Source organism: Netta rufina (assembly GCF_964035555.1).
Source record: "Netta rufina genome assembly, chromosome: 4".
In the NCBI taxonomy this organism is placed as follows: Eukaryota; Metazoa; Chordata; class Aves; order Anseriformes; family Anatidae; genus Netta; species Netta rufina.
Window position 1 is genome coordinate 5,753,326 of NC_140127.1, and position 72,089 is coordinate 5,825,414.

The window sequence follows — 72,089 nt, forward strand, 5'->3', positions numbered from 1 at the left end:
AAAAAAAAAAGGAGGGGGATGGAGGGAGGCAGTTGGCTCTTGACTGAAGAAAACCGAACAAGATGTATCAAACAATTTTTTCCAATATTGTTTCCCTTATTAAAGAACGGCCCCGCTCGGCATCTGCCATGAAGATTGGGATGGTGGGTTGAGATCACACTGAAAGTCAGGGTGGCCTACATCAGAAAAGTTGCATTTCACAGAACATTTGCTATTGATATGTTGGGAAAGTGTCAGACTTGTGGGAGGACTGGAGAGTATTTGCATGATACATTAATAAGAAACAGTTTGGTATACCAGATTACTAAAGCATGGTTAATTTTGAAGCCAAAACCCACACATTCTTAACTTTGTTTCCCAGCTTCGGAGCCAGGATGCTCGCGTCTTGTACAGGAACTGGAGCGGTGTTCTTTGAAAGCACACCCAGCGCTCCGAAAATCCCCAGCTGAGCTAAGGGCACAGCGCAGAGGCGTCACGCGGATGTTATTTTAAGCCGTAAGGCAGCAATGTCAGTGCACTTGATAGCTTCATTTGCAGCACGTGTGGTTGCAGAAAGCAGGTTACGTGCACTCCTGCTCTACGAGCGGCGCTTCGTTTGTCTCGGGGAGCTGGTGTCTGACAGGCGGCCTCCGAAACAGGTTTCAGAAAAGGTTTCAAGAGACACGAGGACACACACTGCTCCCCTTTGGTTTGCAGAGGTTTTACATTTAGTATTGACAAAGTATTCCCCATTTCTAAGATCACCTGAGGAATTACAACTAGAGTAAATTAAATGTAGTGTAAGTTTAATCAACGTGATCAGAAAATGATTCAGGCTCCACCTCGAAACCCGGTGTGACATCAGTGTTGCTGCAGAATAAGAAGGTTATCAAATGCTGCTGCAATTGGCTAGGCATCTGTAAATTCAGTGTTTAGGAACAGAACGGTAACTTTTATAATATTATAGTCAACTCGTGCACATGTGTGTGAGAGCTTCTAATCACCTTGATTTATTTATTTTTTTTCCCAGGAAGGAATTTTCTCTCCTGGGCACTGACTGCATGACAGCAGGCAGCGGCTTTTGCTGAGTGAGTACCTACCACTGATAGTAGCCACCTGGATTGTGTAACTGGTTTGTAAGTGACTCTGCTGGGCACAGGTGGTAGCGAATGCAAAGTCTCTTAGCCTGTTCACAAAATAGTCACAAAATAGTACCATGCAAGTTGGGAAGGGGTTATTTCCACAAAGATGTTTCCTGCTCCTGTCCCTGTAGTGCTGAGTTGCTGGTCATCTGTAAACCAGTGCAGACAGAGATAACAGAAAAGACGTGAAGATCTTTTAAATACATCTGCTAAAAAATAATACAGATATAGTAACAGTAAATCCGTATTAATTTCACTTTGCTTATAGAATTCCCACGAAGAACCTTCTCTCGCTCAGAGTTTTAGGTAAAGTAGCATGGATTTTATCACAAGAGTATGCTTGTGATATGTGGATATAAATATCTATATATACTTTATTACACTTAAATTAGAAAATTAACATCAGAAATGATGCCTTGGTTTAATAAGAAACTGTATGTAGGAACTAGCACTTTATTTTTCTTTCTTCATCACCTCCTCCTTGATCAGTGTTGCAGACTATTTATTGCTATTTGGTGAAAATCCCTCACCAAGAAAAATTAAGAACATCCTAGCACGGCAGCAAATAATTTTCATTGTAAAATTAGGAAGATAGTATTGGCCAGACATATGGTGTGGGATAAAAGAAGTATAAAAGAAGTGAGGTGTTCTTTGTACAGAGGCAGTCAGAGCCAAGCCTAAGCAGATACCTAGGAATTTAAAATTCAAGTTTTTAAAATGAAAATGTTCAAAATTCATCAGTGTGATGAAAAAAAAAAAAAAAAAAAAGTCATTGTAATAAGCTGCAGGTTTGAAATCTTGGGGTAGTAAAACCTATTATAAAATATCCATAAAAATCCCTAGATTATTTTCTCATTTACTTCTTCCTCTTGACTCTACTTGCACCTTTTCCCTTTCCCTATTAATTTTTGCTCTGTTTCTCATCGTGTGAGTTCTGTTCTAATCATTACCCATTTGTTCTCTAATTGCTGGTACTTTATACGATTCTGAGGTGGATAATAACACCTTTTCTTGCAGTGAAGTGTTTCTACAGGGATTCAAAATCATTACTGAATTGGGCAATATGAGCCATTTCAGTACCTATTATGTCAGGATGCAAGTTAATATGGTGAACTATGAACTAATGGTTCAAGCCTCTAGGGAACCCAAAAAGATCTAGCCTGGGCTGAAGGAATCAGAAATATGAAATGAGAGTCATCCTAAAACCTAACATTTCAGTGTTTCCATCAATTCGTCGTGTTTTTCTTTGAAAAGAAAATAACAAAAAAAGGAAAATCAAATTCCAAGATCAAAGTCCACATAGTTTCTACACACAAGCTAGCATTTCATCTAGATTATAACATGTAAATAAAGTTGCAGCTTGCTCCTAAGACATAAAAAGCAAAGGTCAGATGATGGAAATAAAGGGAAAAACATGTAAGTCTGTTTGTTCTGCATTTCTTGGCAGCTAATCCGCTCAGTATTCTGGTCCTTGTTATGCAGAAAAATAGAGCTGCCTATTGTGGATACCAGCAAAAAAGGCAAAGGACCAGTTCTGTTCCTCTTGGAACTCCATCAGTGTCCATGGGCTTAAACCACAAGTTCCTTTGGCAGGGGTCTTCGAGTCACTGCTTGAGGTTCGGGTGCTAAATTCTTCCAGCAAGGCTCGGAGGGGTGATCTGCTGAGTAAGGCTGGCAAAAACAGTCCCGTTAACTCTTTCGGCTGGAAGAATCTGGGCCACCGCAGGCCCTGGAGCACAGCGCTAGGAAGAGCCAAGCTTTGGGATGGAAGCTTAGGCTGAGGTTTACATAGTCATTGTCTTTGAATTACCAAACACCAGAGTGGGAATAAATTTAGATGCTCCCTGGGGTATTTGTGTTTTGAGCAGTGAAGCAGGCTCCCTTCTCTCTATCGCACTTGGCCGTGCACCAAAGAGAATAGGATCTCCTTCCTTCCCCTTCAGATCGATTTTGTCTTCTCCTTGTGCTGAGAGGAAAGGGGGAAAACCACTGCAACCAGAAAATGGAGAATAAATGCGTGTGCAAGAGAAAAACCCCAACGCATTCTCCTTATCTGCAGCTACTGAGCTTCACGGTTGCTCTCCATCACTCGTGCAGCTGGCTAGGAATGCAGCCCGCATAGCTCACTGAATGGCTACCCTCATTTTGCCCTCTCAGAAGATAATATGTAGGAAAAAAATAGTGCCATAATTCTCGACTTTGCTACTATTTGGTTTGCCAGCCTTATAGGCAGCACCATTAAACCAGTATGGATCGGACCTCTTTTTTTTCTGTCTGCTTCCAACAACAGGCAGAGCAAAGAGATGGGTTGTCTGTGGCACTGTCTTGAAGTTTATTTTGTCTGATGAGTGGGATACTTTTTTGCTCTTTTCCCACTTTGGGGAAAATTGCATATAGGATGTTATTTCTCTTCACAACAACCATCACATCCCCTGGAAAGCACACCTCTACAGGTGATCAGAGACCAGCTTTTATGTCAGCATTTCAATGGAAAAACTGTTCCAAATGAAACAGATCAGAGGAAAAAAAAAATAACCCAAGAGATGAAACCCACTTGCAAATATCAAATACTTCAAATATTTTTTCAAAGTTACTTATTGTTTAGACATTTATTTTTTATATATATATATGGTAGATTATTGTATACATGTGAGGATAAAAGGGTTACATTGATCCGAAATGACCTTTAGAACATTAAGTCATTAAGAACAGAAATGGGATGTCCCTTATTTAGGACAACTGTTTTTAAAGTCTACATTTTTTTTTCAGAGAACGCAACCCAGTTGGAGGGGAACTTTGAAAGTGATACTCTTATTTTATGAGACCCTTATTTTATCAAGTAGAGTTGTATTAGGCTGCTAGTAGGATTGATTTTGACTCTATTCAATGAACTGAACATTCAGCTTAAATTTTTGTATTGTGGCTAAGTATCATGTTATCAGGTATCATGTTATGTCCTCATTCTGTGGCTGTGTACTAGAAAAAGCTTGCAGGAGTTTACGTTCTAGAAGACTTGTCTCTTTGTCTTTGAGTAGTTGTCTTAAATAAAGACAAGGAGTAAAACTGAGCAATCGTACGGAGAAGTAAGCAACCTTCCCCATCTCACTTTTAGGCAAAGCAGAGTCTACTCTTTTTCTGAAAGTGAGATTTTTTTACACCCTTGTGGATACAATGTCCTAGCTCCAGAAGCATTTGCTTAAGTCAGGTTTGCAAGCCAAAGCAATATGTTTACAGCTGCTGTTTTATATGCTTGACACAGAGTCCTCAGATGCGACTGCGTTTATCAGAAAGCACGAGATAAACATAATAAATAGCAATCGGCTTTCTCAGTACTTATTATAGCTAAGGTTGCACAATGATTTCCATTCTAATTCCCTTTTTGACCTCAGAATTTTCTGCTGCCTTCATTCCTGAGAAGGGAATTTTCCTTACAGTTATTTTTCTTTGGAAAGTTTGAGTAATTCGGCTCCAATATTGCCAAGAATATCGCAAAGAAAATGGGTGTACGTAGAATGGCTAATTATAAGTATTTTTATGGTTTTAACAACCCTCCAACATACGCAGCTGCGGGGAGGGACGCTGAAATTTCAGCTATTTCCATATCAAGACAAGCATCTTTCTGGGCTACCACAAGTTCGTGTCTGTGTGTGCGCATCGGGCTCCTCTGGAAAACCACGTGCTGGGCACTGAGCTGTGTCGTGCTGGGGCCGGAGCCTGACCATTGCTGCTCCAGGTGCGTGAGACCCACATCTTTTGCAGCTTTGCTGACACCTTTCCGTGTGGACAGCACCTCCTCCCCTCCGCTTGGTGCCAAAACACCTGCTGCCTCGGCTGTATGCGGTGCCGTGATGTATCAGAGTTTTTGGAGAAAATAATCAAATAGCTTAAAATAATTGTAATTGACTGGTTGTTGTATTTGGCAACGCTGGTCAGTAATTACTATTTTTGGTGGTCTGGGATTTGTTTCCCTCTGCTTTTGTCATCCCCTCAAGAAATCAGTGATTCCCCCTCCGAAGGGTTAATGGTCATCGGCGGGGCTGATTGAAATCCCGAACCGGGAGTGACCGAGCCAGTCACACCCCGTGTCATTAATTAACTGTGACACTGTCCTGGACTGTTTTAATCAAGAAAAGGAGTTATTTATGAGGAATAACAATAACATTCAGTACTCATCTTTTTGGAAAAAAAGAATCAGCAGGAGCAAAAATCATAAATACGGACTTCAAAACAGCTTTATGGCATCCTTCGCCTTCCTGCGCATGACGAGCATGGCGTTAGGGATCGGACCCAAAAAAGCAAGGCTCCAAGGCTGGGATATTTGTCCCTGTTTCCGTGGCTGGGGCCACACGCTGCGAGCCTGCCTCTCTCCGGGCTGCGGCCGTGCCTCCTGCTGAGGCTCTTGCACAAGCGGCCGCGCTCGCCGGCGGTTTTGGGGAGCGGGGAACCTTTAGGGAGAGAGGTGAGCTGGGGCCTCTCGATGTGGCTGGGCTGCTCGGAAATTGGTGGTGAGCCCCTGCTGGGGCTTGTTTGTGGTGGCAGCTCAGCGAGGAGCGATGCTGCGGCCGTGCTGCTGCCGCCAGCACCTCGCTACGTGGCCCACAAACCCTGCTGGTAGCGTGTGCTGCGGTGCGGTGCTCAGGGATGCGCTGAGCAGGCCAGCTCTCAGGGCAGCAGATCTCACCCTGGCCTTAAAATGCTGGTGGAAACACGGCTTGAGCTCTAAAGAGTGCTTCCCCTGCTGCTAGTATGGAATTATCACCTGGGAAGGGTTTCGTGGTGTCCATAGACTGCATTAACGTGCACTTCTGGAGCTGACACCCATTTGTCGTGCTTTTTTTTGGGTATTGCACACCCCAACAAGTCCTCTGGGCACTTTTCTGGGGCTGCAGACCCAGCACATGAGGTGTTTGGGGCAAATGCCACAGCAGGGGCTCCCTTCACCCTTTGTCCCCACCCGATGCCCAGTTCCTGCACCCTCTTCACAAAGGCAGTGGAAAAAGAAAGAGGCAAACCCAAAATGCACCCCCACATAGAGATGAGGACAGAGGGCAGGAAGGAACTACTAAAATATACTTAAAATAAAATGATGTACTGTTGAGCTACAGTCTTAGAAAAACTCGCTATTGCTCGATAGCCCTGATAACATTTTTTTTATTATTTTTTTTTTAAGTAAGAAATTAAATAAAGCACAGAGTAGGCCCCAGGGGCAGTGCTAAAGGAGAGTTGGCCATATCCAAGCTGTGAGAGTTGCTGTAAGGGGCAATGGAAATTCAGTGCAGCTGGTGAACCTAAAAAATAATAACAAAAAACAATACACCTCTATGTCAGGGAAAGTTTTTCATACAACAAGGATCCCAAAATGCTTTATACAGAATTAAAACCAGATTTAATTTGAAGAACAGGTAATTTTGTTTATTTAAGGGAAAGAAAAACATAGGACGTTAGGCTGAACCAAGGCTGGTATAAATCAAAACCAGTTCAACTGAAGTCAAGTGGCTTAAAATATAGTTTCTATAGAGTAGGCAGGATTATAATCTGGCCTGCAATATTCTGCAATTACAGTGTACAATTCTGGCCCTTTGGAGGAGGTCTGGTAAAGGATCTCCTCATTTTATTGTATTTTGGTTTTGTCCTTGAATTGAATATATTAATTTCTTATCTTCATTTATTTATTGCCTTTATCTTCATTTCTGCTAGATTTTTCCCCCAAACGATTCATTTCAAGTAAAAGTTTCAGAGGAAAATGGAAAAAAAACGAAGAGAAAAAAAAAAAAAGGTTACTCATCTTTTCCATGTCTTTCCCACCCACATGAAATCCCCTCTTCTGCCTCCTAAAAAACATAGGGGAAAAAAAAAAAAGAAAAAAAGGCTGCAATGGATCTAGTTGGATCAATGGATCTAGTCCTGGACAAAAATATAAACGGGGGGGGGGGGGCACAACTTCATACAGAAAAATGTATAGCAGAAAATCAATTAAAATTTTGATGATTCTCAATGAAAATATGAACACATGGAAATACTTTTTTTGGCCGTTTTTGATTTTGGCAAGAGAAAGTGGTGAAACTGGAAAAACTATACGAAAATCTTTGTTTGTTTAAGGCCACTCAACTCTTTCCGTTAAATTTTTAAGTGTAATTAAACACCAAAGCATTTGTAAATCAGAAATGTGTTTGGAGCACTGAAACCTCCAAAATTTTTGCAGGGTATGAGCGTCTACTTTGGCTATAAGTACAAGCTTCGTTGTGTCTCTTCTGTTTATGGAAGCAAATAAGACAAAAGGCAAGCCTCCTTTTCTTATACAAGGCACGTTAATTTATCTGAGGAGAGATACGAAGGCGTAGTTGCATGCTTATGTGTTTTAGAAGTTGTTCATGTCGCTGAAATTCTAGGTCGTAGCACATAGTAGTCATACATCTGGAAAACAGGGATGCTCCTTGAGATTTTTGCCTCCGTGCCATTTTATTTGAGTAGATGTTGTCAAGTAATTCTGTCGTTAAAGGACGTGACTGAGGCAATGAGGAGCGTAGGAAATCCACAGCCAAGTTTGGAAGGATGCATTTGACCAGGCTGAAGCATGGGCTAAATGCTGATTAAAAGGAAAAAAAAAAAAAAAATAGCAATTATCTTGTTTCTCTGAGTACTACCTATCCTTACCACACAAGAACTGTGGTAGCAAACCCGAATTGTAGTTACCATCAGGGAAGGGAAGGGCCCCCCCAGCTGATTAACTTCATCCTTAGCTGAATCCAGCCTGATTAAAGGAATGAGTTTGGGCATCTGCTTTTAAATATCTGAAAAGATGTGATCGTTCCTACCACATTTTCTTCACATTTCTGTAGGGTATGTTTTTTTGGGGGACTTTCTGATTTACGTCAAGGGATTTGGGATGCAGTTTGCTATTTATGTTTATTAAGTAATGTTAATGTTTATGTTTGTTAAGTAATGTTAATGTTAAGTAATTAATGGATATTATCTTTGATTTAGACACAGTACGCTTACAGTCTGGTCCTTTTAGGTGCTGTGTGGCTCTCTTTAATACCACACATGTCCATTTATTTCAAGAAGAGCTGAATGGTACTCGCATGAGGTCATCATTTGTGTTTTTTTATTGTCATGGATTCTCTTTGTGTGCCTCATCAGCCTATTTTGTTCTCTTTGTAATCCTCCCTTAGTCGAGGCGACTTTGGTGGTCAGTGCTCCATTGCTGACTTACACATTTCTCTTGCTTCCTCTGCAAAAGAAACACGGGTGGATTTTTTAATTTTATTTTGTTATTTTTTTTTTAGAGAGCGTCCATCACAGCCAAAATGCCAGTGTGTGGTCCTGCAGCCCAGAACGCAGCAAAACCTGCAGAAGCTGTATTTTTGTGAATTTGTTACCAGCCACGAAGCAGGACAGGTCAGCGCTGAGGCTCCGCCGTGACACCTATGGGGAATGCCAGGAAGAGGTGAGAGCTACAGCTCGTGCTGGCCCCAGCAAGAACACGAAATGTGGCTACGTCAGGCGGTGACAGCAGTAAGAGGAAATTCGGGATTGATGACAAATCTGGGAGCTGTCACCGCTTCGTGTCTCCCCATCTCAGCATGAGCCTGCCTGGGTGGGTGGGTGGGTGCTCGTGTGTGTAGGCAGCTCACGTGCATCCGTGTGGGCTGGGTGCTGCTCTGTGGATGCTCTTCTGCAGATTGTGGTGGTGGTGTGGATCACGGCCAGCTCTTGATGAAATTATCTCTTGGAGCTTTTCCTGCGGCCCTGCGAGCTGCTCGCGCTGCCTTTGGGGCTTGGCAGGGCTGAAGCACAGGGAGGGCTAGGTGTCAAAGGCCAAGTCAGAAACAATCGGAAAGGACTGGCTTTTATTGCTGCCTTGTGCGATTGCAAATTGCTTTCTGAACTTCTAGACACATTCCCTTACAAATGTTGTCAGGAATTATTAGAGATGAAGACAGAGTTGTAATTTACTGAAGGCTGAGCAAAGATGGAAAAAGGAAACGGCTGTGAGGAAGACAAATGCTCTAATTTGACTTAGTTAGTTGCCACTTCTTCCTCCTTGCAGATATGAGTGCAGGAAAAAGGAAAATTTAAACTCAGAAATTTACTTTTTTTTTCAGAAATTAAGGCTCTAATGAGATTGTTTCTAACTTCATAACCAGTAAAGGTGAGCTCATCTGATACTTGGGTGACAGCAAGCACCATACTCTGTAGAACAATTTAAAATCCAGGTGGGAGCTGGCTTTACCCCAGCCCTGCTGGCTTTGCCCCCTGTGTCTGTCACCTTTCTCTTCCCCAAATCAGGTGGTGCTGGTGCTGTGGCACCGGGGGTGACAGCCACCCAGGTGATGGGGCTTGGGGGTCGGCCACCAGCTGGCAAAATTTGGGGAGCCTGGGCAGCAGCCAGCTGGGTACCCGAGCATCTGTGGCCCCACCAGGCTGAGGTGGGAGCTGGGGGAGATGAGCAGGGTGTCCCCCCTGGGCTGGGGGTGCCTATAAAATCTGGGGGGCAGCGAGCAGCTGCCAGAGCCCCCCATGGGTACGAGGGGAGCAGTGGGCAGCGTGGATGCCTGCCGGACTCTGTCCCCAGCCCCGTGGCCCTGCCGTGGGTGGGGGACAGCCCCTGGGGTATGCTGCCTGCCCTGGGGTCCCCTGCACACCCCAAGCCCCTCGTCCCACAGCGGTGACGGGCTGGAGGAGGAGGAGGAGGAGAAGGAGGAGACCCAGCGATTTCGCTCCCACTGTTTGCAGAGGCTGAGGCAGAAGACAGAAAAAAAAAAAAAAAAAAAAAAGGAGGAGGGGAATAAAAAGTAAAGAGAGGGGGAGAGAGAGAGTGAAAGAAAACGAAGCCCAGCTTCTGCCGGTGCTGCTCGGATTGGATCTGGTTTGAGTTTCCTCTCTGCTGGCTTGTGCGGCGAGAGAGGAGGAGAGGGGGAAGGCGCTCGCTCGCTCGCTCTGCCTCTGAAGCTGGAGCAAACGTGCTGGGGGCTGCGCTGGCGGGAGCTGCCCGGGCGCAGTTGCCTCACAGCTTGTTGCTCGCTGGCACTACAGAATTGCCTGGACTTCTCAAGGACCCGGAGGAAAAAGCCACCACTGCACAGACCCGATAGTTGCTCAGTGCCTATAGACTTGACACCTATTTTTATTTTTAATTTTTTATTATTTTTTCTTCCAGGGGAGTTCTTTTTTTATTGCTTTTCTCCCGTCTCTCTCAGAACAGCACTTCCCTGAGTGCGGGGCTGTGAAACCCGTTGCCTTATTAGCAGCTGTGAGAGAGATTTTTTCGAACCCTTTTACACCTCTCTTTTCTTTTACTTTGCCTTAAAAAAAAAAAAAAAAAAAAGAAAAAGAAAGAAAGAAAAAGAAAGATAATCCTTTTGGGGGGAGGGGAGATGATCATGCTGATGTGGAATAAGTGCTCCTGCTGTCTCCTCTTACTAGCCGCGGTCCTGATCGTGGAGAGCTCCCAGCTAGACAGCTCCAGCGCCAAGGTGAACTCCATCAAGTCCACCCTGATGGGGGAGGCTCCAACTCAGGCAACCAACAGATCCGCAGGCATCCACCAGGGACTGACGCTTGCTAGCAGTAAGAAGGGCAAAATGCTAGAGCAGATGAGAAAACCTCCCAAGCACTACCACCGGCAAGGAGAGGTAGGACATCGCTTCGTTGCTCGAATGTCTGTCCGTCTGCGTGCTATATGCAAAGAATTGCTCGTCCCCCTCTCATGTTGCTTGCAAAGTTTTACTGTATTACACTGATTAATTTATTCATCCGGGTTGTCTGGGACAAGGTTGTCTCAAAAGAGACTTTGGGAGCTTTGCAAGTGGTAGCTGGAAGGTTTTAAAACCTTTAGTTTTTCTCTGTCAGATCAGTAACTGATGAAAGAAAGAATAATCTAAAGAAAATCATCTTCAGTATTTCTTTGTTTGGATCCTTCAAAGGGTTGCTGGAAGTAAAGGAAGAAATTTCTTGTTAACTCTAAGACGCTGAATAAATTGAATTTGAATAGGTGAGGAAAATTTGACCGTAAAGTGGACGTGGCGTTTCCAGTGGCAAAAGAAATTTGCTTTTAAAAATCCCTCCTAGGAAGTTAATCTCTGAGGTGTTTCTCCATGTGAGAACGAGAAGTCATGCTGTCCCAGTGGTATCGGTCTGGGCACATTCATTTGCTTAATATGACAGAAAATAAATTCCAGGTTTCTCGTCTCGAGTACGCTCCAGTGGTTTTAGAAGTTCCGTGCGCTTATATCCAGATGAGATAAGCAGGGAGTAACAGCCCTGAACATGAAGTCTGAGTGTAAGGAGAAAATGAAAGGTTGTGGGAACCTTATGAAAAAGGAGACCCTAACATGCTCGTGAACTACAGAGTCTTCTTGTCTCTCTAGCCTGCTTTGAAATTTGGAAGCCTGCTAGGAAATGTTCTCTCAACTCTGTTTGTGGTAACCCATAAAGCAGTATTTTAAGCCATCAGTCCTCCGATTCTCCATCAAGCTTCAGCTTGGATGGTATGAATGTTGCTCTTGAAGGAGGTAGGCTACTTCAGAAAATATAGATTACTTACGATCGGGTATTATTAGTACCTCAAAAGACAGCTGCTTTTCATAAGCAACAAACAGTGTTAGCAGCAAGGGAGCTGCCAGCATTCAGCACTAAAGAGGCAAAATACTCGGTGCCTTAAGGGTCTCTGTCTTGCCCACATTTTCCTTAAAGCAGCAGAGAAGCTGCAACTTCAGGCAACCCCCTAAATTCATTGCAGTGCTTCACATCAGCTTCCTAATAATTGGATGTTATCATTTGGGTTTGTGTGCAGGCATAATAACAGGGGTGGTAGCTTTGGGGTTTGCGTGGGAGAAATTTGTTTTTAAACTTCTCCAAGCTTTCTTTTCCCTAGCCACCCAATTGTTTTATAATTCACCCAGAATCTGGTCGCCTCTCCTTACCTCTGAGCAAAGTTCAGTAACAGATGCGGCGCTGAAGTTTCATGTTACTGAAGTACTGCCTTCTTTCTTCGTGCACGTTGTAATAATTATTATGCTAAATCACCTAGAGGAAATACAGGAGCGTGGCACGCTTTATTGTATGTTCTCCTTGGGTTTTCTTTTGTTTTCTGTGTACAGCCCCAGGCACGACAGGGACTTTTTGCCTTTGGGAGAGGTCCTGCCACCCTTCCCCATCCTTCTTCCCTCAGTGGGTATTTGGCACAATGATGAGGATGATTGAGTACGACTTGCCTAGTTCCTGGAGAACAGGTTGTACTGCCCATCAGTGGCATCTCCAAGATTTGACCCTAGCTTGCCAATCTGGGCTGTTGGCAGTGGATTTTTAGTTAGCGGCATGAACGCACAAGTCAGAGACAAAACTGCAAGTTTCTGTAATGGTAGAAGAGTTGGCACGCATGGTAGGACATCCCCTTTGTAGCCCTTACCATGTTTTCACCTGTGGGAGCCTCTTTCTGCCATCCTCCCCTGAGCAAACCCCCCGAAGGATCAGACGCCTCACCTCCTGTCCAGGGCTGTCAGTGCTGCTTCCCCTCTCTCTGTGCTGCGTGGGCTCACACCAGCGTGCACCAGGAAAATGACTCAGACTCGCTAGCAGTAATTGTAGATATTATTTTTGACCCTAAACCTGAAGCAAAATAGTTAACACAGAATTGCAGTAAAAAGAAGGAAAAAAGAAAGTAGTTGCTTTTGTGACAGGACTTTATCTCTGGCGATGCTTCCAGTTGCAGGGTTGGTAAGCCGCTGTGTTTTTACAGTGGTCTCACAAGTGGTTTCAACCACTTAAGACATGACATTGTGATAATTTTTAGAAGTTGCTCTCTTAGTAGGTTAGTTCTCGATTTGTTAAGGTGATGGGACTTTGTGCTGAAGTTTCATATTGCCATTTGTCAAGAGTAGAGCTGCCTACACTTTTCTTTCCCAAACAGTCTTTTGCATTAATGGAATTTATAAAATATTAGAAATGGAAGTACTTTTCCTATCTCCGTGCCATGAAATAGTGAGTTGAGTGCCTCGTACAACTAGGAAATAATTTCACTAAGGACCAGGGCCATGCAGCTTCAAGCCAAATTAACAGAATTTTGCACGGGCTGTTGTGACAGCGCCGAGGTGTGCCTTGAGTTCTCTGCTGATACGTGCGGTGGGAATCGGAGGACTCTCACCAAAACTACTGCGAGGACCAGAGGGTCATCAGCCTGCAACCTGTTTATTCATTTAGTTTGGTAGCCTAACACGCTTTCAGAGTGCTTCTTTAATACGTTAATGCCACATTTTCAATTCCGTTAATTTGTGGGACTAGGAGCAACTTGGGAGTCTTTAATCAGCTATAAATCAACGGATACAATAGTTCATGGCTTATCTGGAGTGTTGATGTATTTCAGCTGGTGGTTACAGCGCTGCTGCCCAGAAAAGGAAGATCCTGTGCTCCTTTGTCAGGCAAAGTTCCAGTTCAAATTAATGAAAATACTTGTGCGAGCGAAGCAAGCTGAGTTGGCTTGCTGGAGAGACCAGCAGGGCAAGCGTGGGTTTTAGTAAGACTTGCGTTTTTATGTCTTTCTGAGGAATATTATTTATTTTCTGTTCTTATTCCCTTTACTGCCTTGGATCAGCAGGGAATGAGAAGCACTGACGTGCTAAATCGGTGAGATTTCACTGTCTTCGCTGTTCTTCACCATCACTCCTGTTTTCCCCTTTCTGCAAACTGCTAATGTTTTCCCATTTTCACAGGGAATCAAAAAGTGTCTACAGCCTTTGCACAGGGGAAAAACATGCTCGGAAATAGGATCGTACAGTGCCTGTTGGACTGTTACTTTTCAGGGGGGTCAGCACCGCGTACTGCCTGCCACCAATTCCCCTTCAAAGCTTGATTTAGAGGGGCAGCTTCCAGGAATAGCTAATGTTGCAGTAGCTAGCCCCTCTAGAAAATCATTATGGATATATCGTCTCTCTAATTAAATAAAAGGCTGCGAATAGAGCCATAAATAACAAGGCCGGATCAGCAACAGCGGTGTGTTAATTTACTGCGTGTTAGGCACAGCTTCTGCTGCGCTGGGGCAAGCTCTCCTGCGTCCTCAGGACGCAAAGTGGAAGAGAAATCCCCGCGTGTCGCAGCTGGGGCCGACAGTCCCTGCCGTCCGTAGGTTTCTGCGTGATGCTCCTTTGATTCCCTTCACCACCTTCTTGATTTCTTGCCTCTGGGTTGTAGTCCACCCTTTTCTCCGTGACCTGCATCATTGCTGGGGTTCGCACTCCCTCGTGCTCAGCAGCCTTTGGAGATTTGGTGGGCAGAGGCTTTCCTTCCAGCCACTTTCTCTCTCCCATCTGCAGCTCTCTGCCCTTCTGGCCTTCCCAAAAGCCGTTCTTGCGGCTCTTTATCCCCAGCAAGTCCTCTCTCTCGTTCCCCTTGCCGCCGAGCAGCTGGCTGGGTTTGTGCTTCCCGCTGGGACCATCCCTCCCACTTCCCCCACGCGCACAGCGGGAGCAGCAGCAGTGAAGGGGAGAAGCAGGACGGCCGTGGGGTGCCCGAGAGAGAGAGACCAAGCTGGGGCAGGTTACAACACTGCGGAGGCGTGATAGATACCAGCTAAGCCTTTGTTTTTCAAATGCACTTGGTTTAATTTTTAAAATGTAGATTTTTATATTTTTTTCTACTCTATCCCAGCTTGAGCCAGGAGCCTCGAGCCCACAGAAACCAAACCGAGAAGGCATTAATCAAAACGTCTGCAGTGACGCTGATCTCGTACCTATCAGCGCGTGGACACGCATGTGTTTCTCAAACAGGACATAGCAACCCACAAGAACTTGCTAGAAAATGCTTGGATGATGCTTTGGAGCAAGTAAAACAGCATGAGATTTAGTAATTGACTACAGCGCCCTGAGAATGTTGCAGTAAAATGTACCAAAGACACCAAAAAATGTAACCGCAATATCTTGAATAGCTAGAAACCAAGCCAGTATGAATTATTTCTCCACTGGATTAAAAGTAAATTAATTACAATACCTAGAAGTTACATCCAGCAGCAGTTTAAAACATAAATAAATGAAAAAATTAAAACAGAACCCAAAAAAGCACAGGATTGCTAAATCTGCAGAGGTCACCAGAAAATGTATTCTTTGCTCTTTTTTTTTTTTTTCTTCTTTTTCTTTTCTGTTAGGAATCTGGGAGACACTGGTTTACTGGCAGCAGTCTTGCTAAATAGTTGAGTGGCTTGTCTCTGGATTGCAAAAATATGGGATGCAGGGTATTATCTCCTTCTCGGGTCATGCTTGGAGTCCCCGTTAATTTGTTATTACTGTTTGACTTCTTAATATAGAGTAAAAGCTCCTATAAAGTGGCTTTATTAGGACTCTTTCCTATTAAAGCCGCGGCAGTGCCTAGAAAACGTCCAGGACCCTGACGTGCTGTCGGGTGTGCAAATACTTAGAAGAGTTAGTGTCTGTCGGAGTCCAAGGACAAGACAAAAGATGATGCATGATTGCGTTCTGCCCTCCGAAAAATGAGTCTGATTAACTCATTATGTTTGATTAACTGATGCTTCACAGATGCAAGTAGAGCTCGAGTTTAATTTTGATTTTAATTATCTCAACACCGGATGCGTCTTGCAAGCACTTCATATCTCATGGCTTGTCAGTTGAGCCTTGGTCCTTTTACAGTTGTACTTACAAATGCCTCACCCTGGAAATGTCACTCAGGAGGAATTTAACTCCGCAAAGGAGGAGTCCCATCAAGCTCCTGCTTCTGTTTGTTTTGCCTGCATGGCTCTCCTCTTTGGTTTTGTCTTTCTGGGATTTTTTTTTTTTAAAGTATATCCGAACAATCCTTTTTTACATATGTAAAAGCAATGATTTGGAGAAGTCTGCTTCAAGGCAGAGACCTTCCCTTCCCACCTGGGCTTGCAGAAGCCCCGGCCGGGGAGCTCTGTGGCGCGGTGCCTGCGCTGCAGTCCCTGGACATTTGTGACAGATCTAAGGAGGAGAGGTTGCCGTGATCCTTCGGAACAGGGAAGAAAAACAGAAACTGCCTCTCTGCTTTTGCTCCACCGGTAACGCTCCTTGTGGATTTAGATAATAGGTTAGGAAACCGAGGATAACTTTTTATGAAAATACTTGCATTTTGGCTGTCTTAGGTTGCATTTCACAGAATTCACAGAATTCACAGAATTTTCTAGGTTGGAAGAGACCTCAAGATCATCTTCTGACATCTTTAGATTGAAATCAAATTCTATGAGCTTTACACCAATGGATGTGCAAGGGCTCTACAAAAGCCAAGAAAATCAGGTTGATTTTATATATATATATTAATTTTGCATAAGATCAGGTTGGCTTTGTATGTTTAAAATGAGTTTTCCCTGCAAAAGTCTTTATTTTCATCAGAGAACATGTACGTTCATCTCTTCTTTTTTTTGGTCAAGTACAGGATGTATGCTGACAGTGTGTCCCCAAACCATCACTTTTCTTCGGTACAATTTTTCTGTTTTGATGAAGGGCAGATTTATCTTCATGTCAAACTTGATGAAAACCAAGCAAATTTCAAATTGCAATGAAAACAGGTGAATTTGCAGGCCTTCCAAACTGTGGAATCCTCTGCTCTAGAAAGAGCTACAAAAAGTAAGGTGAGAAAGAGTATAAAATGATACGTATGGCTGTGCTAAAGGACCAAAACACAGCAGTTTTCAAACAAAATGATGAGTTTTGTTCATTTAAGTTACAGTTTTCTTGGGATTGACTCTAGCTCCATCTATGATTTATACATTAGTGTTTGTACAGAAACAGAATCACACAGAATTTCTAGGTTGGAAGAGACCTCAAGGTCATCGAGTCCAACCTCCAACCTAACGCTAACAGCCCTCCACTAAACCATATCCCTAAGCTCTACATCTAAACGTCTTTTGAAGACTTCTAGGGATGGTGACTCCACCACTTCCCTGGGCAGCCTGTTCCAGTGCCTCACAACCCTTTCAGTGAAGAAGTTCTTCCTAACATCTAACCTAAAACTCCCCTGGCTCAACTTAAGCCCATTCCCCCTCGTCCTGTCACCAGGCACATGGGAGAACAGGCCAACCCCCACCTCGCTACAGCCTCCCTTGAGGTACCTAAAAAGAGCGATAAGGTCACCCCTGAGCCTCCTCTTCTCCAGGCTGAACAAGCCCAGCTCCCTCAGCCGCTCCTCGTAGGACTTGTTCTCCAGGCCCCTCACCAGCTTCGTCGCCCTTCTCTGCACCCGCTCAAGCACCTCGATGTCCTTCTTGTAGCGAGGGGCCCAAAACTGAACACAGTACTCGAGGTGCGGCCTCACCAGAGCTGAGTACAGGGGGATGATCACCTCCCTCGCCCTGCTGGTCACGCTGTTCCTGATACAAGCCAGGATGCCGTTGGCCTTCTTGGCCACCTGAGCACACTGCTGGCTCATATTCAGCTGACTATCCACCATCACTCCCAGGTCCTTCTCTGCCTGGCAGCTCTCCAACCATTCCTCTCCCAGTCTGTAGCTCTGCTTGGGGTTATTGCGCCCCAGGTGCAGGACCCGGCACTTGGCTTTGTTGAACTTCATGCAGTTGACCTCAGCCCATCGGTGCAGCCTATCCAGATCCTCCTGCAGAGCTTTCCTACCCTCGAGCAGATCGACACACGCACCTAACTTGGTGTCATCTGCGAACTTACTGAGGGTGCACTCGATGCCCTCGTCCAGATCATCGATGAAGATATTAAAGAGGACCGGCCCCAGCACCGAGCCCTGGGGGACGCCACTAGTGACTGGCCTCCAACTGGACTTGGCTCCATTCACCACGACTCTTTGGGCCCGGCTATCCAGCCAGTTTCTAACCCAGCGAAGCGTGCGCCAGTCCAAGCCAAGAGCAGCCAGTTTCTTGAGGAGAATGCTGTGGGAGACGGTGTCAAAAGCCTTGCTGAAGTCAAGGTAGACCACATCCACAGCCTTTCCCTCATCCACCCAGCGCGTCACTCTGTCATAGAAGGAGATCAGGTTCGTCAGGCATGACCTGCCTTTCATAAAGCCATGCTGACTGGGCCTGATCGCCTGCTTCCCCTGCAATTGCTGCATGATGACTCTCAGGAGGATCTGCTCCATGAGCTTTCCTGGCACTGAGGTCAAACTGACAGGCCTGTAGTTTCCCGGGTCTGCCCTCCGGCCCTTCTTGTAGATGGGCGTCACGTTTGCTAGCCGCCAGTCGATTGGAACCTCCCCTGATAGCCAGGACTGTTGATAAATGATGGAAAGTGGCTTGGCCAGCTCCTCTGCCAGTTCCCTCAGTACCCTTGGGTGGATCCCATCCGGCCCCATCGACTTGTGCACATCTAAGTGCCGTAGCAGGTCACCAACCAGTTCTTCATGGATAATGAGGGCCACATCCTGCTCCCCATCGCCTTCCACCAGCTCAGGGTACTGAGTATCCAGAGAACATCCGGTATTGCCGCTAAAGACTGAGGCAAAGAAGGCATTGAGCACCTCCGCCTTTTCCTCATCTCTTGTAACTAAGTTTCCCCCCGCATCCAATAAAGGATGGAGATTCTCCTTAGTCCTCCTTTTTGTGTTGATGTATTTATAGAAACGTTTTTTGTTATCTTTAACGGCAGTAGCCAGATTGAGCTCCAGATGAGCTTTGGCCTTCCTAATTTTGTCCCTGCACAGCCTCGCTACTTCTTTAAAGTCCTCCTTAGTGGCCTGCCCACTTTTCCAAAGCTTATAAACCCTCTTTTTCCTCCTAAGATCAAGCCACAATTCTCTGTTGAGCCAGGCCGGTCTTCTTCCCCGCCAGCTCGTCTTTGGGCACGTGGGGACAGACCGTTCCTGCGCCATTAAGACTTCCCTCTTGAAGAGCGCCCAGCCTTCCTGGACCCCTCTGCCCTTCAGAACCACCTCCCACGGGACTCTACCAACCAGTGTCCTGAGCAGCTCAAAGTCAGCCCTTCGAAAGTCCAATACAGCGGTTTTACTGGTCCCCTTCCTGGCCTCGCCAAGAATAGTGAACTCCACCATTGCGTGGTCACTCTGCCCAAGACAGCTCCCGACGATCACGTCCTCCACCAGTCCTTCTCTGTTTGTGAAGAGAAGGTCTAGCGGGGCACCACCCCTGGTAGGTTCACTAACCAGCTGCGTCAGGAAGCTATCTTCCACGCTCTCCAGAAAAACGAAAGAGTTACGAAAATAGATGGATAGAAGCAGAGGGAATGTGGAGTTCAATCATTTCGCAGCTATTTTGTTCTTACTAAAGGAAAATACTGGAATAATTCTACCACAAAAAAAAAGGAAAGAAAAAAGAAAAAAAAAGTTTAAGGGTTGTTGTTTTTTTCCCCCCTCAAAGTGCATAAGCACACAGCTCAGCCCCTTGGGTCTTTCCTCAAGCTAAGCTTTGATATGATTGAATTTTCATCTGCACAGTAATGAATCTCGGAGACATGCACGTTGCACATGTGTACGGCAAATGGCATTGTTTGAGCGTTTGTAGCAGCGAGCGAAGGTGGGCTGTTCTGCACATGCTCGGGAATGAGGTGTTGCTTTGCTCTGCAAGCCCTCTGCCTCATTCTCCGTGCATCATGTAAGTGTGAACCAGGCTGTGCATGCTTTTAGAAGCGCACTCGTCGGGCCGGTGAATGGGAGAGCGGTCTGCGCCTTTCGGCAGCTTGCGCCGAGCGAAGCAGTGGCTTGCTGGCACTCTGATCTCTTCCCTCCAAGGCTTAGATGCCGAAAATGGAGATCTCTGGAAAGGAATTGCAAACGGGATGTGTTCGTGGTGCAGCAGGAAACTTTTGTTCTTGGGATCTCATTCGTAACTAGACATTGCGTCACTGAAAGTAATGCCTCTTGTGAGGGAAAAGCTCCTTCGCTTTGCCTTCATCCACAGGGCATGGTAGCTGTCAGAAATGATTTACTGTACGTAAACATATCGTAATTTTTTGCATACACAAAATGGTGCATCTCTTCAGCAAAGATCCCGAAGTGAGGCATTTTGGCATAAAACAAGGTCTCTGGAAAGGGGATCGAGAATCATATGTAAAACCGCCAACAGAAGTGCAAGATGTTAAGCCTGACTAATCTCGTTGGAGTTAACCTAGTTCAGCTCATTCCCACAAGCATCAGAAAGGTTCATATGGTGTCAAAAAAAAAAAAAAAAAAAGCAAAGTCAGATGTGCTACCATCTTGCATTTAACCTTTTTGCTTTCATATGACTTTCTCCCTTCCTATTAATTTTTTAAACAGCGAAACCGTAGCGTTTCACAGAGGACAGCCCCAGTGCTCTGGTGGCCAGTCTCAAGCACTCATGTCAACTCAGAGGGAGCCATCAAAATCTGGGTCTTGGCTCCCATCACAAATATCTTGGGCTGTTTTCTGAAGTCACTACTGAAAGGAGCTCTGGGACTTCCCGATGCTACAAGGAAGCCTCCACCTGCTCTTCCAGTGGCTAGATTTACTGGTGCTTTCCATAATTTTTTTTACTATGACTGTGTTCATGCAGAGTTTAACACAAAAGTGCTTTTGCTTATATGGTTCCTCTTCAGGGTGAACTCTCATAGAGCGTAGATGTTAGAGGAGGAAAACCTCTGTCCAACATGCCATAGAGCTGCAGGCAAGAGCTTTGGGCTCGGCAGACGGTTTGTGTCCTGAGCAAAAGCTGGGTAAAAAAAAATGGCTAAATGGGGTTTCTGTTGGCCTTAGCTGGCAGGGTTAGCACAGGTCCGGGCTGCAGAACTTGCTGTGTTTCTGTCTCTTCTCTGGTGGCTTGAGAGCAAAAGAGCAGAGCCTGCCTCCCTTCCAGTTTGTGGTGACCTTGCTTGGGAGGTGCTCCTCTTTTCCATGATAAAAAAGAAAATTTTGTGAATCTCTCTATAGGGGGGCGTTAGGTTGTCCAGCACACAGAGACTGAGCTGTAAACCTCCCACTTCTCCTGGGTAGGAGGAGAGCTGGGGGGGGGTTCCTGTTCACGCCAGGTCTCCCTTGATGTTTTTTAGAAGGGATGGAAGGGGACAGGAGCTGATAAATGAGCATCTCCTCATTTAGAGATGAAGAGGACGGTGGCATTCCTCACCAAAGAAAGAGTTACAGGTTGTGATTAGATTATTAACATACAGCTTTCGTGTGTAGATGGAGGGTACGGTGAAAGACATGAAGGGATAATAATAACTGAAGAAGCAGGAAGGTGGTGAAAAAAGCTGCTACCATCGTGGGTTTGCATCAGCGAACAGGGTGTCCTTCTGACAGGCTAGAGAAGGCTGGTGTGCTACCTGAGGGTAAATTTGTGAGTGTTTATAAATAGCCTGGCATCGTTCTTCTTCTCTTCAGGGGGAGATCATCTCATTAATGGCCTGGGATGATGGGAACCATCGAGTAAATGTGAAGACAGCAGTTGTTTCATGCATTTAGCACATCATGAAGGATTTACCAGCTTTGTCATCCCGAGGTTTCAGTCCGGTTTCATTCTGCAAGTTCAGTTTCATCCACTCAGGTAGCAATAACGACACCACCTAAGCCTCAGAGCTGACCGTGCGCCATAAAGTGTGAGCTGAACACTGCGGGGTTGTTCCTCCAGACCCTTTCAGTCCCTGTTTCTGCCAACAAAGCTAAATTCACCGCGTGTATTATTCAGGGCAAAGCGGTTCAGTCAGGTCCTGTGGCAGGAAGGGTGAGGAAGCGTGGGTCGGTGCTGCAGAAGGGAAATCTTGGAAGCCATGGGAGGACCGGGACACCAGGAGATCACATCCACACCTTCTCCATGGTGGGGCCAAGTGTTGAGGCTGCCGCCCGTGTCTTCTCAGGGGGCACTGGGGAAAAACGTCTGTCAAAAGTCAGGCTTAGAAGTCTGTCTCTGGTGGAGAGGCTAAGCTGCTCAGCTGCATGAAATGTTCGTGTAATTGTTTGAATAAATACAGGGTTTTTAAAAAGCTCTTCAGGAATGCTTGTAAACTTCTGTGCTTGGTTTTGTCCCCACTGCTATCTTCCAGACACCCCACTCCTCGCGAAGGAAATGGGTTTTTAACAAGAAGAATCCTCTGGAAATTGCTTTCCAAGGGGGTCCTTGCCACAGCAGCTGCAACAAATTGCAACCGAACTTCACTCTCGGTTGTTTTTTATTGCTAAAAGGATAAGTGACCAAGTGAATACTTGTATTATAGCTTTGAGAGAATTTATTAAGTATCAAATTGTAGTGTGTGGTGGTGTCTAACCAGAAGATTAAGCTTTCCTCTGCGGAGGGAAATTTCTCTCAGACTTCGTACCAGTGCTTAAGCTAAAAGGGACCGGGAAAGCCTCGCAGATCCCCAACCATCCTGTGGTTAGGCCGATTTGGGGTTTTCCTTCCTCTGAGACCTCGGCTCTGAAGCCGGGGCAGCGGGAGCAGAGCGTAACCTCCAGGAGGCAGCCGAAAGAAGAAGGCACGGCGTGGCCGTCCGATGCGTGCTGATCTGCTCCACGCTGTGTAAACAAGTCTCCAGGGGGCATTGTCTGAGCAAGCTGTTTCTGAGTAGCAGCATAGCTGCAGCATAGCTCAGATTACGCTAATTGGGAAGCATTTTTGGCACGGTTTTCCAAATAAGCGACACGGAGTGCAGGGAGCTCAAGGAAGGATGGAGCAAGACCTTGGGGTGATGCAGGCTGCTCCCGTGCGTCTTTGAGCCTCGCCGGGGCTCACAGGTCTGCTCGCCTTCCCCACGGCTCCTCAGCTGCCACTTCAGAGCCAGGAGGAGGGATAAGGGTGACTGTGTCCCTTCGTTGCCCTAGGGAATTGACTTGAATGGGGAAAAAAGGACCTTCTTCTGATATGTGGGGAAAAAAAGAGGTTCTACTTCTTGGTATGGCACACACATATAAAATGTGCAAGGCTGTGCAAAATTTTGTAAGGATTTCAGACGTGGGAACTCAGGCTTTCTTAGCCTGTATGTTTGTCTGTATGCATATGAAAATCTTGGTGTAAGTACTGGCTAAACAGCAGTGGTAGACGGAGAGGAACCAAAAGCTGAAAGGCAATATTATTACTGTTAGTGAATGCACAAGAGTGGATTTTGTCTTTGGATCTCACTTGAAGCGTAGGGTGATCAACTGGCAGGAGTGCTGAAACTTTGGGCATGTGGAACAATGAATTTGGAAGTCAAATGTTTCAGGATTAGCTTTTCCCCGCTTTCCTTCCTGATTTTTCCAAACGGGGAAGCGTGATTTTGAATGAATCAAAGTCTGGACAGCTTCATTCAAAAACATTTGTAGGAAGTTTAAAGACCTGAACGCGTGGAGATGCTTGACAGGCAGATGTTCATTTGAAATGCAAGTGGGGATTTCTGTTATTTCTGCACTGCAGTGAACTCAGGTTACGGAGAGTTTAAACACCAGAGTGCCAAACCAAAGGCACCCCGGGCACCTTGAAAAACAGATTTCCGAGGAGCTTCATGTGTCAGGCTCCTTCCTTCCCAGGCATGCTGGCCTTACTGTCGCTGCTGTAGGTTTGGGTTTGGTTCTGCTTATCGCAGTCGCAATTACGGTGCCTTTTCTTCAACACTGTCCTCTTAAGTTATCAGCGCAGGATAGATAAGAGAGCCTTTATTACAGGCACACATGTGCATCGCAGGTGTGAAGGGAACTCTTAAACTGTTTATGAGCACACAAAGCCCCACGAACAAAGAGGGCAGAAAAGAATGTTGTCATTTTAAGGAAAAATATGTTTTAAGGCCCTGTTAAAAATAAAGCCAAAAAGGAATAGCAAATGGGCTGCAGATTGCCTGTGTAACGGGGATTAGCACTGTGAAAATCTTTCATTTTTCAGAAGAGGCATGGACCACAGACAGGCCGGGCTAGCCGAGATACCACTCAGCACTGGAGGGGGCATCCACTTCCAGGCTCTTGTCTCGGTGAGCTACCCGCAGAATCCTCCTCCGATAGGACCAAACAGATGAAGAGCAGGATAACACTTCCAATCTTGGCTTTGTTTTAAAGGTTTTGGATAAATCGAAGCCGGTGTATTCATTGTACAAGCAAGCATGATGGCGATGCGTGAGCTCCAGGTCTGGGACGTGCTGTCACTCTCGACTTCAGTGGGACTGAAGGGGTTTCTCACCCGCAATGCTCTGTGGCCTGAAGGGTCAGAACAGATGGGTCGAGGCTGGGGAAAAGGAGCCCAGCCTGGTTATCCTCTATAACAGCCATGTGATGGTACCTTCAGTCATGCAGGGATAGCTTCCAGGTCCGCTGAGGGGTGCATCCGCAGCGGTGACAGTTCAGCACCCAAAGAAGTGGTGTAACTCACTTCCCTCCAGAACCATTTCCCAGCAGATGCACCAGAAAAATGGGGCCACAGAAAGAAGCTCGCGCTGCCCAGAAATGCCATGTGAATGCTCCTAACTCTGCAAAATTTGACCCGAGAGGTGAAACACACTGCAGTGTGGAAAGCCACCTCAGAGGTTAGTCCCCAGCTTACAGATGGGATGAGTCTCAAGGGTGTTTGTGTACCTTTGTGTCACTTCTCCGAGTGTTTCCAGTGGGAATTAGGTTGTGGGGGCCTTCAGGGAGAGGGGTTGTGGCCACTTCCAGACAGGGGAGAAATTCAGCTCAGAAGAAATCATTAGGTTGAGACTCCCTCACTGCAAAGTATGCTCAAGGAGAAGCGCTCTTGTCTTTCACCACCTACATAAGATGGTCAGAATTTACTCATTAGGGTACTTTGTTATAATCATTACTACACAAAAAGTTAAGTAAGAATAATTTACGTTGTTCCCTCAATGAAATAATGATATGAAATGTCAGTGAAGGATCTGTAGCTGATGTACCAGACGTGGTTCATCTGGCCATTCTGTATGGACTTCAGTCTCCATCCAGAGTAACCCTTTTCTGAAAGCAGTGTATTTTTTATTTTTTTTTTGGTGTCAAACCGGACAAGGATGCAGAGATGTTGCAAGCAGAGCTGTAGCTTTTCTCTTTAATGAGCCTCTTCCTGACCCACCCTATGTAAAGCAGTTGACACATCATGTGTTGTGCAGCTGGGACGGCTACCCTGGCACATGTATCTGACACATGAACGTCTTGACTTCGGCCTTTTGGAAGCACCGGACCCATGCTGTTCTCCAGAGATGTGTCTAAGCCATTTCCCAGATCCCATGGATGTAGCGGTGGCAGGAGCAAAAGCCGATGTGCAATTCGCTAATTCAGATTTAGCTGATTCTGTGAAAACAGATTGCACAACAGAATCTGACACTTGGTTTCTGGATTTGATTTCCTCTCTTTCCCTGGTTTGACCTCCAGTGCTCCTTCTGGCTGTATTGTATTCTGTACTGGTCAGTATTTGGGTCTCAATTTCCGCGTGTGTGTTTTTGTTGTTTTCTTCTTCTTTTTTTTTTCCCTTCCCCTGACATGCAAGCCTTTTGAGATGTAGCACTTTGAATTTGAGCTTTACCCTTAGACCGGTTTCTAGAGGAGCTGAAGGCCGTTTAGGTGGTGCAGGGCTGAAATTCAGCTGGGATGAGCCGTGCACGAGCAGACAAGACCAGCCGGGAACGCGGTTCATGCACTGCCGGTAGCCCAACACGTGTCTGTGTTACCGCAGGATCAGGAGCTCGGCTGCTCCTGGGGCTGCTGACTTCCCTGGAAGTCTTCGTGCTTGTATGCTGGGAAAACTTAGCAAAGTTTCACACTGCTTTTACTTTTGATCCCCTCCTGTCCAGAATGACCCCATTGGCAGGAAATTAATTTAAACGGTAGCTGCGAGAAGACATTTTGTGAACATTTGCTTCTTCTAAAGTTTATTTTCACAGTATGTTTCACCTGAATATTTTCCAGAACAAAAAACCTCAAATGCTCTGCTGTCCTGATAACATGTGTGAGGCTGAGGCTTCCCCCTTCCTTCCAGCCTGCCTCACAAAATGCTCTCTTAATACTCAGCCTTAATCATATTTGTAAAGATAACATCAAGGTTAATGTTTCAAAATAGCACTCTTTTACAAGGCTTAATGGCAGATCAAAATCAAGCAATGCTGTTTCTGGCAAGCAGTTTGCCACTGCTTGTCAAGTTGTTGTGTGAATGGAGCTACAGCTCAAGTACCGAAGCTTTAAAGAAACTGAGTTGCCAGGAGGTAACCCATTTCAGACCTGATTAAAATAACTAATATCCGATCAGGAGACAGGAAAAAATAAGGGGGACTAAATGGCCAGCTTTCACAATGCGGGGAGGATGTAAGTGAAGTTTTACACAAATCTTTTAGAGATTGGTGCTGCTCAGTTGGAAAATTATCTAGAAAACAGTGGGTTAGTGAGGCGCATACGTTTTTAATGAAACATATTCAAAACAATAAGAACTTATATAGTCCACAAAGATCTGCAGTAAAATCCGGTATACTGAGCATCTGGGAAATAAAACCCTGGGTGAAATTGCACTTCTGTAGGTATACCACTGTACAGGACCTAATGTGACCACAGTTGGACACGTACAGTGATAACTTCTAAATTGGAGTCAGTCAGTTCATGTTGAAGTAGCAGCAAAGAGAGATGGGGGGAAGCCACGCAGAATAACAGGAAGTGAGAACAAAACAAGCGCATTTTTATACCCCTTTTAAGTTTGCTGTGCTGCTCTTATGGAGAAACTGCACACATTTTTGTAAAATAAATTAAAACATATTTATAAATATAAAGCAGTTTGGGATGGATGGGGAAGGAGGACAGCAGGGGTAATCAGAGCAGAAGTGCTTCAACACAGGAGATCTTAAATGGGACACATCACCCAGTTTGGTCTTGTGGGAGCACAGGACCGAAAGACAGAAAATAATGAATGGCATGGAAAAGGGTGAGTGGGGAGCTATCATTTGGTATTTTTCCTAGAAGAACCAAGAGCTGACAGCGTGCAGTTATCAGAGAGCCAGGAACTACTATTTCATATGGTATAGCTTGTCGCCCCGTGGTGCTGTGGGAGCCATATGGAACTGCTCAGAGATGAGACAAACACAGAGAAGAGAGATTGCACTGGTAGGTACTAAACACAATAGCAAATTACCAATATAAATTTATTATTTATATTAATGTCATAAACTAGTATCAATTTGTTATCGATATCATTAATAACCCAGCCTGTTACCTCAATTTATCGAGAAACTTAAGCATATCTGGTTCAATGTAAGCATTCATGATGTTGGCTTGCTCATCAAGCTTAGGATGCATGTATATAAATATTAGTTAGGCAAATATTTAAGTACTCTGCTGGACTGGAGCTTTAGGTCCGGAAGTGTCCACTGAAATCAGTGTGAATACTCCCACAAACTTTGGTGTGGGGTTGTTATCCAGAGAGACTTCTAGACTACGCATTAATATTCCAGAGAGATCACTGCAGTGAATGGAAAACATGACTGTAATGAAAAGGAAATGGAAAAACGAAGCAATAGACAAAGAGGCTTAGGACAGATTTACAAAGTATGTAGCACACACAAGTGGGGGTAGACATTTCAAACAACTTTGCTACCATTTGGTCAGCTAAAGGAAGTAAATACTTTCAGAAAGGGTTCAGATTTTCAAACCATTCATCACTCAGAATGAGCATTTTTGTTTGGGGAGGGGAGAGTCTTCTGGTTGCAGGGGCTTTCCTTTGTTACTTCCTCAAGCTCTTTTGTGGTTGTGAGTAAATTCTGTCCTCCCGGGTTATCATTATACATAGGGCTGAGTATCTTCATATTTTATAGAAACTTCATAAGCACATCCTGTAACTTTGTGGGGTGCCTCTATGGCAAATTCTTTGTAGCTCAATGAATTTACTTACAGTTGCCTTCAGCATCCACCTTCATTTTTCTGCTCAGATCTCTGAAGGCAGAGCTTCCCATAGATAAGGTCAGCAAACTTGGTCTCAACAGCAAATTATCCCTTCCTCTTGAGTTGGTGCCAGAAGCTCCATCTACAGATGGATACAGACAGCTGAGAACAAAGAGCAGCTCAGGATGGCAGTCAACCCAAGAATCTCTCACTTCATTTTCAGGTCCATGACACCAGAAATTGTAGGGAGCCTAACTAAAAGCCACTGTGTTGTAAGTGCTGGGGTGGTGGGGTTGTCTTTCCTCACTGTGATGCTGATGTCACCAGATGTCCATCTGCATCACGCAAAGGTGGGAATTCACACAGCCTGAAAATACAGTGTTATACATGTAGGACATGATTTTTTATTATTATTATTTTTTAAAAAAATAAAATCCCAACTAATGGTGTATACATTTATTCTGCCAGTTTTGTGCATACATACTATATTGGTTATCTGAGCACACTGTTTATAATGAGCATGTGATATAGTATTTACAAGGGCCACAAGTGCTTGGCTGGTTGCTTGCTTGTTGTTGTTTTGGTTGGGTTGTTTTTGTTTTTTCTTCTGGCTAATGTGGGGCTGTCAGGTCCCTTTTACAGGATCTTTTTTAGGTACGCTGGCTGATTTTTCAAATTGAGATTCCAGCAATGATTACAGGTTGTAGATGAAAGGCACTAGGTGCTTAATCACTTTTGAAAATCATCCCACCTATTTAGATGTCATAGACATCTAGAGAATGAGATATAAAAGGAGTGGCTGAAGGAACTTGGGCTAAGGGGAGACCTCACCACTCTCTACAACTCCCTGAGAGGAGCAAGGAGGGTGTCAGCCTCTTCTTGGGTGACAAGTGAGAGGACATGAGGCAACAGCCTCAGGTTGCACTGGGGATGTTTTGACTGGATATTGGGCAGAGTTTCTTCATGGCAAGTGTGGTTGGGCGCTGGAACAGGCTGCCAGGGAAGTGGTGGAGCCTCTGTCCCTGGAGGTATTTAAGAGATGCGTGGACGCGGCACTTAGGGCCATGGTTTAGTGGTGGACTTGTTGTGTTAGGGTTGAACCTGATGATCTTACAAGTCTTTTCCAACCTAAATGTTTCTATGGTGCTATGTCTACAGGCAACCCAACATGTCTGTGTCACTTCTCATGTCAGCGTTTTCAAAAACTCATTGAAAACTCGAAATTCTTCCCATAGGACAGTGGTATTATGCCTTTGCAAGAGGGTATATTTAAAAGCAAAGAACTGTTGCTAAATAATTATTTATTTAACATCTTATTTAAGTCTCTTCTTGGGATTCAGTACGGCTTCATACAATAGTCAAAATAATTTCTTATAGCTTCCAAAGTGTTGCAATGTCTGCAAAGCATTGCATTACCAGTATTAGAAGGTACACATGCAGAAGTTAAATTGCAATAAAAGAACCGACTCGTTCAAACAATTCTAGGTGCACGAAGTATTGGAGAAACAGCAGGGATTACCTTCCCAGAAGGTCTGCTGGTTTGGGGGTGCAAATGAAACCGAATGCTGTGAAACTTGCTCCAGGAGCTGCATTCGATGGATGACCACCTCATTCAAAAGCACAAAGGACCACTTGATTCGCCTATGAGGGAAAGCCTGTCTTTTAAAGTCTACTGCTTGGTCTACTGAGTCATTGGTTATACTAAACTTTTATGGGGTTGATTCCAAAATCTCGTCACTGTATGCCGCCTGAAATTCCCCGGTATGTGGAAATGCTCTTTTCTGAAATAAATTCATATTTTTAGTAACGCAAAACATTCGGGAGATGATAACTCAGATGACCAATCCAAACATTTACACAGTGGTAATCGGGGTATTTTCGGAGAAGAAAGACACAGATGAAATTAATACAGAATGGTGTTACATGTCATAAAGTATAATAGGAAGCACAGTGGTTGAAAATGATACTGTTTAAATAAACAGCTTTTCTAAATTTGCCTTGGAAATACTTGTTTTTAAAAGATACATATCTAATATATTCTACTTTTAGAATTCTACTTTTTGACAGAATATTCTGGTTCCAGTATTCCTGGAAATATCAGAACCTAGTGCATTTATTTCTTAAGAGGAAACAAAAAGACATGTAATGGAAAGAGCAAGATTCCTTTGAGACTGGTCCATTTTCCCATAAAAAATATTGGGATGAAAAGCTTCTTTTTTCTTTTTAAGCCTACAATGAAAAAAATGTGGAGTACTCAAAAATCCTTTCATGGTTTCTAAGCAGAAGCCTTCTCCTACACCACGATTTGTCACAGATAGGAAAAGTATTTGCTTTGGGAACCTGTATTTGCTCTTTTATCAGTGGGTTACTGCCACATTCATCCTTCGCAGCTTTCACGCTGGTGTGTTTAGTTCTCGCTCATCCATCTCTTTGCGATGTTATAGTTTTCAGTTTTGTAAACTCCTCAGCGTATAGAAACCTAAGCTCCCAGGACTCTGAATTAGACTGGAACTCAATTCATCTGACAGACATTGGAAGCCCGGGCTGCAATTCCCAGTTCGTTTCAGTATGTAACAACCATTTAACCTCCTGCCTGTACTTCTGCTTGCTGACAAGGTGCTTTTTCGGCAGTACAAGTCAGTCAACCTTCAGATCAGAAGCATGTGGTGCCCCTCCAGCAGGCAAACATTTTCCACCAACGTTTTGAAGAGAAAAAAAAAAATATCTAAATAAATAATCTCCGAGGTTGAAAAGAGCCTATTCACCAAACATTGGTAAAGCAATTCCACAGTAAAAATAAATGTTCAGCAAAGTGATCTTTCATTTGAAAATTGGATCCAGATTTTACAAACTGAGAGGGGTGAACAACTGCGTCAAATGCAGGGCAACGCAGTTTGTCTACAAAGTGTGCTGCCACAAAGTGCTCATGTTCTGCTCGTGGAGAAATGCAACCTGGCAAAAAGTAATCACTTTGTTTATCAGCAAACTGTTGAAATCACAGTGCCATGAACTCCATCCCTTATGTAATATGTATATGCCTGTATATGTACCATCTCCCAGCTGGTTCAGAATAATACAACTCACTAGAGATTCATTTGGCAACACATGGTTTTGAAAATGAAGAGTTCTGTTCTTTGAAAAAAAAGATGGTAAAATCATCTGGTGCTTGGAAGGCTACAGAAATTGATCACAAAGGGAGATCCGTGGAAATCGAGCATTCAATTCCCTGTTTATCTTTTGCTCTCACATAGTTGTTGCATGGTAGGATTCATCACAATTGCTTCACACAGTAAAAAAATTAAGTTTCAGCAGTACAATATTTATAAGTTTGTGATATTTATGACAGCTAAATCCAAAATCATTGTGCTCCAGGCTAGGGGAATTTATGCTGCAATTGACTTAGAGTGTGATCAGTCAGGCTGTGGAAAAAAAAAATTCAGAAAGTGACTAAAACATTTCTAGCTTTAAAATCTCCTAAGAATTTAGCCAAGGACTTAATTTTAGAAATAGTATAGAAAGGAGAACGTCTGTGTTTTCCACTGGAATAGCTTTTTTTGTTTGTTTGTTTGTTTTGTACATTACAGCTGACTTAAAACTTTATGGTCATATACATATATGTGCAATATATACTATTTACAGTCTATGGATTAAGCAGGAAGGTTATAAGTTATTTTCTACTTCTTACCTCTCACAAACTCACAAAAGGACATATTCTTGGGAAGTTTGATAAAGACATGAAACCTTTGGATTTTGTTACGAGGAAAAAAAGAAAAAAAAAAAGCCTTCCAGAAATTAGATCTTTTCAAAACTTAAATTATTCATGATGCTAAACATCAGTATTCAGTCTTATTCACTGATCAAAGAATAGCCATTTTTTTAAACACTGTTAGATAAGAAGATAAGTTTGAAGTTTGGAATTCAAGTAAAATTATTCTGAATCATGTTTCTTGAAAAATGGCATAACCTGCTTTCATGTGAATTGTTTGCCAGTGTCTAAATTTAGTCAGCTCACAAAATAGGCTGAGGATGATCTCATCCTCTGGAGATTAAACCTTTCCTGGGATCAAGCTGTGCACTTTTGCTGGTTCAGTCACCACCAGTAACAATAATTCTGCGATTGTCCATTTGGTCAGGAATGTTGCTGGTGCTGCACATGCCAGAAGTGTTTTCAGGCACTGTAGCTGGATGCAGGTTAGCAGGAGTGCTAAGTGTGGGAAACGTTTACTCTATTAAGAAAATTCAGAACCCTGCTTATTCGGGATAGATCTGATGGGACAGTTTAACGCAGCCCTTTACATCGGCTGCCCGATTTCAGGTAGAAAGGCAAATTAAGACTTAGCGGTTTCGTACCTCCAGACTAGTGTTTCTTAGGTTAAAAACAAAACAAACAAAATCTGTGATAACAGTTCTGTTTAAACAGAGTTTAAAGAGAAAAGCTTTGTTGTTAGCATGATGTGCATAGAGGGCAAATAATATTTGCCCTTCTCTTTCCCCTAACACCTTTGTCTTTGGCCATCGCTCCCTGGTTTGTGGACTGGGCTTGTCTTGCTTCTATAAGGTGGTCTTCTTGCTATCATGTCTTCAAAGCAATGGGCACCGTGTCATTTTCTTTTGTTACAGCCGTAGGCTTCATGAGGAGAACCACATACGTGAGTCTCTTTGGAGAAAGGTGATTCTCTGCGTTAGGACTCGGAGGAGCAGTAAAAGCATTTCCTGAGCACTGTTGATTTGGAATGTGGTTCCTGTAGAATTGCAGCTTACCATGCTGCCTTCTTAGAGGAAAGCTAACTCAGGTGAGAACAAAAATAGCAAAAATACACATGCTTCAGCCCCAAACCTGCTGACGCTAAGCCTAGCTTCAAATGATTGCAACTTGCAGGGACTGCTTTGACTTTGACCAAGGTGTCCCAAAAGAAATAAGTACAGTAACAATAAATGCAACATTGCCATCATGTCCCTATGCAAGAGGTACAATCTGACTGCTTGGTGTAATTTGACACATGCCTGTAGAAATCAGTGGGTGATTGCCAATTGCCACCACCACAAAATCTGGCCCTGCAAATATCTTCCTTTGAATTCTGTCATTCCCAGACTGTAATGCCGGAGAACAAACCTGCATTAAGTGCTTCCTCGTGCAAGTGTGTATCTTGGCAGATCTAGTGCAAAACAGTAGTTGGGGATATCAGCCAGCCTCCAACATCTCCTTCTGGAAAGCTGTATGTCCACTGAACTTGCCATGCCAAACGCACGTTGCCTTTGTCCTACTCCTTGGCTTTGGTGCCAAATTTTAAACCGCGGCTATAATGCTTGTTTGCTTGTTTAGCTCCTTTCTAGCTGGTGTTGCTTCTGACTCATGCTCATCATGAGAAGGCATTGGAAAACACAGTCGTCAGTTGTATGGAATTATTTCCCAACATCTTCCCATTTGGTAAGACAAGGATGGGATTGATAAAACAAAGAAATGTCCATTCGTCACGCGGTGTCGTGACCCACGGGGTGAATTTGCACGGTGTGACATCAGTAGGTTTTCAAACTAAATCAGGGAGATATTTATCAACACAGCTGTTTTTGTCATACTGAGAAAAGGATAAATAAGTGTAAAGGAACAGCTTTTTAATATTCTTCTAGGAGAATCTAAATCCCATATTTTCCAACAACGTGAATGCGGCTCCGTTTGAATGCTAAACCAGAAAGGTTTATAGTGCATATGGTACCTATTTGAATTTTTTAAATGTCTAATTTCTGCTGTGGAAATGGAGGCCAGGTTGAGTTATTTATTGTGGGATGCAGAAGGAAATCACGACCCTTTGCAGGGACACGTTAGGATCCCTGCGCCATTCAGCCAGTTTTCTCCTGTCACACCTACTTAAATTTTCAAAAAGACGCTTTAATGTATTGAGTGTGCTCTGGATCATACTAGTTCCTGAGCACTTATGACAGCTTTCAGAGATTGCTGGTGGCTCCCAGTAGATTGTAATTCTAGAAACAGGAGCCTGATGCTAAGCATCACCACCTGTTCCCCATTATTCTCCTTCAGAAGAAAACAATGCAAGGATAAGATTACATACTAATGGAACCCATTTTCACTAAATAGGTACATTTGGTCACATGTAATTTGGTGGCCCATAAAAGAAAAAAAGAAACTAGTAAGCTGTTTTCAAAAGAGAGAAGCAAATAAAATTTAAATGAAGAGTTTCCTAACTACGTTAACCAAACCCAGTTCTCCCATGGCAGGTATGCCAATATGCGGTATGTAAGTACATACAGATCCCTTGTTGGAATAGCTGTGTTTTCAATTTGATTTGTTGACATATCCTTAAAGACTTTGGACCTCATTCAGCTCTTTGTAAATCCACCACAGAGCTAGATTTGAACCCTTCTGGCATTTACACTGGAATTCCTATTCCCACTTGCTTAGGACAATGTAGGTCTTGTCTGAAACTGAGGTTCCTCAGCTGCCTCTCAATAGACAGAAATTGTAAGTATAAATAATATTATCAGAAAGATACTTGAAAATGATGGGGGTTTGTCATATTCTGTTGTTATTTGCCACATACCAGGATGGTCCCATGTTATCTCTCTGCTATATGCTCGTGTCATGTGTTTATCACTGAAGGAATTTTAAATACGAAATCATCAGCCTCGCTGTGTACAGGCTTTAGCCTCCCTCCCTTGAAATCCTGAATGTGGTAGCTTTAATACGGAGTCTGTGACACACTGCCTCGTGCTAAATAGGAATTTCTAGGAGAAACTCTCCCTTGAAGTCATCAGCCCTGGTTGTGGATGCAAACCAGTCTCTAAACAGTACCTGAAGCTCATTCTTAGCACTTTTTGTTGTTGTTTTTCCTTTTGGTGATATGATACTCCTAAGGCTGTTATAGAAAAGCAGATTGGAAAAAAAAAAAAAAAAAAAAGTTTTTTCTTGCTTGTGTTGCTTGGTGATTCTCTTCTGAGAGTCCACATCGGACAGCTGGTAAGTAGCCTTTCAGTGGTACTGCTTCTTGCAAACTCTTGGGTAGGGTTAAATGTTCAAAAGTGGTTAAAATGTTTTCTGAGTGTGTTAATTCCTGAATTTTGAAAACATCCCCTCCCTTATGCTGAATTTGGTAGTTACTTGGAAATTGAAGGGTGGCAGCACCTTGCCAAGAGCTGAGGTGTTGTTAGCAGCAAACACTGGGTGCAGACATGCTCGGGAGGTGCTGTGCCCCACTGGGGGGTGGCTCCACAGCTCCCTTGGCAGAAAGCACCTTGCCAGGGGGAGACCGGGACAGCAAACCTTTTACCAGTCACTTTAGGCCCTTTTTTGGGGCAAAACTTAGGCAGAATCTGAAGCACTAAAAGACTCGTTGCCTGGTGGGCCATGGAGAAGCAACGCAGGGCGCCGAAGTCAGAGCTGTCACAGCGGGCAGAGATCCAGCACCTCTTTTGGCTGGGACTTGACTACAGCTCTGCAGGTATTTTCTATTTTGCCCCAAGGAGCCTGATATTCAGAGCCCAGAGCTCCTGTATTCCCTCACATAGGGCAAACCCTTCGGCCGGTGATCCCATCAGAACTAACGGGGCCATGCGTGCACCAGACGCCTTGTAGGTCTTTGGTTGATTTCTAGGGTAGGTTTGGTGGCCGCATGGAGCAGCCGAAACATAAGCGCTGCCTTAGCTGTAATTGCAGATGGAGAGAGGCTCAGGATCAAAAAGTAACTGGCCTGTTCTCTCAGATGTGTTTGTTCTGCAGTGCTGAACTGAAATTGAAACAGGTTCTGCTCAGAACACGCAGAAAAAGTAGATTTATGGAGTGCTGTACAGCTGCTTTTTCTGAACGCAGCGATGTTTTTAAAAATATTTTTAGAGTTGCAAATGTGTCTAATGACTTAAATATTTATGAGCTTGGTTAGGCTACAAAAGCAGATTATTTAAGCTTTGAAAGGGTTTCATTTCGGAAGTACAAAATGGACTTTTTGAAGGCATTGTCAGACCATGACATTGCTCCGTGCACAGATGAGTGGATGTGGGGTTTCAGAAAAATTGACGCACAGAGCCTGAGCTTTTCTGTGAACAAAACAGACTGTTTGTTTGCATTTTTTTGAGAGTTTTTCCAAGTTGCTCCGACTTCGAAGCGAATGCTTCCAACTAACACATCTACATTGCATAATATTTTTGTGCTGCCATGTATTTATGATCTGCTCTGCACATCTTAACTCATGTGTGAAGTCTTTAATGGGTAAACCCATTGTGAAGCCCGGCAAAACCATGAGATCCCATATGACAGCAAGGACTGCTCACATTAGGGAGAGATTGCAAGATTATGCCTTCTAGCTTTTGATTTACTTAGTAAATTAAAACCTTTGTTCTGATTTTGGCTGGGAAAGCCCCTTTGTTGGCCAGCCACAAAATTCCCATTAATTTGCATTAGTTTTTTTTTTCTTTTTTTTTCTCCCAGAGCAGATAACAGCAGGGCTGGATTGTACATCTAAAAGAAAGCCAGGGCTTCTCTTAGAAAGAGTGGGAGCCTGCGCCCGAGCAGCGAGCGCCGTACAAATAGCTTTGCTGTTATTCATGTAGCGTGCTAATGAAAACAGGGATCCGGGAGAGGCATGAACAGAGTCCTGCCTAATGGAGCCTCATTAAAACAATAATTTGCTGCTTTTCTTTTGAACTTTTCAAAAGCCTTTCTTGAGTTATACCCGATAAGGATGATAAGGGTACTACTGCACGTTCCTCGGCAAATCTGTACCATGCAGGCATTTTCCATCCCGCCGTGTGCGTGTGCGCGTATTTACATGAAAGGCAGGCCTAAGACAGACCCTCGTTTCCAAACCATATGTACTTTGACTTGAAGACTTTAAGATAATTAACTCGAGTATTTTGGTATACGGTAAACAACTGCGGTTCAACCGTAAGTAAAAAGAAGCTGGCACTGAAAAGGAACAAGGAAAGAAGGTCGGCGAAGGTCTGTGTAAGTAGCTGGGAGAGGCACTGCATTGTCAATATAAGATGGGGGAAAATGCAAAAATATTTGGAAAGGAGTGTTTTAGAAGGAGTGTTTTAGTGTTTATTTTCTCTCAAAATGTGCTAGAAAAATGCCGTAGCAGTAACGTGGCAGCATTTTCATGTTCAATCAATATTCTGCAGCGCGCCAAAGCCTAACTGAGGAGCAGTTCTTGTATGATGGGGCTTGCTGAGGGGCTGCTCTCAGTATCTGCACTGCTACCAGTGATCCCAATGCTCCTGTATGCGTTCAGGCTGTAGATTTCAGCGTGCTTGCATTGGTTTAATAGAGAAAAAGATCTCTTCCATTGAATAAACCTGGTTAAAGATACTTAAATTATATCAAGTCTCGATATGCACACTATATGCTATCTACAACTTATACTAAATTTAAAGTAATTCATACGTATTGATTCATATACTCTGTGGCAGCTCAGCAAGGTGGCCCGACACCCTCAAGCCAAGAATTCTGACTGATCATTTTAATTATGATGATGAAAATGATTCTCGTTTAGTGGCAAAGCATCTCTCTCCACTGTATGGATTTTAATTGTTAACCTTTTAAGGTTAATAAGGTAGAGCACTGTCTTGTCTCTGGGCCAGGTCTAGAGAATGTTGATTAAATGAGAACAGTGCACCGAAGGGACAAGGACAGGTTTTCGGGAATAAAACCGGTGCTTTTAATGCAGCCTGCCCGTATAGGTCTAAAAAAATGTCGTAAGAACATAACTCCAGCAAGGCCTCTGAGAGTCCAGGCGCTGGACAGGGATTTACAGGAGTGTTCAGAGCAGCAGCTTCCCATTGTGGGAACTGGGGTTGCTTCCCCTGGGCCAGAGGGAGTCATTCCTGCTTCCTTTAGCTTTTGCATCCACACTGAACATGGAGAGTTGGCACTTGCAAAGCAGGATGCAGTAGAAGCTGATACCTTTGGTGCCACTGACAGTACCAACAGCAATGAAAATGGCAATTTCAGTGCTTCCAGGGATGGGCTTTTCTACTCGTGCTCCTCTGGACAGGATTCCAAATGCTAAGCTGCAGAGTTAAAGCGCCTGATTTAGAAGATGCTGTAGCATTTTAACAGCGATGTTCTGCTACATTAGCAGGATGGGCTGATTTTCCTACCTGGAAAATCCTGTAAAGCCAGTGGGAACTGTGTCTGTTTCAGGACTGAGTGGTCTACGTGCAAGGTCACGTTTTCTGTTTGACTGACTGATTGTTTTTCACAAAGCACGTAAACAGGTGAATTTAGACTCCTGCAAATGTGAAGAGCTGCCTGGTGGGTTCTGCAGCTCTTCCAGCAGGGTGGGTGCACCATCACCACCACCACCACCAGCACTGCCGGTACGGTGCAAGGGGACAGAAATCCTCAAGCCTGAGAGCTCGTCAGAGCACGGTGCTGAGGGTGCTCTGCCATGGCATTGCGTTGTCTTGCTTGTTTCAGATGTGAACTGTTCTGTGCAGCCCCGTCTCCTGGAGAATTTGAGGAGCAGGAAAATGGAATAGAGTTGCTTGACGTGGGAAAAATACCCTTTCCATGACCAGGGAAAGCCGTCCAGCATCACTTCATTACTCTTCAGTGATGAAGTACTTTTCATTCTTGTCAGTCTCGTCTGCTTTTTTTTGCCTCCTTGCAATGTAACAAGGGAAATAATCCATTGCCTAAGAGGTGAATCATGCTCTGTGTATAGTTAGCCATTACAAATATGCATATGTTCTCACAAGCACAAACAGATAAATAGCATTCGGCATTTGAATGCTGAAGTTGCATTGCTGCTAGTTGAACTACCCAGGACTCAGTTATAAATACTTCTAGCTAAAAAAAATACAACATTATTATTATTTTTTTATTTTTGCTGTAGCACAAGGGAAATAGTAAATCACATCTCCTTTATGTCTTCCAGCAAACACTCTAGCAAGAAGTGAGTAAGGAAATCTTCCTTTGCCACAATCAGATAGCCATGGTCAACAGTTCATTTCAGCACAGAGCTTACAGCAAGTTGTGCACATGTCCATGCTCTAAGAAACATACGGCAATTTTTGAACAGGTTGAATATGTTCAACTATAAAATATGCTTTAGGTAATCAGATTATTTATGTACAATACACATCATGGTTAAGACTTGAAAGTAGGAATTTATATTTTCATACTTGGTTGGTAAACGTGGCTGCCTTGATTTGTATTTGTATCCCCTTATAAAAGGGGTAATTGCCAAAGGTACAGAATCACTTCTAATGTGCACATCTGAAAGGAAGGGTACAAGTTCAGAAAAAGGAAAGAATCTTGCAGTTAATTGGGTGGGGGCTGGAAAAAAAATTATTTGTGTATAGTTGACTTCTTATGTGGCCTTGGCATAGCCGAGCCATTTAATCACCTCTACTGTTTCCATCTGTGTAAAAGAAAAAAAAAAAAAAAAAAGAAGAAGAAGAAAAGCCAACAAAACCAACCAACCAACCAACAACCTTTATGTTTTTTCTGCCCTTGTTTGGTCTTGCTTATGAAGACTACCCAGCAGTTGAAAAGCTGACCATACAGAATTGTGGGGGAGCACAGCACCTAGACACTGCCTCTGGGCATGGCTGTGATGCAAATAATCCCAACAAGGGTAGTTCGGGAATGGCTTGACCCTTTTGTTTGCACTCTGGGGCATCCAAATGCAAAAATGCTTGCCAGCGAGGCATGCACTACCTTGGAGAATCCAACTCATGCAGAATAAAAGCTGTCAAGAAGGTGGTGCAGTTTTGCCATGGTTCCTGTTTCTTTGGCTTTCCTAACAAGTTTCAGATAGACGTGGAACTTTTCATTACAATAAACTTGCGTGAACTGAAAAATGGGATCAGGTTGCTGCATCTGGCTTAGCTTCACAAATGGAAATACAGTAAGGGGATAAACGAAAGGGCCACCCACTATAAAATGTGGGTGACCAGTATAAGGAAAAAACAAATCTTTAATGGATATTTATTCCAAAGACTGTTACAAAGAAACTGCTCGCAGTCTGATGTTGTGCCAAGCATAGGGGATTAAACTTTTTAACGACTTTATGTTGATTAACATCCAAGACATCTAGGAACAAAGAGGAGATTCCATAACTCCACATAAAGAATATTATTTTCAGACTAGACGAGAGTGCTTGAAAACATAAGTCCAGAAAATATGGCAAAATGTAGCGGGGAAGAGGACAAATTGCAGTCTTAGCTGCAGAGTCAGCGTATTTTGAGGATGGGGGCTGGACCTATCGTTGATCCAATGCTATGTGCCAGAACCCTAGGTAACTGTGTGCTGATCACCACTAGAAGAGCACAGTGTCCTTTCTGACTTGATCTATGAACTGCATAGGATTAAATCTTTTTCTCTGGACTTTTTTTGGTACCTTTATCAAGAAACGACTGCCACTATTCTGCACCCCCATCCCCTGCAGATACAAAACCTGAGTCTACTTTTTTTCTCTTTCTTTTTTTTTATCACATGACTGTGACCCTAAGGGATTTCCACATTTTTGTCCCATCCCCTCTGTGCTATGGTCCCTAGCGCTGAGAGAAGTCTTGCCTGGAGATGGAAAGGGGCCCGTAAGAGCGAGAGGAGGGCGTAGTCAGAGTGCGATGTCTGGAATGAAAGATGGTCCCTCGGTGGCTATTGCAGGCTGAAACCAAGAGCAGCCCCTGCTCACTCCGGGGCTGCAGACAGAAATGTAGTCTGAAGCCACCCTGTTCTTGCCTCCTGGACTGCATGTGCTGAGCTCTCTCTTCGGAGAATTGGGGCCTGGGTTTGTTTGAATTAATAGTGAAGTCATTACACTATGTAAATATGTTAGTGTTCATCTGGTTTTACTCACAAGTTATTCTTGCCTTGCTGTGTTGTTCATGCTTGCTTGTTTGTGCAAAATTAACTAGGAGCGTTTTAAAAGAAAAGGAGAAAAAAAAAAAAAGGGTAAATAGTGTTGAAACCTTGATTGCTACGATTTTTACCACAGGCTGAAGTCGAGTAGGCAGCCCTAACTTAATCATCTAATAAGAGCATGATGACTTTTTAATGACGCTGTAAGGGTCCTTTCCTTTTCTGCCATCTTTGGCCTCCTTTCTGTCAAGTGTGATAATTTGCCTTAATAGCCTCGCATTACGCTTTTTCCTTTTCCCTGTTGCTGAGGAGCCAGCCGAACAGGGAGCAACCCAAGGCTCACCACTCGACAGGGGGTGGCCGTGCCCCAGCCCTGCCCCAGGGTGGCAGCTCTTCAGGTTGTCCCAGTGGATGAGCACTGCTGGCCCTGCTGCAAGCACGGCCGATGCTGGAAGGAGTCAGGATGAGGAGCTGCAGCTCCTGTATTGTAATTTTTCCTGCTATTGTGATGGGGAAAGCCAGGTTGCATTACAGGTTCCTCCTGTTTCTCAGTCTTATGCAGACAAGATGTAAGATCTGAAGAAACATCCTTTGTCTTCTTCGTCTTCTTCTGGCCGTCTCTCCAGCTGACAGGAGCTCATGTTTCCTTCAGGGCTGTCCTTTTAAGCAGGAGGGCCAGAGAAACTGCATTTTGAAAACTAGTGTCTTAAACGCTGTGTATTCTGCAGTGCAAAGTGAACTCTGCAAGGAATACCTAGGAGTCCTTTCCAGGATGAGGACTGCAGACACTGCACAAATGGTTATAACTTGGAAGGGTTTTTCTCTCCAGGCTCTGGAGCAGACAAATGGAATTTTTGCACCGACTTCAATATGACAGGGTTTCCCCCTTGCTTTTCCTAGACTTTGTGGATGTGTAAGAGCAAAGGAAGTGTATTTCCTCAGTAGCTGTACTTCGGAAAGTAAAGCTGTCGTCTCATCTTTCTTGCTGAATGCATGTTTGCAGGGATGGTTCCCAATAAAAGCTCCACCCCGAGAGTGTATTGCAATTTGGGGACATGCAGATCCAGGTGTTTGAACAGTGACTTGCTGCCAGTTCCCAGCAATGTTATTCTACTCCCAGTCATAATATCTGAGTACCTACCTGCAGTTTAGTGCCTGCTACTTTCTGTGCCACAGGATCCGCTAGCTGCTTCCATCTGGGCAATGTTCTGAGATGAATAAAATAACCCCTACTTCTAGAGTTAATAGATCCCGAGGGAAAACTGTTTTTGGCAACCTACTGCTCATCCATAGCAGTAAACACGCTGATCAAAAAGCCAGAAGAATCCTACTCTGGAACAGCCAATTAGAGACAAAACTAAAAGCAAAACCATTAGAGAAGGGGTGGGGAAAAGGCAGAGATAAAAGGACAAGAAGAGTCTGCTGCGAAGGCTGGACATAGAACAAAGTGCGTGTCAACAAACCTTTATTCTCTGAGCGGTCTTTGGTGATGCAGTCGAAAATGACATAAAATCAAGACCTAGAGGCTTCCTGTCACATTGATTTATCACTACATTGTTGGCTTCAAGGATTACCTAACGTTGTTTTGATGCTGTCTGTTGTTGTGCTGTTGGTGGTAGTTTACCAGGCAATACGAACCACATACACTGGGACAAAACCCCTAAAATGTGGGGACAAAATGACTCTTCCCCAAGCTTTTGAACCTTTTTAGTCATCTCTTTTATAAGGTACCAGTTTTATGGAAGAGGAGGTGTCCTTCAAACTCAAGATTTGTGTTTGCAGTGTAGGAGACTCCTGGTCTCTCCAAAGGCTGAGTATTGCTGTGTAGTCCCATGGTTGTGATGCAAGGGAGGGAGGAGAAACTTGAGCTCCTGCGTGCATAATGCAGGAAACGTGGTATGCTTCCTTTGACGTGGGAGGATTCAGCAGTGACACCAGTATGAGCCTGAGGCTGGTAACTTACCTTAAAGGTGTGATAGCACAGAAAGACTCAGAGCTGAGCTGCCTTGGGAACTATGATATCCTGGCGGATATGCATCCTGGCAGTCGTTTTATGCTGTTTTGTGGTATAACTAACATATATCTGAATATGTTTGGGCATAGTGTGCTGGTCTTTAAGTCATTTGGAAATAGAGCTCATTCCAGGTTTTATCTAGATGAGGAATCGAAGGAGCATTGAGGTGAATAAACTTTAAGGTGTATTAGTGTAAGTGTCTTAAACCTATGAGTTTATACTTTCACAGCTTATGTGGAACACACTAAATTAAGGCCAACACAGTGCAAATAGCGGTATTTACCCAGGCATTCAATTGAGCCACTTTAACTTTGCACCTCTGTGACTCTGGAGTAACTCAGTTCAGCACTACAGCCTTCTAGTTTAGCTTCTCTGTATGTCCTCCTGAAGGCAAGGCCAGCTTTAAAGAGACACCCATTTACCTCTTCCCAGCAGGACACAAACCAGAGAACTGGTAAGAACAGGTGTTGAATTGTGAGCTGTTGAACAAGAGGTTGTGCTGTCGACCAGAAATGCTAGTTGACCACTGTATGGCTGGGAGATCGCATCAGATCACAGTACGATTGAGACTTCATTAGATGAAAGGTCTTTGGAGGTCTTCTGGCCACACTGGAAGAGGTCCCATTTGTGCTGGAGAGCCGTGTGTGCAATAGGGCAACAGCTTTTATTTTAAGGTGTTTGACTTCTTTCCCCAGGTACTGCAGCCACATGCTTCCTCCCTAAGCACATCTCCCCGTGCAAGTCCCCATAGCTGGCTGAGCAGGAGGTTGTTTTCCACAACATTTTGTTGGGATGAGGAAAGCCTGAGTCAGGACCCGCGTGAGTCCTGCAGCCGTGCCGGTTCAGAGAGCCCTCAGTGAAGTTTGTTTTTTGGTTGTTAAGATCTCAGTTTTCTTTGGCTCTCGCAAATTGTGAGAGCTTGGACTACTGCATGTTTTAGAAATGTTCTTCCCCTGGTGGTCTAGCAGCGGATTGAGTATTACTTTCAAACACGAATATTTATTGTCTTAATAAGGCAGGCTTCTGGGGCCATTAGCCACACAGTTTGAAGGAATGATCTTTGGAGGCTGCAATGTACACATCCGTGATGTAGCACCATGTCAGACTGAATCAGACCTCATAAACAGCAGTGTTGTTTTAAGCTGAAGAGTTAAAAATAAGTTATTGTTCGAAGAAAGTGTCTGTGCTTAACCTAGAGGCAGAAGATGGTGCTGTTCTCGCTGGGTCTGGCAGAGAAGTGGGTCAGAGATGTTTGAACAAGAAAGAGGCTTGGGGAAAAAAATAAAAGATTGGATCGTTAAGCTTGTCATGGCAACCGAATGGAGTAAATCTGTTTCACTGCAACTACTGTGAGTTTTGCTTTCAGGAAGGGTCTGTGCCACAGCAGTCACCGAGAGTTGAGAGTTTCTGATGAGATCAGTCTGAGACAGGATCCATGTCTGGAGCTGTCTGAGAGCACAGCGTGATTTCCTCCATGGGATAAATTAACCGTGGCTTTCTGCTTGTGCACAGTGAGGTCCCTCGCTATCATCTATGCTTGTGTCGAGCTAAGAATAGAAAACAGCAACATCAGCAGTGCTGTGGGAAAACTGCACTGCTCCAGATGGCTGCTGATAAGCTCTTTTCTCATTTGGGATTAAAAACAAAATAGTAGTAAATGGCGGTCATTTCCCATCCGCATCTTAATTTACATGCTTGCCTCACAGCTAGGAGAAAGCGAGGCAAAGTGTGTCTGTTAGACGTGGATTTGTCTGAACACATGTGAGAAGCTATCAGAAAGCAGTTCAGTCGCCTTGCAGGAAAAAAAGCTATAGGAGGAGGGTTTTTGTTGTTTGTTTGTTTGTTTTGTGCTTTTTTTTTTTTTCTTTTCCATTTTGTTTTATCCAATTTATGTGGTTCTGAGCAAAGAGCTCTTATTTCCATTGTTACAAAGGTTTGTGTCCTGTGAGATCCCATTAGGTCTTTTGATTGCCTTGCACAGAGAGGATCTTCGTTCCCTCTCCAGAGTTGACTGGGACAAATCCATTGTGCAATGTATTCATCTAGCTCTACAGGCCACGTGTTGCATGCAACTGCCCCATCAATCCTGATCTGCTAAAAAACAAAACAATTTTGAGATCTCTGCTCAGGATCAAGCCTAACCCAAGGAGTCAAACAGTGACTTGTATTCCCTGTAATTATTCTTGACATCAGGCTATTTGGTGAAAGCATATGTTTGCATTTCCTAATTTGTTGGCATGCTTTTACTTTGAATTAATTCTCAGAGAGAGAGAGAGAGAGAGAAAAGCAAAAGCAGACCTGGCACCCCTGTGGCTATTTCATGCGTTTGCTCTACGAGAACAAAGTCCTTGCTCAGAAAGAGAGCTCTGCCCTGTCCAGAGCAGGACGAGAGGACCATGACTGAGCCAGTTGGTTGCTTCATCGTGCCTGATGGCTGTGGGATATTGAGCAACGTGCACAGTCCTGAGAGCAAAGAGCAGCGAGCTCTATTGTTCGGCTCTAATGGGGAGGGTGGAAACCCTGTTCTCTCACCTACAGTTCAGTTCATGATCAATAAATTATGTGATCAATAAATTATGCGATCACCCAGTTAGCACACTGGCTGTAGAGAGGTCAGCTTCCACCTCTCCAACAGCCATTGTTTTAGATTTTATAAATGTACAATTAATTGGAATAAGGAAAATAAGCTTTCCTTCTTAAGGAACAAGTGAGGAACAGCCAACTCATTTGTGGTCAGCTGTCTCACAGACACGGTGTGAAAATAGGTGATATGAAAAAAGAGGTCTTTTGACAGCAGAAAAATATTTCTGCTGGATGTGATAGCATAACCTAACAGTACGGGTATTCCTGTAGGGTTTTAACAACTAGGGATCACCGGGGATGTGCAAGTAGTTGCCTAAATGTGATTGCTACTACGCTGGTACCTAGGAGGCAGGGTTATTCCTAGGATAACGTGCGTATCCATTTCCTGCTGCCCTTTGTCTCACCTTTACAGCAGCTCCTGCCTCTTTGCTGGGGGAGTGCAGTGAAGGATTGTCCCGGTAGCTCCTCAGCACTCTTAGTTGCCAGCTCTACTGCTGACAGAGGCTTTTCTCCCGTTCTGCAGGTCAGTTCCCAGTAACCAATGTGGGATGTTTGTTAGAAAGAACCTGGCCAAGTGTCTGGTGTGGTAACCAGAGTGAGCTTGTCATTTATGCGGTACGTGAGGCTGAGGCTCTCTTCTTGAGCACTGCTCAGGATCCACGGTAAGAGGGTAACAAATAACCTTCTTGCTGTTTCTTCTGCTGGGAGTGGTAGTAGCCGTGATCATCTGCCAGCACTGACTCTGCACCAGGACTTTATGATGTGTTTAAAAAAAAAAAGAAAAAGCTTTAACTGCTTTTGGGGGACTCCGTACTGGTATCTGTTACACCAAACCACTTATTTAGGTACAGCTCCTCTCGGTGTTGGAGGTGGGTCTGCAGCCAGCGGTGTCTGGGACTGCTTGTGCTGGGTAAGTGATGACACAGCCTAGGTGAGGATGCCAGTTGCTCTTCTCACTTTTCTCTGACATAGTTTGCTAGCACAGCGTGGAGTAGCTTCAGCATAAAAAGAAATGAGACATCATAATATGAGCAAATGGGAGCCTGGTGACTAAGACACTGGCCGGGAATACTGTCTTCAAATATTTGCTGGAGGCCACGCTGAAATTCAAGCCCTTATCTCCCACAGCTCTATAACGTGTGCCTGCCATCAGACTGTTCACTCACCCTTCAGCACATTACAGCATCTGTCTTACTCTTCCGCTGGAGTGCTTCTGCGTTACGTTTTATAGTGCCAGACAGGGAGACTCGGGCTGCCTGCCTGCACAGCACCACGGCCCCACCACTCGGTGTTATTCCAGCTTGTGGTGAAACTCCGTGGTTCGGGGCGACCACATAAAATGTGCGGGATAGCAAATGACTCCAGCAAACATATCAAGAAAGCCTCATTGCAAGTCAGCTGAGGAAAGGTGCTAAGCTAGATTTCCTCTGGCAAAAGGGGAAGATGAAATTAGAAACAAACCTCACTCCTGTAGGCTCCTCAAATCAAAGGCACGGCATTAGCCACTTAGTCATGGAAGCGAGATAATCACTTGCTTCCTCAGCCTCTCTGCGAACTTAACACAAAGGAGAGAGCCTCAGTAGTGGTTCTGGATGGACTTTTTCAACACTGGAGGAAAAAACAAAAAACACTTCCCCCTTTATAAACTGCATCATTTTCCTTGGATATTTCTATCGTGTACTCTTGGCATTTGGTATACAAACTCAGGAAGGACCGGAATGGAGATTCCCTCTGCCTCAAAATAGAAAAGGATGATGTTTGTATGTTGCTATAACTTAGCTGGTAAAGGTTAGTCGTGGTGGACTGATGTAAGGGACATCCTGGCTCAGAAAGAGCAGCACCCATTTAAATATCTAGCCTGAAACCCCCAACATAAAATCCAGTACATCTTTTCTGTGCATTTTGGTTTGGGACAGATATTCAGCAGTATATTTTATAGGAGGATACAAAACCAATTGGCATGTCTGAGGAGAAAACATCTCAGCAAACAATGCCCTTCATCAGAAAACAATCTGGAAATGTGACGCTATCACAGGCAAATCTAGGTTGTACCATGCTAGGAGTGACCTGATTGCATGTAATCTGGGCTAAAAAAAAAAAAAAATAAAAAAAAATTAAGCAAGATTGTTTAAATGCAGCTTCAGGGAGTGCTACATATTTTATCTCAGTTTCATCTGGTTTCCCATAATATCAAAGCCATGTTTAGTGGATAGAGATTTACGACCAGAAAATGATATGTAGAGCTGAAGAATGTGAAGGGATGAAGTGCCTTGTAGAATTAGTTATCATTGCTGGGGAAGTAGAGCTGGTTTACAGCTTGCTTTTTCCCTCTCCATCTGGGACTGATTTGTGTCTTTGCATTGTATATAGGAAATGTTCTCTGCTATTCTCCAAACGTAAAGACTGTGTTTTAGGCACTGTGGTGTAAGAGTTTCTGAAAACCTTGACTTATGCATGGACTCTTGTTAGTTTGTATGTTTTTACAAATATTTTTTCTTTATCCTGTATCTTAAACTATATATACATATTTATACTTAGATGCTCAGCTACTGCTGGCAATGGGACAATTATGAACACATTTTCCTTCCCTCGTGTTAGCCAAGGCTATGTACACACTATATTATTTTGTTTTATTTTTGTGTTTTAATACTGAGCACGGTGAAGAGGGAGAAATAACTTTGTGGGAGGTAGGAGTTATTCCAGTGAATGTCTAGTGACTAGGAGACACGGCTATGTAGACATCTTTGTTTCAAGCTCCCAGTGATTGATAGCTAAGATACCAAATGGATGGCGGTTTTGGAAGAAAGATCAAGGCAACTGATGGCATCAGGCATTTGCAAGGAGGTTTTTCACAGAGCTGGCTGGCAGCTGGTCTTTTGGGGCTTTGAGTGGACTTGCCAGTTGTTGTCCGAGCTTCATGTAACACAAAATGATTTGTGGATGTGCTGCAGTCGTTGGCCTGTGGTAGGGGAATGCTTTGGCTTATTTTTAACTTCAAAAATGTCATCTCAGTTTAGGACAGGGCTCTAGAGTGGGACTAAAGGCTGAGTTACATGTATGTTGCTTCTCTTGGCAATTTTGGAAGTCAAAATTGCCTTTTGTTACTTTCACCATTCTTAAAGATCAAGTTGAGAGGCGCATATCTTAGATGTCTTTTAAATGTCACTCGGCCTAAAAGCCAAAAGTAAAACAGACACTAGATATGGTACGCAAGAGCATTCGTTAGCACCATTCAGAATCAGGGAACTCTTTTTTTTTAAAGCTATTTGAGGAACCAAAAGAAAACTGCAAGTAGGCTTCTTGCTGACAAGTTGCAGGTGTATACCACATGCCCATATTGGAAAAAAGATGCGGTTATGAAGGTCTTGATGACAGACAAGGGTCTAAAATGCCTTCATCTCCAGGTTTTAGCTAGTTCATCTGTTTTTTATTTGCATTTCCCCCTGCTAGCAGTGTTAGTATTTTCCAAACTCAGTAAAACCATGCACAGATCTATACAAAATTACTTTTCTGCATTTTCAGTTATTTAGTTTAGTAAGGTCTTACTTTAGCTATATCATAATTTTTTGGTGATTATTCCTTGCTGAATAATCCAAGAGGAAGGACTGATAAGATTGAGCAGAGAGCATTTTATCTAGGTCTGCTTTGCTAAAATAGGTAGGATCCACTTATGCCTTGAGCGTACCATGCAGGTGAGCATTTGCATTTGTCTCTTATCACTACTCCTAGCTAAAAGATCTGACCTCCTCTGATGAATGAGGGTGAATTTGAGAGGAAATGCTTATTCTTAAGGGAGAAAGCCTTATGCGCACGCCTAGTTACTCCAAACAGCTGCACTCTAGCTTCACTCTTCAAAGATGCATATATTCAGAGGGCAGGAGTAACAGAGCAGCAGCACTCTGGAAATATTCAGGCAGCTCTTTTGTTACTGTAAAATACATTTTGAAAAAGAAAACAACTAATGAAATCACATGGAAAATGGCATGGGTCCACCCAGCTAGAAAATCTTGCATGTTTTTATTATCAGACCTCTTTCTTCTCCAGTTCTCAAGAGAACGGCACAGAGACAGAAAAAGGTAGTTCTCCATGTAAAAGAATAGTTTTCACAGCAAATTCTCAACAGCACCCATGTTTGTCTTTCCTGAGAACAATAAAATCAAGTCTTGATTAAAAATATTTAAAAAGTAATAATTCTACATTGAAAATTAGTCAATTGAGCTTTTTGTTTGTGTTAAATAATTGCAGGAGTCGTTTTTAAAACAATAAAAGCAACAATTTGATTCATTTAAAACACTGGAGAAAATTAGTTGAGGAAGTGTAAACATCATTTTCCAGAAAGTGCCCAAAATTTATTCTCATCTTTTTATCTAAACAAATTCCTTAAGTATAATTTTGAGGAATGGAAAAAATCTATGATTAATTTAATAGGCAGTAAAATTAGATGCAGACAGTGAGCATAGTTTGTAGCTGTGTGGGAGTCAGCAGAAGGGATCCTGGAATGTGATGGTGTCATTATGTGTCCTTAAAGCATCGTGGCTTTTCCTTTTGTAGCAATAAACTTGCCCTTCTCTCTTTTTAGAGGAGAATATAGAACCTTCTCACCCTCTGCTTAGAAGACAGTCTTCCTGTAAGATAATGTTGTTTTTGATGAAACTGGGAAAAATTTGTATGTCTCTCTCTGCTTTCATGAAATTATATGTGCAAGAGATTTTGTGCTGTATGCCATTGGGACGTTGTCTAACAGTTGGCAGGTTTAAGGAGTATACTAAGCACATACGTAAAGTAAAGGTTATCAAAGTGAAATGCTGAATGGAGATGTTTGTTTTCTTCCAAATGGTGTGGGTCAGTGGGGAGTGGTGCAAATGCAAGGGAGTTTGTACCAGTGTGGTGTGGACACTGACTGTAAGAACAGTGACCTTACTATCCTACCTGACACCTGTCAAAGCAAAATTCCTTCATGGAATTAAGACAAATTCAAACATTACCTGTTGCAGACTATGTATCAGGACTTCCAGCTACTGAGACAAGTTTTCTGGCTCTGTTTTTTTCTTCACTGTAGAGTTTTAAGTTCTCGTCTATGAATCAGAGGGCTGAGAACTTGGAACCCACAGAACTACAAGTTCTCTTGTGCCAACGTATGTTTGAGGCAAGAAAAGATGATCACCAAGGGACCTGGTTGTATTTTTGTAATTCCTGAGGTTGTCATACGGTTCCACCAGCAGCTTAAGCATAAGGATTGCTGTAAAGTGTCCCTACCTCTATCTACTAGTCGAAGCGAATGGTATCTCACTTGCAGGTTTCTTCATTTTTATTTATTTATTTTATTTGGAAACGGACTATATACATCCCTTGCACACTGATTCACTTTTCTTTTTACCCACCAGGCCTACCCTTGCACCAACGATAAGGAATGTGAAGTCGGGCGGTACTGTCACAGTCCTCATCAAGCAACATCTGCATGCATGATATGCCGGAGGAAGAAGAAGCGTTGCCACAGAGATGGAATGTGCTGCCCTGGGAATCGCTGCAACAATGGTACTTCTTTGGTCATTTCTTCTTTTCCCTCTGTAAAATCAGCATTTTGATAGTATCTACTGAAAAGAGATTTCCAAATGTTCTCAGCAGAAGTATTTGTTTCTGGGTAACTCCAGTTTCTTTCCTAAATCAAAATAGAATCCCTTTTACTGAAGGGATTTTATCCAGTATTTTTACTGAAGCTGAAAATATCATCAGCTATAAGCTTTACTTGTCTTTTTCTTTTGGCTTAGAAAAGATGCTGAGTGATCTTCTTTCTCTTCTAATTCTAGAGAAGTGCAAGATCTAACAATCATAGGAAACCAGTCTGATCTGTGACTCCATTTTATAACTGCATATCCATTGTGTGGTTGGACAGGGGAAGTTTTATGATGAACGAGCCAAGAGAAATAGAGGCCGTTAAAGAGTAAAATTAGACCAAGTGGATTCATGGTTGTCATATCAATGCAGGACCAGATGGTGCCTAGCTTGGAAGGGGAAGGGAAGAGAGGCAAGAAGGGAAAAGAGGGACAGCTGTGACAGTGCAGCATGAGTTGAAATTCAAAAGCTGTGCCAGGCTAGAGGCTGTTCAATCTCCCCTGCCTCCTTCCCCTTCCTCCCCCTCCCTGAAGCACGCCTGTGCAGGAAGCCACAGTTGCCATTTCTGATATCCTGCACTGCAAGGAATATATGTATGTATTTTTAATGTATCTTTAAACCTTTTCTCCACTTCATTATCTATAATAGTAGTTTTTACGTTTAAGGCTTGTGTACAACCAGACTTTTTCCTCCTCTGGACTGGGGAAACCGCCAGATGATGAAGCCACTGACAAAAATCACAGCATCTTTTCAAGTGCTACATTCAATGTGGCTTGATTTGCAGGAAAACTGCAAAGAATCCATATTTGTAAGGAAGCAGAAGAGACCCAATCAATCCTAGGGATACTTTCCCTGGGGGGGGGGTTCTAACTGTACTGTTTACATTCCCACACTCTCCTCTTGAGATCAGAGAGAGATGTCTCCAAGGCAGTCTCCAGATGCTCAGACCATAAAGCCAGTGTGACAGCAAGACGGTGACAGTGAGTGAAGCGCTGCTGTGATGAAATTAGGGGCCAGGGATCAGTGACAGAGCCGTGATGAGAGCTGAGAGTTGCTGGAGCTGAGCCCAGCACCCCCTCGCTTTCATGGTTCCAGTCCCAATCCTGGCCCAAGTATGTTCCTCAGCTGCTTTTCCTCTTGTTGAAATCTACGACTGACCGACTTTTCCCCACAGGTATTTGCGTACCTGTAACTGAAAGCATCCTTACGCCTCACATCCCTGCTCTAGACGGGCCCCGCAACAAGAAGAACGGTCATTATGCTAGCAAGGATTTGGGATGGCAAAACTTAGGGAGGCCACAGTCCAAGCTGTCACACATAAAAGGTAAGAGCACATTTGCACTACACCGTCTCGTTAGTTAGTAACTCTCCTGTTATTGCTGTTTAAGTACAGCAATGCAAAGCAGCAACAGTCATTTCCCAGGTCATGAATCTCTATCGTGAGAATTCAGAGCACAACTCCAGAAGTGATGTAACATCAACCAACAATTCCTGTGATTGAAATAGCATCTGCCGTCTTCTCTGTATCAGAGGGGACCGAAAATTCATTTTTCAGTTGTGCAAGACGGTACACATCCTCCTCTTATAACAGTCATGTAATTAAGCACTTGGCATTGTGCTTACAAACCTGTAGTCTCCTTCCTAAGTCTTGGGAGAGTTTGCACCAATTACCCTCCCAAACCTTCCTAATTCATCTCTTCCCTTGTGTTTATGTCCTTCAGATAGCCACAGATGGAAATATCATCTCTCCTTTTTCTGAGCTTCATTGGCATCAGTCTGCACTGAACCTGTATTTTCACATTTTCCCTTGAGGTAAAATAGTTTGCTTACTCCTTTTAGGACACGAAGGCGATCCCTGCCTGCGGTCATCAGACTGTATTGAAGGACACTGCTGTGCTCGCCATTTCTGGACCAAAATTTGCAAGCCTGTGTTGCATCAGGGGGAGGTGTGCACCAAACAGCGCAAGAAAGGCTCCCATGGACTGGAGATTTTCCAACGATGTGACTGTGCCAAGGGGCTGTCTTGCAAAGTATGGAAAGACGCGACCTCCTCTTCTAAATCACGACTTCACGTATGTCAGAAAATCTGAGTGAGGACTGGGAAGGTAGCATCAAGTGACTGTGGTTGTATGTATTTAATGCGTTACAGCATGGTGGGAAACAAGGACTGCACGTGAAAGAGGAGTGGCTTAAGCAACAGTTAGGGTAGGAGTAGAAAGAAGTCACAAACGCATTTCTTTTTGAGCTGGTGGCAAACACAAGAGCAGCTGGAGATTTCCCACTGTGCAGTTCTTCTGTAAATAACTCCTACAGGTTGTGGGAAAATGCTAGTATGCAAACAAGCGCGGTGGAAATTAATGCCACTTACCTTGCTGTGCTGTCCCATGATGTTCCGGGGTTCAGTGTATGGGCTACAGGGGTTTTCCAGCATCACAGTGCCTGCTAAATAAATTGTATACGTTGTACATATAGGAAGCAGTGCATTCCAGGAAGGCTTGTCTGTCAACATATTATTGGTCACTAAAATACACATGGCAGGTGTGAGAGAGGGAAATGCAGTTACTGTGAATGTCCATACACTCTCGTCATTCAGGGCTGACACTTCAGCAAAGCGCTCCTGCAGGACAAGAGTGCTACACGAGTGCTACATTTTGCAGGCCCTCGCAAAAGAGGTGAAAACTTGCCATCTTGCGATTCCAAGACAGCAGCAATTTCTCTAGTCAGAGGCCTTTAAACAGGGTTTTATTTCGTATATTTAGGTAAACTGAAATGCTTTATGTAGTTCAATGTCATAGTATGGTACTTAATCGCTTGTATTTGTCTCGGTTTACTGCTAGTATACATTGGACTGAACAGATGAAGCAAATACACGCATGCTGAATCCAGAATTATATACAGGCAGTTGCTCGTTAGTCCTAAATATACTTTCTTTGCCTAAACATACATGCATTATAGACATTTCCAAAAGAGACAGCGGAGTGTTGAAGTACATAACATGAAGAGCTATGAAATTGTGCCACTGTTGCTGTTGTAACAGACAGTGTAGGCACTCGTTGGGGGATTTAGCCCATAGCACTATAAACTCAGAGTTTTACATTTTAGTTGTAGCAATGGGCCACAGTTTGCTGGCAGTGTTCAATCTGGTTGCACTCTGCAGAAGCGTAAATGGATTTGTTTCTTAGAGGTAGCAAAGAAAAAAGAGTTGGCTCTTATGAGCACCTCCTCTCCAGCAGAAAAGGCTGCAAGAAGATGGTGTGACCACACTGACCTGTTAAGCATCATGGGATGTTGCAGCACACCAGGCTCGTGTGTATCCAACCTGAACTTGATCTTTTCTCAGTCTGGACTGTTCTGCCAGGAGTGATGGAAGTACGTGGACTGTGAAAACAGCTAACAACTCTACATTGTTTGTGTACTGGTTAAAAAAGGACAGCCTACATCGTTTGATTTCTATCACAGGTCTTTTCAAACTTTTTTTTTTTTTTTTTTTAATTTTACTTATTTGCAAGTATTCCTTTGTATAGACATTGGTAAAGAGACTGATAATTTTTTTTAAAAAGTCCAATTCTATAACTGACCTAATGCTAAACCATAATTAGCTGTTTAAAATTACCCACTGTCATGTTTTATAACACAAGAGATCTTTCTGTTTAATCAGTTCTGAAAGCAAGGACACCAGTATATAGTTTTAAGACCATGTCACCCATACTTTAGACACCTTTTTCCACTGACATGTCTCTATCAGTGGTTGTTTTAAAGCTATAGCTTTTATACACCCCTACTCAGATTTCCTAATTAGAACACAGACCTCAGCTACGTTACCTTTATCTTTCATAAGAGTATAAATAAGAGTAGTTCACAAGCCTCTTTCCCTACTGGAGTTGTTTTTTATTGGTCTAGAGGGACTGCTCTGAGATAGTTTCTTCTGTTTTTAATAGTCTCGGTCAGACTTTAATCTCACAGTCCTACCAGTTTAACTCTGGTTATTTCAGAGGAGTTTTTCTCGCATAATTGAAGCAGGAATAAGGCTTACAAATAGCATTATTTCAAATATTCAAAAAATACAGGAACCAATTCTGCAAGTGTTGTTTACACTGACAGAGGAGCTCTACTGCCTTCATTGTGATGACATGTAAAAGAAAATGTAACCCAGCTTGAGCGGGGGGGGGGATGGGAGGGGGGATTGCAGAAATGGGCTCTCAGCAATTTTTATCTTTTCCTATCATTGGCCTAGCCCCCTCCCTTTTCCTCTTACAAACCGTAGTTATTTGGGATAATTTATTTACAGGAAATGTTTAATGAGATGTATTTTCTTATAGAGATATTTCTTACAAAAAGCTTTGTAGCAGAATATATTTGCAGCCTGTTGACTTTAATGTAGAAAAATGTATAATAAGATTAAATATATTAAATGTCCTTTCCTGTTCCTCCCCAAATCTTTTACCCAAGTTCTTTTCCTTACCTGCTGCTTAAGAAGAGTAGTTCTTTCTGGAAGGCTATGCAAACCTGTTGGAAAAAAGAATATATGCTTTAGCTGTACAAGAAAAAGAATCTGATCGTACTCGTGTCTCAAAACCCTATGTAGGCTAAGTTTTGGTAAAACATGTGAAGGTCATCTTAAAATCTCCATGTGTCATTTCCGCAAAACTGGCTTAAGTGGCAATTATCTATATGAAAAAAAAAAAAAAAAAGAAGTATCTCTTGAGAGAGAATTTCCACCTGAACATTCAAGAATAAGTTTTGAAAGTAGTGCATCTAAGTGCATAATGTTCAACCAGGCTAAATAAGATGCTCAGATACATCCCCTGGATAGTGATACAAACCCGAGAGACTCACAGAGATTACAGCCAACATTCAAGTTACACAGCATTTTGCTATAGATTTTTGCTATTTGTACAGCGTACAACTACATTGCTCCAAGATACATAGCTAGCAATTCCGAAATGGCAGATAACAGCATTCAGCTCTAACAAAATGAAACAATTCATATGACACAACTGAAAATATTGCTACTAAAAACAGCCAAGTTTTGAACCCAGGAAAACCCCTGCAGATCTCAATAACTATTGCAAAATAAAAACCGTGGTTATTGAGCAATGGTCTCAATATTCTTGTTGCTTGTTTCTGGGAACCCTTTGCTCAAACATATGTACATTTGGAGAATGGAATGGTCTCCCAGAAGCACTGGTGTTTGTACAAAATGAAAAGGTTTTGCTACTGTTACTTACAGTATTTGGTGGGTAGTCCTTTGAAAATTATTATTATTATTATGGTGTTGTTTGTTAAAAGGGTTACAAAGTTGTGAGCATCTTCAGATCCCAGTGACTTCAACAGAGTTTGAAACTGCCAAAGCCTTCAGAGATTTAATCTGGGAACAAAAACAATAGGCACAGGCAGTTCTTCGCACACCACAAATACTGAGCAACATAGCTGAACTGAATAGCATGCAAGCAGTTTCGCAAGGCTGAAGTTTGAAGTGTTTAGAAGCTATTCAGTTAATATTTTGGGGAACTATACATCAGTTTAAGAATAAAAGAACAGCTAAATTTGGGGATAATTGCTCTCACTCACTGGTTCACTCATCAAAGGAATTAAGAGTGACTTTGGCTCAGTAACATTTCAGAAATCTGCTGTCATGACACAAGTACTGAAGAGATTATTGCTGAACAATTAAAATACTCTTCCTATTAGCCTAGAATAGCCTCAGCAACGCAACATCTCTTTGGAAAAACTTACTAACTTTCAAAAAAAATAATGGATTTCTACTGTCTAGCAGCATATATTTGATTTACAGTATATATGTGGGCGTGTATCTATTACTGTACTATTTGCTTTGTCTTGTGTTGTTTGCAACCTATAGTATTTATGATTTTAAACTTTATTTTTTATTTTTTAATGCAAGCAATTAAAATAGATTTATGCACTTACTTTCAACAGCATACACCAATCTGACACCAAAATACAATTCACTGGAATTCCGTGTATCTTCTATACATCTTTGTTTTCTGGCTTTTTTTCTGCTATTTGTGCCAACTTTAAAAAAAAAAAAAAAAAAAAGACAAGAACAAGACACACGACACATGACCCTTCTTGGACACAGACCTGGAGAGTAAGAAGAGACATTCCTAAACTTTTCCTTGTCAACAACCTGCCAGCCCTTTCTGTTTTCACTTCAGAGATCTGCAACCTCACCCCCCAGTCAAAGAGTTAAATTCTATCAAATAATTTTCTTTTCATCCCTTCCAGTTGTCTTTCCTTCTAGGAACAACACTTTAAAAAAGTATCTTGAAGGTCAAGGCCAACAGAAACTCATCATATAGCAGGTACACCAAGCCAAGGCTTTTAGGAGCCTTGAGATCCATCCTCTAACTCTCAAAAATTTATTTTCTAAAAGAGCTATGTAGACACTATCACCTATTTAGATTATAACATTTCACTCTCTGTTGAACAGAAACTTTATGCACAGGTGCCCCTTTATCCAATACATTTTTAACATGTCCATGGTTACCAAAGAGTGCCTATGGTTCAACGCAGACCCTACACACATTCTTACATGACATTTAACTTTTAACTTTAGCATAATTATTGTCATTTGCTGAAAAACTGCAAAGGTCTGTTGTGGCCCCTCTCATGGTTCTGCCAGCTTTTCAGAGACCTGTTGAAGGCAGAAGTGCAGGAGGTAAGGAGAGAGCACAGAAAATGGTGGTGGGGAGGGTGGATGGGAGAGAGCCAACCAAAAGCCTGAAATGTGGGCAGAAGGGGACTCTGCCTCAAAAATTAATTAAATGCTATTGTAAAAGCCATGTTTTCACCATATCCCTGTGCAATCACCAAGAATAGAGGAAGGACAAACACATCCTGCACTGCTCCTGAGCCTTGTCCCCACAGCGCTGCCCCGGTGGTGAGCGATTCCGTTCCCTCAAAATCCCAAGCCTTGAGCCACTGTGCCCCAGGCACGCATCTCACCTTGGTTCTCTGCGTATCCAAACCCCAGTGATTCCAGAGGTTTCAAATTTGTCGCCAACCCTCTGAACCACTGTTCAGACAGCACTGCTATAGCTAGGAGCCTGCCCATGCCTAGGAATCCTACTAGAAAACTGCAGAGAGGGAAGAAAGACAAAAACAGGAGAGGGCTGCTGCGCTGCAGAACTCCAGCTGCTTCCAGAGCTATTATTTTGACCACCACTGATGGGACTGACCCTGATGGATATACAGCATTGGATGGAGCTCATTGCAAACTTGTTTATTCTGGCAGCTCCCTGTTTTTTTTGGAATTGCTTATTGTTATAGCATGAGTGTCAATTACTTATTTACAAATGTCTGGTACCAATAAACTCTTTGTTTTTTTACAGTACCGGCTTGCAGCTTGATTTAGAAGTGGTTTGCTGCATGCCAACTTCCTGAAGCAGAGGAAATAATCTTTTAGAGGAAATTAACATTTTAAGAAGCATGCTTTTTTTTTTTTTTTTTATTTTTTCAGGAAAATTCTATATAGAAAAGGAGTAGGAAGGAACACATAACTAACACAACAAGACTCCCTGGCACAAATCTTAGTCTTAGAGTCCTTGGCAAACCTTATGATGTAATTCTCCAATGGTGTTATAAAATTTGGCTGAGCAGTGGTCAACAAATCAGAAATGCATACCTATGCGACTGCTATGACGTGCGTAGCTGATTTCTATTTCTTACCAGCTATTCTTTATTTCTGAGAGTACGTTATTCATCAACATTCACTCAATAGGTTTGCAAACTTTTTAAAAAAATCAACTACAAATCAAACGTTCCATAATTCAGTAAAATTGTAAGCCTAGATCTCACAGATATTGATTTTTTTTTTCCTTAGAGACTGTAATCTTTAATGGAGTTGTAAAAAAATAAATAAATAAATATATACACACACAGAAAATAATGAATAATATGGCTCTGGAAGAAACTTGCAAGGAATTTTGGAATATCCCATATTAATGAATCCAATGACTGCCCAAAGCTTTGGAAAACTTTAGAAAAATCTACTCCCAAATGATTTGGGTAGTGTCTTCTTTCTTTATCTGAGCAGTTAAGGATATTGTAAGCAATGGTTCTTTAGAACAATGGATGATGATAAAAGGAAATATCTGTGTGTATGCTCTCAAAAAAAAGCATTGACTCTTCTGTTTCAAGAGATGTTTAACTCTTCTATAGAGATAAGTTCAGAAGGGGCAACATTGTCTGTTCCTAAAGCAGAATGCTGTTAACTGATAATATTGCGTTAAATTTCCAAAACTATTGAGTTAATCTATTCAAGTTTTGAACTACTTGAAAGCTACTGTTTTTTATATCCTGGAGCTTCCTTCTAACCTGTGTGGAGATCAACGTCTGTGGGAGTCTACAAGTCAAAAATGATCCCCATTAGAAATTCATCAGGATGACTGTAACTAACTACTGGTTGAGAGGCCTTCCCTCTGCTACTAGTGTCCAGTGAGATTTCAAAGTATATCATAAACTGAATTTGTCAGATTATTTTTCATCTCTCTGCACCTCTGGATTTAGTCTGATGAGGAAACATCAAAATACAGTTCTCATATTATCACTGGTTTGATGACTAGAATCTTACAAAAGTAATTCCCATTGCAGAGCCTGTTTTCATGAATTTTGCAGTTCAAAATCTATACTCAAAAGGTTTAAATACTTCAGAGCAGTATCCAGAAATCTTCATGTTTATTCAAGTATCAACTTTCAAACATTTTGAGAATCATTTATTAAAACCTTTTGTAGAAATGCATCATTCTGCAACTGCAACTACAGACCATATCGTGCAATGCACAGAATAAATACATCTTCAAAAAGCAGAAGAAATCAAAAGAAGAAAATTTCCACCTAAAGATAATGCTGAAGACTAAAAGTGAACCATGACAGATTGAAACTGTTTAGTATTTGCCTTGTATTGTACGGAGTCTATCCTAATGACTCAAACTATAAGTACATAAACACTTTAGTACAACTCAGCTGAATGCCTGAGTGACACCAAGGCTGTTAAATCACCATCAAGGTATGCATTCCACTGCTGTATACCCTTCAGCATTTACAGCAACACAGTTTCACTCTGGGTGTGCCGTGATAATTACTTCTTGAAAATAAGTAGTTGTATAAAAAGACAGTTTCCACCACAAGGCCATAAATCTCTAAGTTCTTAGCAATATAATTAATGTTTTAATGGTCGTTATCACCACTGGTGAAACACTTTTTCAAAATAAGCATATAGGAAGATGCTCATGTGACAAAACTTTGCTTTGCATAAAAACATTTTAACAAACGACAGAATTACTTAAATTGTGTCTTACCTTTAATAAAGGTCATCTTCCCTGTCACTGTCTTCCCCGCCCAAGCAAAGAGGTTCATTTATACATGACCAGTCATGTATTTAATGGGCTCCTCTGCTGGTGTCAGAGTAATTTTACATGTCCTAGAAACAACGCAGGAAGGTAATTTTCAATCCAAGAGTTCAAGTCTAAATTTATTTTTGGATACTGATTTGCATTTCTGCCTTTAAAAAGTCCTGCTAGAATTTGCAGAATCTTTCAGGAATATTTCACCTCCAACTGCTTAATTGCAGAATTTAAATCAGCATAATTGCAAGAAATGTAGAAGAAAGAGCAGATCTGTTGTTTCTCTTTTCTACTGAGCACTAACAAATTGAGAACACAAACAGCAAAGAAAATGTGAGATGAACTTTGAAACAGGTCATTTTGAACTAAACATTAAAATTCCTGTTTCTTTCAGTACAGCCTGAGTATTTTTCCTACAACACCTCTCTGAAACATAAACACTTACAGTATACAGAGCCTGACTTACCGATGATCCCATAGGCATAAAGTCCCATAGATGTCAGTGGGAGCAGCTGATGTGCAGCACTTGTGTAATATTATCCAACATCCTCGTGTCACCATGTGGCACAGGTCACCTTTCCTGAAAAATATAAAACCAGAAAACATCCACTGAAGAACTGAAAAGACTTCAGAGATCAGTAGCAAGAATATTGCAGGGGTAGAAAACATTTGTAGGAAAATAGATTCACAAGAAATAAGTAGATCTGGGCTTGGGTGTTAAGGGTTAACTGGCTATTTTGGGAGGAAAACTACTGTGAAGATGATGATGAAGTGCTATAACATAACAAGACAGAAAAGGTAACCATCACACCAGAACTTAAAATTCAGAGCATCAGAAGGAAATGTTGGGTTATCACATTATTCCCATGCATAGTAAGCTAGCGTATTTTACCCACTTAGCCCTTCTAAGCACAGACATGAACATATTCCTAAAGCACAATTTGTGCATGAGCTCAGATAGTATTTCCTTCAATGTCCTCTCAGTTGGAAGTCACCAAGAGAGGGGGTGGCTTGCTCCTTACTTAAACACATCTGGCTTGTCTCTGGTTGTTTTTATTTGGACTTTTTTTGCCAGATTAAGGGAATATCTAGAACCTCCTAGATTCTCCTCATCAAGGTACTTCTGCACTGAAAGCTACTCACTTCTCAATCTTCTTCACAGTCTTTGTAACACGGCCCTTTTTGCTGAAAGGACATATTAGCATGAAAGACTAGCTAAAGAGAGGTAGCAGGAGGTTTTGACATCTGTACAGAGGATGCTGGAGGCTTTTACATCTAAGAAAATCAGTGAGGCTTTGGCTTTTGGGATAAGCATGGTAACTGCTAAAATGCTCAGCAGTTACATACTTGTATCAGCACTGCTGACATTTAAACCTGTGCCTGTGGAGACACTTAGATACATGCTGCACTTTAAAGCTCATCAGAGCTAGAGCTGGCAGGAAAACCTGTGCAGATCAATTATTTTCTGTCATTTCTTCCATCTGAAGGTAGAAGGAAGTTTTGATTGTGGACTATTATGTTTCCTCAGCTCTAGATAAACATACATTTTATACTAGTGAAGTGTTCATTACCTATGCTGCATCTGGTTTGCAAAAAATAACACTGCAACCTTGATATTTAGAAAATTTCTTCAGGCCATAGCAAACACTGTAAACTTTGGTTCTCCCTCTCTAAGTATCCATCACAGAAATAATGTTACAGTTCTGAGGAATGAGAATTGATTGCTGATTTCTCATCAGCAATGAGAAATGGAGTGTAATTTTCCTTCTTCTGTTTGGTATGAGGGTCAGAAAATATATTATCTCTAGAAACAGCAGTTTTGGCTATCTCTGGGAATTTGAAGTTTCACTACATTGTTATAGTTGTTAGTTCTAATGTCTGAAAAAATGTAGATACTAAATAAGGGATTTAGTCAAAGAGGAGACCTGGCACAAGATTCCTTTCAGTTAATTTTAACCATCTGAAATTTAGATTTCTCAGCAAAATTAGCCATACAGACAAGCCTGCTCCATTCTAGAGGCTGCTCCTGTAGATGTCTGTCTGCTGCTTGCCTCTTTCTCCACTTAGTAAAGTATTTAACATCAGACCTATAGCTTTCAGAGGGGTAAAGGTACGGGTAAAGTAGACGAATTATACTTCTGGTGCACAAAAGGGAGCAGGGTTTAAGCAGCATATGGAGGAGAGCAGGAAAGAAGAGAGGGTCAAATACTAAGAAAAATATTTGGAGATCTAGAGCCAAGGACCAAGCAGGATCATTATGTTCCTTATTCCTAAAACAAAATGAAAACACAGCACTGCCCTGCCTCACATGACAGTAGGTTTCAACTTGCGGTCCACGAAACACCCATGTTGGGGGATCTTATGCCAGAAAGCATGCCTGGTGCCAGCAGTAGAAAAAAAAATAAAATAATATTAGCTTACAAATTAAAAAGAGGATAGAAATACACTGAGCTAAAACAAGAGTGAAAAATCTCATACTCTTTGTAAATATGAGCCTGTTACTGGCTCTGGGAAGTTATTCCACATTTTCAGTGGGAACGTGAACCAAGCTGCAGGTATCAGAAGATACACACCCTGCAGATCCTAGCAAGCTGATACAAGCAAGTCCTTCGGTGTGTCCTCCAGCCAGGCAGGATGGCTGGTTCTGCAGCTGGATGCTTCCACCTCCAACAATAATGCTTTAAAGCATATCTTGCCATTATACTCACCATCACTTCTGCTAACTGCAGAAACTCTGATTATCTGCTGTTCCCATGAAAAACCAAGGGCTTTGGTACAGTGGGATTACAAACTGCTCCTAAAGCAACGTGGTAATTTAAATTCCATTTCTCAGATAGGCAAGGCGAACAAGCAGGAGATGGACCTTCCAGTTAGTTGTTTTTTTCTTTAAATAAATGATGCATGACAGTCATATGCTAAACTCATTTTTCAATCCCGTTTTCTAATCTGTTGCCTGGAAAATGCAGCAACCTAACCCTGGACAATGGAAGGGCGACTCCGGGGCTGTGAATTAAAAACAGGCTGCTAGGGGGAGCGAGGACAGGTGCAGGCTTTGGCCAGCTCCAGCGGCGGAGCCGATTGTGAGAAGGGCCTAGACAGGACCATTAATTAGGACGGGGTAAGAGCAGGGTGCTTTGTCAAGGCAATTTTAAACCCTGGGACCTTCCACCTGAAGCACCCCGGTGCAGGTCCAGCTGCCACCGGGGGAATCCAGCTTGTCCTGATGATGTGCTGGTAAAACGCTCTGCGCGCACGGTGGTCGGTGGTCTTGGACCCCTTCCCAGAGAGGGAGAGTTCCCAGCTCCGCTCAGCTTTGGTCCAACTGGCAATCCTCGTTTTGTTCTAATGAGGCCCAGGATGGAAATAAGCTTGGGAGACACATCCTTTCTTTCCTCCTGACAGGTGCCTCTCCAAGGGGCCGCTTGGCATGCCAGAGTCGGGCCGCAGGTGCTGCCGAGTGACATGGCACGGCCCACGAGGAGGGGTCTCTTCAGGGGCTGTGTGCTCCCACACTCCTATCAAAACCCCCCAAAATTCTCCTAGGGACAGAGCATATCCGTGCTCGGCAAGGCAACGTGATCTTGTTCACAGCCATCACACAGCCCTCAGGGAGATGTGCTGGGCCTGCAGGCCCATGGACACCTCCTGGGGACAGAAGAGCTCAGCCCCGCCACATTTACATGGGGTTGTGCATCTGCAGGTGTCTCCCAGCTCAAAGGGATGTCCCTGAGGGTGCCGAACCCATACAGGTGTCACCCTGCAGGAGTTCAGGGATGCTGGGCAGCTGGGGCCTGGTAGCTGATGCCACAACACTATCTGGTGCCGTGCCTGCCAGGCTGGTTCATATGGCCACTAAGAGACATTCATCTACCAGCTCAGGGAAAGAATGTAAGCCAAAATAAGCTTTGTAAAATGGGAACTCATTAAATTATATGGAATATAACAAGGTCTAAAGGAAGCCAGTACTTGCTGCCCATAAATGCAGTGAATGCTATACAGCTTTTGACCATAAAGTGATGCCAGCCTTAAAAACCCAAGTTGGGCACTGAAAGACCTCTTGTATATGACTGTCATTTCCCTCCCCCCTTCTAAGTAGAATAAAAACTTAACTACTTCCTCCCTCACTTCTTCTTAATGTTATCAGCCTTTTCTGTACTAGCAAAAACCATTAGAAACTGAGAAGTCTCACCAAAACGATCACTTCACTCCTTCCTCTAAAGGGGCAAGATTTCTCCTCAGGGTCAGCTTTTCTGGCTACTTTTCTTTGGAATTGCTATATTTCAGTTTTTGGAAAGCTGCTGTGCCTCAGGACTGTTCTCTTCCCAGCGTTTGGTTATTCTGTGGTTGAAAGGGAAGAAGACTTGTGAACCAGGAAGGTTGCAGCCAGGCTACCCACCAGCTTTCGTTTGCTGGTATTTACTGACTGAGCCTGGAGCACTGGGACAAAGCCAGACCCAGCTCTGCATGGACACCAATGGGAGACTGAGCTTTTAGGTAGGGAAAGACAGCCACTTTAACATAATATACAAAAATAAAATAAAAATAAAATATATATAGAGAGAATTCTGTTACTTAGCAGTTCTCAGGCAATACCTGTTCTTAGCCATAATCTAAAAATACATATCCAACAAATAACTATCTGTATTTAGCACTTAAAAAATCTCTAAATTCTAAATGAATTAAACTTTATATACCAAATGTCAAGGGCTACATTTCTACTCTAGTTTTCCCTATACATGCAGGAAGTTGAGCTAATCTTCACTTATCTGAATGAGATCATATTAAAATGACTATAATGATCTAATTGAATTTACAGTTCTAGGAAAATAAACAGTATTTTTAAACAGATCCTTTACACTCAAAAGGCTCAGGCTTTCTCACTCAGGCTGTGAGAACAGCTTCTCGAGGGCTTAGAGAAGGAAAGCCCATTTCCCTGCCTTGCAGCATGAAAACCAGGCACTTGGACAACACAAAGTCAAAGGAAACACGTGTCCTGCAGAGACGGTCTCCTCTAATCCAACCCTGTATCACTCTCACCTCGCAGTCCCTTCACCTCTGCTTTACTCCACAGCTGCCCTTATCTTCCTCTCCTCCCCTTTTCTGTTTTCCACAACTCTCCCCTTTTCCTTGTCTTTCTAATCCCTAAATAACAATTCCCTGCCAAAAATGGAGTATTAGCATATTGTTTATCATCACAACATTGATAGCTGTGTTCTACCCCTCTCCCTTTCCTTTGCATTTTGTGTATTTACATAAAATCTCCTCAAGGCAGGGAAACTGTCTCTTACTGTATGTACCATTTGTATACTGTCCAGCAAAATCAGGCCTGGCATTGGTGGGTTTCTCATAAATAACACAAACAGTGAAACCTCTGCAAGAAGAAAGGCACGGAAACGTCCTCTCCACAGGCTTCTGGCAGCAAGGAGATGTTTTCTCAAGCTCCACTCCTATAGAAAGTACCATGGTCTCACCACGTAGAAACTTTATACCATTAGCCATTTGACTCAGATGGGATAGATGTCTACACACATAGCACAGGCTGTAAATCTTCACTCATGGCCTAATAAGATGCTTCCATTTCTAATGTTTCCTACTTTTTTTTTTTTTTTAAGCTTTGATTTTCTCCTTACTATTCAGACAGTACATCTACAATGGTTACTTACAAACAGAGAAAATAGAACATAACCCAGACATCCATTTTTCCCAGATTCACACATTTTGTTGCTCAATAGCACATTTAAACTGAATAATGACACCAAGATCTAGATAACCTTTGCAAAATAATTACAGCGATACCTCAGATGATTTCAGCTGTGCCAAGGATATGCTTATCCACACATACTTCTACAACAGAAACTTAAAAAACACCTCTTTTTAAAGTTATGTGGGGAAAAAATCAAAGATTACCAGAATGCTACTGAGTTTTTGCCCCCAAAAGCAGCAGAGACTGCCAGAGAGTTGGAGAAATCTCTGGTTTTATGTTCAGTTGTTTGTAAGTCAAAGAAAGAAAGATGCACAATGAAAAATCAGACAGCAAGAGAAGAGTACAGCATTCTGGAAACCTGGAAAACTTCCTTCAGCAAAGCTATTAAACAGACTCCCAGCAGTGTTTGTCAGGTTCGGTAATGTTCTTACCCACTGGACTTCTGAACAGGCACTTATGGCTTTCCAGGGCTTCCCCTAGCACCGACCATCCTTCTTCCGCACGTTCTGATGCAGCAATGACCGAGGTGCCTGGATCGGCAAGGCTCGGTGCAGATCCATCACTCGGTGACTGTGCCTTCCCTAAGCCATGGCCAAAATGTGCAAGAACCCTCTCCCACCAGACCCCTCAATCTGCCTGTTCAAGTCTTCTGGTTTCGTGGTTTACCCTGCTCTGGATGGTCTCTTTTACCCTCCTATGGACACAGTCCCTGTTATTACCTGCAAGAGCCACAAGCCCTTTGGGTTTTATTCTCTTGGCCTGGTTTCAAGTTTCAGTGCTTCCCTTGCTTTTCGCCCTCCACACGCTAATCAGGGGTTCCCCAGCGGGGTCCAGGATCTAGATGCCTGTTTAACTTCTGTCCTCAGCATTTCAAAGTCATTAGTCAGGGCCTGGATTGTGGCCATCAGAATACGGCTATTGTAAGGCAAACAGTTACTCCCATATTTTCTTCACCCCCTGCATCTGGAAGACAAATAATGAGTCCCCCGGTGTATTGCTTATTCTCATCCCATATTAATTTTAGTTATAGTGATAAGCTAATAGCTGCTTCCTGGCTGTTAGGTGGGGTACAGTGAGGTACCTCAATGCATGAAGGATATACCCTGAGACGGGAGGACGGTAGGACCTGTGCCTTCACCATATTCTGAATTTTCTCTCCAAGTAAGAAGCCTGCTCCTTGTCACTCTAATGAGTTACCCATTACAGTTTGTATTACCTGTAAAACAAATACTTGATCGAGGCCAAATTATTGTCAGTGCAAACTTCTGTGAGTAAAAACCCATTAAATCCCCAGGTGATCGTGCCTTTAGCTGCATTGCTATAAATACACGTCTACGCTGCTAAGTAGCCCAACTGTTAAACTCATCTGCAAGTACCATGCCTTCAGCTCATCACTGCTAATTCATTCAGGCTCTTCTTCGTTTTAGATAATCTCAGGTTTCTTCTCCCATGGGTGAGGAAATACTCAGTTTACTAACTCCCAGTTTGTGGGAAGGACAGAAGACAACATGAGCCTGTAGAAGACAGCCAGCCAGAGAAAGCTTGAGGGCAACCTGCAGCTCTCCTGTCAGTCTCAGGCTTGAGATACTGGGGTCTTCTGCTTTGCTTATATTTGCTTTCAGCAGCAGCTATTTCCTACAGGGTCTTTCATATTGTCTGATCATTATCACATCACTTTGCTTTTATATGTGTAAATTGTAATGTTTTCCTTAATTTTAACTTGTTCCTTTGCTTACCACCATTACATTTCATTGCAGATCTGCTTTTTGCTCTGAATTATGCTCACCTTCAGACTATATAAACTATACTATAGTTTAGTAACCTATAGACTATTCAAACTGCAAAAATTTTAATAAATATCCAACAAAGCTTTATTTATATCCAACAAAGGCTGTCTTGTATTCCTATCTGTTTACCTACCTCACCCACCCACCTTAGAGGCATGTCAATGCCTTGCATTTTGTCAGTGTAATAGCCAAGTTCTGGTGCACATTAATGGTCATCATCATTCCAAAAACCAGAAAACATGTGAAAACGGAGACAGATGCTTTTCTAATAACAGTAATAGAGAAGACAAATTTACAGCCTAGAACTATTTGTTTCCATAATTGACAATGATGTAGCAGATCATGTATCTTCTGCCTTATGGTACAAAGAGATGCCTCCTTCCTTGCTCTGTGATAAAGGATATGGCACTAGCCCAAATGGTCAAGGAAAGACCAGTGAAGGAATTATGCAGGAAAGGGAAGATATCACAGCACGAAGATAAAATTATTATAATAAGATGACAGTAATTTGATTAGGAAAGAAAGACAAGACAGACATAAAGAAAACCACTAAGAAAAGAAAACTTCTCTAAGGCAAAAAGAGGTGTGTCTGCAGCCATCACACACACATTCATTATATAGTCTGGATCAGGAGCAAGCTTTTGATGCACTTACCATGCTTCAGTTCACATCCAAGAACAACCTTGTAGAAGTGTATAAGCTGGATGCCTTTTGGATGGAACTGAAGCTGCAGATGTGCCCCAACTGCTAATGGGAGCAAATTAAAGCTCACCTCTAAAATGGGACCATCAGACCCTCAGCACCATTCTGTTCTACAGGTCAGCTCCTACTGGATGCACTACTTGGCAGTGCAGAAAGAAACAGAGATGAGAGAAACCTTGCAAGGGACTAAGATCAAATTCAGCTCAGTTCATATCAGTTACCCAAGAGGCAATCTTCGTTTTCACTGCTTCAAGGATGAATACATGTCCACAAAGGAAGCACACCTTTTCGTGAAGCCAAAGAAAATAGCAGTGTGCACTTAAGTATGATGTAGATGTTCAGTTATTTCATTGAACAAAATAAGAGTACTAAACTTTTCTGAACTAAACCTCCTAAGCAGCAATTCAGAATGCGCTTTGGTTACCCATTAAAAACAGATCTTTTTTTTGGCTTTATGCTTACATTGTTTTCAAAGTTTAAGTTTTGTCATCTACTTGAAAAGAAAAACAAAAGCAAAATGCTATAGAGAGTGAAATCCTAGCTCTATTGAAGTAAGTGGGAGTTTTGCCACTGACTTTAATGGGGTCAGGACTTCACCCAGAGCGTTTGTACTAAATGACTGAAATAAATGGGCAGAAATTTCATGCCCTACATTTAACAGTGTTTTGTTGAAATGATTATGGCAGCAGTATTGACCACTGAAAGGAACACACATTGTTCTGCTAAGAGAGCTATGTTATTTCAAGAAGTACTGAGGCGCTGTATCCTTTCATCATCACTGAGTTCTTACGTATTTTCATCATACATTATTATTATGGAATAAATTTCCTCTTTCATCTCATACATTTTGGGTCTTTGTTCTTGAGCTTGTTTAGATTGGCCGATATTTTTTTCCTAATCAAGTGCCCCAAAAAGAATACATCGAAGAAAGAGAGCTGTCATACACAGGATCAGGCCTTATGACATCAAATGGTATTTTTGACTATATCTGTCTCTATTATAAGGGTTATAAATCATAAAAATCTTTGGATCTTTTTTCATGCCAATATACCATGGTAAAGATTTCCTTTGATTGTAATGGGCATAGATTCTATCTTAGAATAATATTTCTTTATGGACAACATGTTCATTTTCATTATGATTTGACACTGTGAGTTGCTTTTGTAGAAAATCAAAGAAAAAAAAATAGGAGCAGAGAAACATAACTATATCTAGCATGACACCAAGATACAAGATAAAGATTCATGCCTCGAAAGACTGAAATGGAAAAACTACTGTCACATCTCATTCACCAGACAAGCATGCAAGAAAACCGAAGAAATAGGAGCATCACACCAGAGAAGAAAACTGTTTTACTGGGAAAGTTTTGCACAGAAGGAAGTTGCTTCAAGGAGATTTGAATGACACAAAGACAGCTCCTTGGTCTTTGAGAAAATGAAAGTGCTGGGAATCTCATGGGATGGCACAGTATAGTTGTTAATCTACTGAAGAGAGAAAACAAGTCAGAAAAATTATCGAGGAAGGCCAGCAAGGAAGAGTGAGTAAGTACTCTCCAGAGATGTGAGACCTCCAGCCCCTTCAAGCTGACAGGAGATGAAATTAATCTCTGTGCAACTGAAGCATAGACTAAAGCCCAGTAATTTATACACCATGGCATTAGGTCAACAGAAATATTGCCCATAGCTTCAGTGCCACTAGGATTTCCGCTTGTGTCTATGCATTTATAAGCCCCACAATAAATTTAGCCTTAGTGGTAAACTGATCTGTCCGCACCAGCAAACTTCATCCCCAATTAAACCTGACACTGAGCTCTGCTGATTTACTACACGTGTATGGATCCACCAGTTTCAGACTCAAACCTGCGGCTGAGAAATATCAGAGGAATCCACGCTTCCTACAAGCTTCTACAGCAAGCGCTTACACATTAGGAAGCTGGGCTCCTGACAGCCCTGGGAGCAAGCTCAGCCCTTCATTCAGGTGGTCTGAGTCATCCCCTGGCAGGTCCCCCGGCTCTGCAGGAAGCACCGGCACCGAGGCTCAATGGCCCCTCCGCCGCGTCCTCCAGACAGCCACAGAGGCAGGAGAGCATCATGCAGGTCCTCAGGTTTTGCTGAACGCCTTCGCTTTTCCTCTGAAGATTCCTTTCTCACACTCACGCCATAAAATCAAAACATGTTATTGAAGAACCCTACATAAATTCATTTAATATGGAAGAGAACTGAAGTCAGCGCTCAACTGTGAGCTTTGAGCGTTATGTAGTTTATGCACTGAGCACAGAACAGCTCTGGCACAAGTGTTTCAGTGGATTTCCTCCCCTAAGGAGCAGATTCACTCCCTCTCTACTCCCCCCCCAGCGGATGTAGCAATGAAATAAACCATCCCCGGCCAGAAAATGCAGATGTGCTGCTCTGCGTGCTATTGACACCCAACGCCGCGTCCACCGAGAACAGAGCCAGAAAAGTCCACCACACCCAAGCCATCTCTGAAGAATTAGACAGCTATGCCCTTCCTCCAGCAAACAGAGCATGTAAGAATACTAGGTTTTATTTACTGCTTTCTGGTTTCCCTTTTCTTCCCTAATGGCCTCTTTACCTGAATGAAGCCCCCACTGAATATTGTTTCTAGTGAAAAATGCTCTCAGAGACACTTAACATCTTTTCCAAGTATTATACTTTGGCTACTGCATAGTCCATCGTCTGTTTCACACACTGCTTGTCCTAGAGTAAGCAAAAACCAACAGCGGTTGTGGGGAAAGGAATGCTAAATAGTAATAATAATAATAATAAAGGAAGGAGTGACTTCCAGAGAGAAAAATAAATAAATCTATTTCATGAAGTGCAAGTCCAGCCCCCTCTTCCTCCCTGCCTCTATCTCACAGGCATACATTGCTGTTTGGGTAAATTGCAAGGCTTTACGCAGAATAAAGAACAGTTATTCTTACTGACACTGACTGCTATCTGGAGCCAGTAACTGGGAGTACCTGGGGTCAGGGCCTTTGGGAAAAGGCCAGCAGGATTCCAAGGTATTTTTTCTTTCAGCACTAAGCAATCCACAGGGAGTCAGAATTTATCATTATACCGGGCTCATGCTTGAACCTCTCAACGTTTTTTTCCAGGAACTTTGGTCCGTGTATAAATACAGACTAAACATACTCTTACATGCTGAAAAGCTTGGCTTTTGCTTTTGCCACAGGCATTCAAATACAGTCATAAGAGAATGAATGTGAGTAAATATGTACGGACATATGAGCAAGAGTATATAAGACACAAATTATGCTCTAACAAAATAAAATTTTCTCTATGTGTAATAGAGCATGAACCTGATTTTACTGAAAAGTTTTACTTGCACATTTGATATATGCATGCAGTATTATAAATTTAATCCAAGTTTATTTATAAAATAATTATTCAGCCATAGGGCTCTGTGAAAATCGGTGTTATGGAGAGACAGGGAAAAATCAACGCTCCATCCACAACTGTGCACGTGGTCAAAAAGCTACAATTTACACACAAGCCTTCATTACTAATCAAATAACATAATAATGATGTTAACCTGTTGCTTTCCTTTTCACAGAAGAGCCACAGAACAGACAAAAGCTGAACATTTGCTAAAATAACCCAGAAAACAATTGCAACAACCCCACCAACACACACATTCCCTTGGTGTAAGGCATCCAG

The 72,089-nt window shown here is 42.8% G+C and overlaps 1 protein-coding gene across 2 annotated transcripts; it reads left to right on the plus strand.

The window, feature by feature from the left end:
- Positions 1-1,044: 1,044 nt before the first annotated feature.
- On the plus strand, positions 1,045-55,284 carry DKK2 (dickkopf WNT signaling pathway inhibitor 2). 2 transcript variants are annotated; one of them, XM_084285804.1, is made up of 6 exons: positions 1,045-1,067; positions 8,408-8,568; positions 10,548-10,756; positions 50,626-50,776; positions 52,029-52,178; positions 52,694-55,284. In XM_084285804.1, exons 2-6 carry the CDS (start codon positions 8,556-8,558, stop codon positions 52,942-52,944), a joined length of 774 nt encoding a protein of 257 aa, XP_084141930.1. In that variant the 5' UTR covers positions 1,045-1,067; positions 8,408-8,555; the 3' UTR covers positions 52,945-55,284. The 2 variants fall into 2 exon arrangements, with proteins under 2 accessions (XP_084141930.1, XP_084141929.1); XM_084285803.1 differs by lacking the exons at positions 1,045-1,067; positions 8,408-8,568 and having other exon boundaries at positions 9,932-10,756.
- The last annotated feature ends 16,805 nt before the right edge of the window (positions 55,285-72,089 follow it).

Bases quoted from the DNA above. Each gene is read 5' to 3' on its own strand.
- DKK2 (XM_084285803.1), top strand. From the start codon at position 10,499: ATGATCATGCTGATGTGGAATAAGTGCTCCTGCTGTCTCCTCTTACTA. The intron at 10,757-50,625 runs GTAGGACATCGC...TTTACCCACCAG, and splicing joins ACTACCACCGGCAAGGAGAG to GCCTACCCTTGCACCAACGA. The intron at 52,179-52,693 runs GTAAGAGCACAT...TACTCCTTTTAG, and splicing joins CAAGCTGTCACACATAAAAG to GACACGAAGGCGATCCCTGC.